Source organism: Armigeres subalbatus, chromosome 2 (genome assembly GCF_024139115.2).
Source record: "Armigeres subalbatus isolate Guangzhou_Male chromosome 2, GZ_Asu_2, whole genome shotgun sequence".
In the NCBI taxonomy this organism is placed as follows: Eukaryota; Metazoa; Arthropoda; class Insecta; order Diptera; family Culicidae; genus Armigeres; species Armigeres subalbatus.
The window spans coordinates 395,876,513-395,943,508 of record NC_085140.1 but is presented as its reverse complement, the minus strand read 5'-3'; the positions used below and the strand labels follow the sequence as shown (position 1 = coordinate 395,943,508).

At 40.1% G+C, this 66,996-nt stretch overlaps 4 long non-coding RNA genes and 1 pseudogene across 4 annotated transcripts; 3 read left to right on the top strand and 2 right to left on the bottom strand.

The window, feature by feature from the left end:
• The first annotated feature begins 12,140 nt into the window (after window positions 1-12,140).
• LOC134210223 (RNA-binding protein spenito-like) lies at window positions 12,141-33,508 on the top strand (annotated as a pseudogene).
• A 49-nt stretch (window positions 33,509-33,557) lies between these two features.
• LOC134217476 (uncharacterized) lies at window positions 33,558-35,565 on the top strand. The gene is made up of 3 exons (XR_009981055.1): window positions 33,558-33,683; window positions 33,753-34,428; window positions 35,404-35,565. It is a non-coding gene; the product is annotated as an uncharacterized LOC134217476 (long non-coding RNA).
• Window positions 35,566-41,953: 6,388 nt separating this feature from the next.
• Window positions 41,954-42,966, bottom strand: LOC134217474 (uncharacterized). Its single transcript, XR_009981054.1, has 2 exons — window positions 42,335-42,966; window positions 41,954-42,270 (listed from the first exon to the last, which is right to left on the bottom strand). It is a non-coding gene; the product is annotated as an uncharacterized LOC134217474 (long non-coding RNA).
• Window positions 42,967-43,067: 101 nt separating this feature from the next.
• On the bottom strand, window positions 43,068-45,050 carry LOC134217473 (uncharacterized). Its single transcript, XR_009981053.1, has 3 exons — window positions 44,819-45,050; window positions 44,064-44,754; window positions 43,068-43,828 (listed from the first exon to the last, which is right to left on the bottom strand). It is a non-coding gene; the product is annotated as an uncharacterized LOC134217473 (long non-coding RNA).
• A 1,214-nt stretch (window positions 45,051-46,264) lies between these two features.
• On the top strand, window positions 46,265-47,859 carry LOC134217472 (uncharacterized). Its single transcript, XR_009981052.1, has 3 exons — window positions 46,265-47,037; window positions 47,109-47,396; window positions 47,548-47,859. It is a non-coding gene; the product is annotated as an uncharacterized LOC134217472 (long non-coding RNA).
• The last annotated feature ends 19,137 nt before the right edge of the window (window positions 47,860-66,996 follow it).

The following is a 66,996-nucleotide window of genomic DNA, read 5'->3' as shown; positions in this document are numbered from 1 at the left end:
CCAATTATTACTTCCGGTCTTTTATTATACTTAGTATAGTAATAGTCAAGCATTCGTTCTACATATTACTAATATGGGGTAGCGGGTGTGTGTTATAGAATTTAAAAAGAAAACGAATGCTAAGACCAAGTGCCACTGGATGACTCAAACGGCCAGTATAATGTGGGGTAGTCAGGGTTTAACTAAATTAGCTAATAGTATAACTTATTTTGCCACGCAATTTCAGTATAATTTGTTTCTACGAATCAAATTCCTAGAAGTGAGGTTTTCAGCATTACTTGAACAAGAGGGTTTAAACTCTGCGTTAAATTGAATTTTATTCGCCGATTCGTGCGTTATCATGAGTGATCAGCACTCATGAAACACATTGTTTACGAATGTCAGCCGGGTTCGATCAAAAGTGTAAAATTTAGTGTAATTAGTTTAATTATTTTTTTATTTTGGCATCAAACGTTAGGGCATGTTTTCACGTCGCACAGCCCAGGAGAGGTGTAAGCTCACAACGGTATAGTGTAGGCCGTCCTCGATTGGGGTCCTGTGGGTCGCATGTAGGCTGTGCTCAGGGCAGTTATGTGTTGAAAGCGGTTTCGGGGCAGTTCGATTGAGTTTTAATATAAACAGATGGTTTAGATGCTTTGGTTCATATTGTGAGACTATTGACAGCCAAAGCGTTGAGGATAAGCTTTTATTGAACTGAATTAATTTATCCGATTTATCCTGATTGAATAGTAGGTATATATGGACAATAATAGAAACTATACAGTTATCATTTTATTAAGGGTTGAGGATATGTTTTTGGTTAGTTGAGTATCAGATGGGCATGTGTGATATCCATTAATAAGACAGAATTATTAGAACTGTATTTTTGTCTTTGTAGTAAGATTAATTACTTACTAATGTTTTGCGGGCCGGCAGAGTAAGCGCCCAATTCTTTTATCTACCTCTTTCCAGACGACAGTGATGAAGAAAATCTTATTGTTCCGGTATCAGCAGTGGTATTCATATTCATAACAACCACCGTCAATACAGGAAGTCTGTGTTCACGTGATTACTTCAAGGACAATCCCAACATCTTCTGTGAATTGCAGATAAGTATTGCGTTTATATTTTAATTGCACTGAGCTCGTTCTAATCTGATCGATGAATGAAATTACTTGTCACTAATCAATATCATTAAAATTTAAATATTCCGTAGATTAGAAAAGCAAGTGCATATATTTCTATTTTATGGCAACATATCACACGAAACGGACCCTTGACCTTAGAGATCGGTCCGGTTGCATCTAAGGAGATCTTAGTGCAGTGCACACCGGACGTGTTAGATAGACGTATCGCTCAGTGGTATTTAAATACAACGCAGATAGGCTATGGTCAGAGGGTGCGTTGATATTACAAGATTACAAGAAATTGAATTCAGTGGCTGTATAAAACTTATTTAACAGATTCAAAAAATCTGAATAAGCGTCATTGAAGCGAATTATATTACTAAATGGTTTAGTAAAGATTGAGAAAAACTGTGTAACATGCTGTAAAGTAGTTGTGCAGACACGTCAAAACAGCTGAATAGATTCGCCAGATTTGCTGGTAAAAGCATTGAATAGAAGTTCTTGATCATATGTATAGCACACATATTCAGCTTGAAGCCGTATGTATGAGTTGAAATAACATTTACATTGACATTAAATGTTAGTTGGGATACTTATGAAGTGGGAACCTATAAGTGAAAGGATCCTCGTTGCCAAATTTAGAACACGGGTCCAAAACCTTACTATAATCCAATGTTATGCGCCAACCGATGCTGCCGATCTGCAAGACAAAGAGAACTTCTACAGTAAACTCAATGCCGTCGTAGATAGAATTCCGAAGGGTGATATCAAGATCTGTTTGGCGACTTCAATGCGAAGATCGGATCCGACAACTCAACCATGAGTGCATTATGGGACGACATGGTCTCGGAGAAATGAGAAAGGAAGCTGTTCGCAGAATGTTGTGGTAATAACGACATGGTGATCGGGGGATCGCTCTTCCCTCATCGACCGATTCACAATGTCCCGTGGGTCTCCCGAGACGGGTTTACAGAAATTCGAATCGACCACATCAGCATTAGCCGAAAATGGAAACGGAGTCTTCTTGATGTACGGAATAAACGTAGGGTCGATATCGCGTTTGATCATCACCTCCTCATCGGCGAAATACGCCTGCGCATTGCGCGGATTCGCCTGCAGGAGGAGAGAGTTGGACGACGGTTCAACACACGCCGACTCACAGAGGGACGAATCCTTAGAAAGAGGGTCAAAAGGTCATTTTTCAAAATGATGTATTCTATTTTTTAAATATTTTTCTCGCATTATACAGGTTATAAAACATTGTAATTACTTTGGTTGAGTCAATTTGACGATATTGCCCATTAGGTACCTTTGAAGTTGCATGAAAACTGTTTTTAACACCATTGATAATATATAATAATGAAGTATAATATCTATGCAATATTTTTCAAATTTGTTATTCAATCATTTCAAACTCAATACATCTTCAAAGATATCATAATCAACTATCAATTGCATGCATTGTATCACAAATATGTATATTACCCTTGCTTATGGAGTTGAATTTGGGCATTTCGAAATTTACTCATTTCGTGGTGTTTTCATGTGGTCAGAAAACAATTTACCCATCATTACCCAGCGCTGAAAATCGCATGCTCTACTTTACATTATATATTTTCAAACTAAACAAATTTAGGGCCCGCTAGGTTGCGGTTTTCCGAGGCATTTGAAAATGACGTAAAATACATGAAAATGTATGTATATGTATTGAATGCCACAATCACAACAATCGTTAAGAATGTAGTTGAAAATGATAAAATTTCATCACAGTAAGTATAATAAACCCATTTGTTCTCATTCTAAGCCATATTTGTACTTTTGACCGTCTTTTTTCCAATCCGTCCCACTGTGCGACTGGAAGATGGTACGGTGAAACGGTCCTTCGTTGAAGAACTGGAGATGCGTGCTGCAGATAATCCGGAAGGTGGCAGCGTGGAAGAACAATGGACCGCCATCAAGAATGCCTTCATCGCCACCAGCGAGAACAATCTGGGCGAACTGCGCACCCAGAACAATGAATCATTTTTTTTGGAATGCGCATGCGAAACAAGCGACAAAAGAGAACCAACGACAAAGCTTTATTTAATTCCACTAGTTAATTTTCGTTATCTTTGCAGATACGTATTTCGACCACAACTGTGTGGTCGTCTTCAGTTCTTGTCGCTCGACTCGACAAAGATAACGAAAATTAACTAGTGGAATATCAGACTTAATTCGTCTTAGACGGTTTAATACATTCCACTAAAAGAGCTTAATATATTTTTCTGACAAAGCTTTGTTTTTGTCGTAGATAATAATGACAAAAGATTATTTGTCAGGAACAAAAAAGAAGACAATCTTGTTGCTAACTTTTCATCCCGTTGTTTTGCATTATTTCCAGACCAAATTTCGGTTTTATGCTATCATAGTTTCTGCTTTTATGGAAATATTCGAGAATCGAACAATGATAACCAAATTACCATCGTATTTTCGGAAATATCAGAGCATGCAAGGCAAATGATTCTTGTAATATTGTGTTCGGTTTCTGATGAAGGTTTGTCGCTAGGTGCATTTATCAGCAACAAACTCTGTTGATGACAAAGAGTATATTGTTAGGCGTTGCTCGAATATTGATTCCCTGCCGATGAGACCGGGATAGAGAAGATAGAGGAGCGAAGAGAAGCCAAAGCCGCAATAGAGCGATCAAAAACCAGAGGAGCCAAAGTCTTAGCCCGTCAACGATACTCGGCTCTTGAGGAGGAAGTAAAACGCTCATGTCGACGGGACGAGCGAGCGTGGGCAGACTCTCTGGCCGACGAAGGAGAGAGAGCCACAGCAACCGGGGACATTCGCCTTTACGATATCTTACGACGCTTCAGCGCACAGAGGGACGAATCCTTGAAAGAGGGTCAAAAGGTCATTTTCAAAATGATGTATTCTATTTTTAAATATTTTCTCGCATTATACAGGTTATAAAACATTGTAAATTACTTTGGTTGAGTCAATTTGACGATATTGTGCCCATTGGGGTACCTTTGAAGTTGGTATGAAAACTGTTTTTAACACCATTGATAATATATAATAATGAAGTATAATATCTATGCAATATTTTTCAAATTTGTTATTCAATCATTTCAAACTCAATACATCTTCAAAGATATCATAATCAACTATCAATTGCATACATTGTATCACAAATTCATGTAATATTCACCCTTGGCTTATGGAGTTGAATTTGGGCATTTCGAAATTTACTCATTTCGTGGTGTTTTCATGTGGTCAGAAAACAATTTACCCATCATTACCCAGCGCTGAAAATCGCATGGCTACTACTTTTTATATATTTTCAAACTAAACAAATTTAGGGCCCGCTAGGATCTGGTTTCCGAGGCATTTGAAAATGACGTAAAATACATGAAAATGTATGTATATGTATTGAATGCCACAATCACAACAATCGTTAAGAATGTAGTTGAAAATGATAAAATTTCATCACAGTAAGTATAATAAACCCATTTGTTCTCATTCTAAGCCATATTTGTACTTTTGACCGTCTTTTTTCCAATCCGTCCCACTGTGCAGCGGGGCGAAGATAAATGCAACGATGCCTGTGAAAGACGCGAATGATCAGTTATTGACTGACCCAACTGACAACTGACCAGCTGAAACGCTGGTTCGAGCACTTCGAACAACTTTTTCAGTGCCAGCCAGGCCACCACCACCTCGGCATGATCTGCCTAGTATCCGACGTATAACACGCGTCAATACCGAAGCCCCATCACTGCTAGAAATTTAAACAGCCATTCAAAGCATGAAATCGAATAAAGCCCCAGGGGTCGATCACATATCAGCCGAGATGCTCAAAGCTGATCCCATGACATCCGCTCAACTACTGCATCGTTTATTTCGTAATATCTTGGACACCACAACTTTCCCGGTCGACTGGATGCAAGGTAACTTAGTGAAGGTACCCAAAAAGGGCGAGACACTATGTTGCTGTGTACCGTTCTCAAAGTTCTATGCAAAGTCATCCTAACCTGGATTCAGGAGAAGGTCGATGCGACTCTCCGGCGGCAGCAGGCCGGATTACGTGCCGGAAGATCCTGTGTGGACCATATTGTCACGCTCCGCATAATTCTGGTGCGGTCAACGAATTCCAAGAGTCCTTTACTTGGTATTCTGACTACGAAAAGTTTTCGACCGTCTCAATCACGAGAATATGTGACGCACCCTGTGACGCAAGGGGTTCCTGAGAAAATCATCGCCTCATCGAAGCAAAGTACGAGGCCTTTTCGTGTAGAGTGCTGCACAATTGGGTCTTGTCCGACCCTATCAGGATCGTAGCTGATGTGAGGCAAGGATGTATACTATCACCGTTACTGTTCCTCATCGTAATCGACGACATTCTGATAGGTGCGATTGACCGTGAACCAAACCGCGAGCTGTTATGGCAGCCTATAACCGTGAAGCACCTAAACGACTTCGAATTGGCTGATGACGTAGCACTCCTCGCTAAACGGCGCTCTGATATGCAGAGTAAGCTCAACGACCTTGTCGAGCGCTCCTCCTCCTCTTATCAATGTCAACAAAACCAATTCGTTGGATGTAAACACGGTGACCCCTTCCAGTTTCACAGTAGCCGGGCAACCAGTGGAGAATGTTGAAAGCTTCCAATATCTTGGTAGCCAAATGGCGTCAGACGGCGGTATCAAGATCGACATAGGCGCACGGATGAAGAAAGCAAGGGCTGCCTTTGCAAGTTTAAGAAATGTCTGGAAAACCAGGCAGAAAAGTTAACGCACCAAAATACGAATTTTCAACTCTAACGTGAAATCTGTCACCTGTCATAAGACGAGTTTAAGCAATCCCATTGAATTCCACCACTTAATTGTATCTGCAGATACGTATTTCGACCTCAACAGTAAGGCCGTCTTCAGTGTCTTGTACTTGACTCGACAAGACACTGAGGGCAGCTTACTGAATAAGTGGAAACTCAATAGGATATAACTATTCCACTAAAAAGCTCAAAATAATTTTCTTATCAAAGTGAAATCTGTGCTGTTATACGCTAGCGAAACATGGTGTGTATCAGTGGAGAACACTCAACGGCTGCAGGTGTTCATTAATGATGCCTGCGGTATATAATTCGGGCCTGGTGGCCTCACAACTGGATCTCAAACAACGAGCTCCATCGTCGTTGTCACCAGAGGCGATAGCAACAGAAATTCGGATCAGGTAGAAGCTGGGTCAGCACACTCTACGTAGGAGCGGAAACAAAATCTGTAAACAAGCATTAGATTGGAACCGGATTGGAGGCAGACCCAGAGACTCGTGGCGGCGAATCCTCAATAAAGAAATAAAAGAAGTTGACCGAAATCTAGCCTAAAAAGCAACAGGCTATAGCTGGACAACGCTCAGGATGGAGATCTTTCAAGTCGACCCTTTGCACCACCACCAGATGTACATGATCCATAAGTAAGTAAGTAAGACCTACCCTTGGCTATCATTTTCAGACGCTAGTTACCTTTGTCAAGATGGTGTGAGTGTGCTGTCTCTTGCCTAATATATGGAGATTTACGAAGTGGACGATATTGTTAATTTACTATATTTGGTTGTTGGCAATTGACTCAAATTCGAAATAAAAATCGGTCTACATTATTATACCCATTATTTTTTTCCGAAGTGTTGCTATTTTTATTTCGCATCTTTTTTCATCAATTTTTCAGCTCAAATGTAAATGGTCCACATTAATACCAATGTAATGAACTGGAATATTGTGAAACAGAATTTCCTAACATTCTGAACTGAAATTCCCATCATCTGTTCATTATGTCAAGAAATTTTATATATAAAATGAAATGGTCTGTGTTCGTATCCGCATAACTCGAAAACAGCTGGTTGGATTTTTTTCATTTCTTCAGCAGAAACATTCGTTATAGTTTCCGACGGGTTTATATGATATTTCCTAATGCGAAAATTGCGAGTAAAGTTGAGCAATATACTGAATAACTAAAATTGTGATTCCTATGCGAACTTTGCATGGGCAGTTCGGAACGCACATTCTCGCCTACTGTGCAGGACAACGTCTGCCGGGTCAACTAGTATTATTTAAAAAATATGGTGATGCTATTTTTATTTCGCTCAGTGTATGAATATTTTATCGTGATCCATTCACGAGCAAAGCATCATATATGGCAGTGTTCCCCAGCAAGCTTACTATCAAGGGCCGTACGGAATCCATTGTTGATGGTGAACGTATTTTCTGGAGGTAGCAGCAACATTTCAGTTCAATTCCGCCAAAACCTAACTCAATTTGAAGAAATGAAAGCATTCTTTTTACGGAGGAGGGTATGACTAACACTATTTATACCAGTAAATCAACCTTTAGTTTTTTTTTGCTGTACATAACATCTATATATGAAGTAATAAATTTCATGAATCATAATATTTAAACTATTCATGATGTATAGTTATGTACATCCTAACAGCCTCTATCGCGTATGCACAGACGTCAGCAAAGTACGCGCTAGCAGAAAGTCACCGTTGATCGCGTGAGAGATCAGCTTTGGTTACCAACCAAAGGTTAGCCACAGGTACGCTGACGTTGCAGTAAACATCCGGCCATCGAGGTTGCATCAGCCGGGACCCAATTGACGAACCGGAATTCCGCTGAAGCAGCAGTTTCCAGTTAGGCGGCCATAGCCAGGTAACTAGGTAGCTTCAGTCAGGGCGATCAGTTTAGTGCGGCATTCGATAGGGACAACACGTCCAAGTGTGAACAATTAAAATTTGTAAAACATCAAGTGTATAACGAACTCGAATAAATAGTGAATGTGAATCGAACTTAGAATTATTTTAAAAACTTTATCACGTTCATGACAACGTAACTGGCGCAGTCGTACGGCTCGTCCTCGGTTTAGTGAAGAAACCCTAACTAGTGAAGTTAAAGTGTGCTGAAAACAGAAAAACCCAACACGTGGAACTTTTTGGAAAAACAGTGACTTACAACCAACTAGAGTTCAACACGTAACGGCGGCTGACCGGCTAGGAAGATTCATCGAGAATCAACACGCCATCCCTCGACACGTAGGCGATTCGAGTCAACCGTTTAGGAGCCTGCACTAAAGCGTGGATTTAAATCCTTCAAGGACGAAGAACCGTGAGTAAATCCTCCTTTCTATATATTTTTTGGTGTAATTCTATCCCAAATTTAATCCTTTTCGAAAGTAAGAGCTTTGAAATTCTCTGAAAATATGGAAAACATTAACTTTCAACCCTCTTTGATCAAATTCAAAGTTTAGACAAAATTGGTGCTCTCAATCGGAGATCAACCTTCAACAACACAACAACAATTGCAACAACAACAAAGGCAAGCCCCGCTGTGGAGCAATACGTAATACAACTTGATATTATGCTTCTCGAGACTTTATAGCATTTTGCTATTTCATCTCTGTCTCTCTCGATTGTGCGCCGCTAAGGTATTTGCCATTATAGATAGTGGAATCTATAGATGAGCGAAAGCATGGCTGAGTCGATTTTTTTGCACGTGCACACGCGTATATGACGTCACAGCTATAGATAGTGGAATATATAGATGAGCGAAGATAAATCCATTGTCTCCAAACGAACTGTCAAACGTGTCTCCAAACGAGCATGACGTCACGATTTCAATGGAAACGTTAAGGGCTGTGACGTCATATACGCGTGTGCACGTGCAAAAAAATCGACTCAGCCATGCTTTCGCTCATCTATAGATTCCACTATCTATAGTCACAGCCCTTAACGTTTCCATTGAAATCGTGACGTCATGCTCGTTTGGAGACACGTTTGACAGTTCGTTTGGAGACAATGGATTTATCTTCGCTCATCTATATATTCCACTATCTATATTTGCCATATTATGGTACCTTGATTACGGAAATGCAAAATATTTCATCACATATTACACACGATTACCTAATGAGAATTATTACTACAGTATACTGATCCAAATGCAGTATAGCAGCAAATGTGAAAAAATAAAAAGATCCCGTTTATTCTACCAAAGCCTAACTATCCATCGAGGGACAATAATATGTTGCATACCTTAAAAGCGAATGTGAAAAACCGCGCCAAAAGATCACATCTGTTTGACATTGCTTTATTTACTTTTCGCATGGCGCACAACTCGGCGCACGGGAGCCGGCGCGTAACTGGCGCGCCAGGTTGCGGATTTAAGAAAAGAATCGCAATATTTGAGTTGTTTTACACGCTCATTGTGATTTTACTCAGCGCACAGTTCACGCTCATTTTTTTCTACTCAATAGTGAGTAGTTTTGTATCGCCGTCTCTTTTTATACAGAAATTTTACTCACTTTTTATTAAAAGTGGAACCACTCAAAATTTGAGTCGCTCAACTTTTTTTCAAAAAGTGAGTAAAATTTCTGTGGGAAAAAAAGAGACAGCAATAAAAAACTACTCACCGGTGAGTAAAATCAAAATGAGCGTGTTGGAACGAAGTATCTAATTTTAGGTTTTTTTTCTCTTGTATCTCACTCCCTCTTCTCTTTGTTGTAATAAAATGGCAAGCAAAACTACACACGCTCATTTTTTTCTACTTAATAGTTAGTAGTTTTGTATTGCCGTCTCTTTTTTTCTCACAGAAATTTTACTCACTTTTTAATAAAAGTGGAACCACTCAAAATTTCTGTGTGATAAAAAGAGACAGCAATAAAAAACTACTCACTGGTGAGTATAGAATCAAAATGAGCGTGCACAACACGGAGAAACACGTTTAGTCCTTAATGCACTGAGAGCAGCCTTACAGTTAAAATTACTATATTGTACACGGGTAGATCAAACAACCCAAATTTTGAGTTGTTCTCGATCTGGCATCTCTTTCGTTCCATCCTTTGATGTCAAAAACAGAGAAAGAAAACCACCCAACGATAGCAGTTCGATGGGAAGCCAACGCTAGGTTGAAGGGTTGAACTCAAATTTAGGTTGTTTAAACCTATTTGAACTTAACTTTAGGTGGAAACAACTTAATATTTAGGTACTTTTTCACACGGGATCAAACGGAAACTCAGTTGGGCCATACAACTCAAAATTGGCTTCCCCCACCAACGGTCCAAATTAAGTGAAATGAACTTAATTTTGAGTTGTTTGAACTTCATTTTGGGTTGTCTGATCTAACCGTGTAGGCACAGACAAACAGACGTAACACTGAGGAAATTCCCATCGACCATGAGCTCAACGGTCGTTTCATATTCAACTGCTTGCGAGTTTCACATCCAGGGGCGCGCGCATCGTATTCCTTTATATTTGACATCTCACACTAGCGCCTTCTGTTGACATTGTTGTACTAAACTTTGTTTTGTACAACATGCACGTTAGGTGGTGGTAAAATAACTGGGCTATGGATTTTGAAACAAATTGTTCTAGCTGTTACGTCTGTTTGTCTGTGGTGTAGGGTTAAATTAAAAACACAACGCCACTAAATTTGTGCAGACTACGAACCGTATTTATGCCGAACACAAAATGCTTTAATTTTTACTATGGCTTCAAAGACAAAATTGCCAGTAAAAATTACTATGCTTTCTATCTAGTTATCTTAACAACAATTCAGTATTTAGTTGTACCAATCGACGCATTTAAAATAAAAATGGGGTTTTTGCTTGGGTTTTTGTTAATTTAATTAATTTGGAATAATATTGAAGTCAAGTGAAAAATTACTTCAACATGCAATTTAATTATGTTCATATATGTTTAATAACATTACATTCATATTAAATATGTAAATTACTGTGGCGAATGTCTGCCCTCTAAAAACGAAACAAATTTCATTTCGTCTTAGGATTCTTCCGGTTCTTCTTTGGCATCGGTAAGGTTGTTGGTGGAAACCTGACAGGTCTAGCGACAGCAGCTGTTGTGGTACCGCCCCCGGAATCAACAACGATACCTTGACGAATAGAGCAGTTCAGGTTTATAAACTTTTAGGACGGCCCAAATACGCTCCATTGTAGACGAACTGAAGACATCTGCTAACCTGCACGATAAAATAGGATGGGAATTTATTTCTCTAATCATCACGTAAAACATCAAATTGTTTTTAATACTTACCAGCTGTTATCAGTATTGGAGATATTATTCTCAAATTATATGGATAGCAAATTCTGTCCCTCCGATTGCCTCGCAGTATGGTGACTGAACTGAGAATCACAGAGAAACAGACGTCTCACTCAACACATGTTCCATCGTTCACCTTTTTAACGGTGGATTCAACTTTTTGTAGGTGGTCAATCGGCCACCGATGGCGCTTTCGTCGTTTTTGCTCGTGTTTGACATTTGCGCACTACCGCCATCTGGTTGCCGCTTGGCCACACACAGTGAATTTAGCATTGGGCGATAATGTTATCGTGACGATGATTTTGATTGCATTTTATTCTAAGTGAGACGTCTGTTTCTCTGTGTGAGAATGTTTTGTTTTGAAGATTTTCATCACCATGGTTTGTTGTTTATTTTAACTATGCTCATGGTAAAAATTAAAACAGTGTTGTTAATTCAAGTATGTATTTGTTCATATCAAAAACATACTGAAATAGTAATTTCAAGAGCAAATACATATTTACCGTTACTTCAACATTATTTTCAGTGTGGGCACTTTTTCTTTGCTATCTCTTTCTATCTGCTTAGAAAATTACCCATTTTGGGAGAATAAGTGGATTTACTCATTTAAATGAGTAAATCCACTCATTCTTCCAAAATGGTTAAATTTTTCTGCAGAGAGAAAAAGATAGCAGAGAAAAAGTACCCATTATTGAGTAAACGATTTTTACCGGGAAGGGCATTCAAGTGTAAAAAGCCAACGTTAGGTAATCTCATGTTTACTATATCCGGTAAAATTTGTTTACTCCTTAATGGGTACTTTTTCTCTGCTATCTCTTTCTCTCTGCTGAAAATTTTACCCATTTTGGGAGAATAAGTGATTTTTTTCATGTAAATGAGTAGATCCACAAAGTAAACTCAAATTACTGGGGGTTTTACCGGGTTTTCAAACAGTTGAGCTTTCGGTAAATGAGCCCGGTAAACTGTCAAAACGCACGCAAACGTATCTATATTGTGTTTGGCCCATCAGTAAAACAAAAATGAATATGAACTGTCAAAAATTACAATAAATTAACACAAAATAGGCCTTTCCATGTGACACTATGCCGAGAGTGCACTTGTTTTCAACCGCTGAACAGGCCTGCAAGTCCGAAGCTGTCAATTGATGATGAAATCAGCTGTTTTTAAACGTCTCGTGAAAAGGCCCATACCGGGAAGCATTATTCTATTAGGGTAACCAACTTGATTTGGACCCCTATACACATTTTGGACCCTCCGCGACATTTTTCTGATTTCTGAACTAAAAACAATGCCGCTGCTACTTACCCCATTGGCTTCAGGAAATTAATATTGTTCAGCATCTGTTTCACTGGTTTCCCGTGCGCAAAATACGATATTTAGATGAAATTTCGAGGAAATTAGTTTGTTCAAGAAGGGGAGCGTTACAATGCGTTACGCTTAAAAGTATACATCACTGAAAATCTGAGAACGTACACATTAAGTTTTTGTCGAAATTGTGAATTTAAAAAGGGAGGAATCTTCTCATTGATGCATACCAATTGAAAGATAAGATTTGGCTTCGGCTCAATTGACCAGGGTAAATTAGAAATTCGACTTCGAAGAGACTAAATTGGGGGTGACCAAAATGTGTACATTTGGGGGTCCAAAATTGGGGGGTTGCACCATTGACGAATACATAGACCTAAATGTCCGGTACAAAGCCATCAGAAAATCGGGCACCATGTCTTCTTCTTCATTTTGAAGAAAATACCCCTCGTGGGTGACGAATTACATAAATATTTTACGAGCGCTGACTTACCCCTCTTGACGTTTTGACAGTTTGTTTGTTTTTCTCCCTCACCTTGTGACGTCGTTTCGGTTCGTTTGTTGTTTGTTCGTTTCGTTACTCAGTTGGAGCGTGAGTTCGACCGTTTTGGTGCCATCAAAAAGATCGAATATAACAAAGGGGACACCCAGGCCTACATTCTGTACGATTCTATTGATGCTGCTACGGCTGCTGTGAAGGAAATGCGTGGATTCCCGTTAGGGCACCGGATCGTCGTATTCGTATCGATTTTGCTGATAACGGAACAACACCATCGTTCTCAAAGCGCAGTGGAGGTTTTGAGGAAGGCGGTGAGTATCGTCGCGCCCCCGACTACGAAAATCCGGAAGGTGGTGCATCATACGAGGAAAATTCATTGTACGGCTATGGTGGAAGACCGTTCCGCGGCAGAGGAGGATTCCGCGGGCGTGGTGGTTTCCGTGGCAGTTTTCATAGTGATGGCCCACCGCACCACGGGGGCAATGATGAATGGCGTCGATCAGGAGCCGATGGTGAATCCTAACGGACGGAAACAACGAAATAGTGGACAGCCTGATGAAGGACGAGGAAGGTAAACACCACCTTCGTATTACTCTGCTACTACGCCTCGATCAACCCAAGTTGGAAGATGTGCAGTAGCGCATATCGACGTCATCGTCGCACGCAATCTTCCTCGGCATGCCGGGATCGACGTCATCGGTAGCATCGTCGGATGATGTCAGCGTTCAGACGCGTCCACTGCGTAATCTCGTGTCCTACCTGAAGCAGAAAGAAGCGGCCGGCGTTATATCCTTACTCAATAAGGAAACGGAAGCAACCGGTGTGCTCTACTCATTCCCGCCATGCGATTTTTCGACAGAATTGTTGAAACGAACATGTCACAACCTCAACCTCAGGAGGGACTGAAGGAAGACCATCTGGTAATCGTAGTGGTCCGAGGAGGAATCGCCTGAGTTGCGGATGAGGGCGCAGATAACACATAAGGTAAGATGATGAATAACGAACTGTAGAATAATTAGAAAAAAGGTTTAATTTTAATTTTTGTTATCAAAGACTTTTTCGTTGCTGCAGCGTATATACGGTAGTTTATTGTTTTTGCCATTTGATATAGGAGTGATCGGGGCAATATGGGCCACCTAAGGAAATCGTTCCGAAAAGCGCTGAAAAGCTCAACAAATCATCATTCAAATGTAGTTGACTTATACTAGGGAGTGTTACCTTTCATATTACGTCAATGAATGGTGAAAAATGCGTTTGGAAATTGTTGGAATGCATTTTTGAAAATGTATTGATTTTAATGTGTGTTCCCGACTATACGGGGCAATATGAGCCACCATTTGGGGCAGTATAGGCCGCCCATCCAAAACGTGTTTTTAGGAGAGAAAAGTGTGGTAACATGGAAGGATATGATATTCGTACGCTGTTGTACGTATATTCCATAGAGTATATTCCATACCAAATAAAAATAATAAACCACACAACAGCGGATCGAACCGATTTGCCACTCTTCACCGTTTGAATAGCCATATTTCAATTGATCAATAGTCATTTTTTTCTGTTTCAATCGCAGTAATGCGGTGTTGTAATTTTTTCGTAATGAATCTTACATAGATGATAATATTCTTGTATTTGGCAACTGAAATTTGAACTTGTTCGCATATTCAGGTCTGATATCTTGCTCTGTGCAGGTATGCCCATGTTGCCCCATAGAGACTGGTTTTGTAAAAAAATATTTGTTTGTTAAATTCAGATTTGTATCAGTACAAACATGTGTGCACAATATTCAATTAAAATATGTAGATCTTTTGATTTTGATGTATTTTAAACCTGTATTTTAATTATTTTTGTGTCAAAACCTTATTTATAAACTTCAAATCTTATAATAATTTTGCACATGCTGCAAAAATTTACATTTTCAAGTGTATTCTTAGGGACTCTAACAAAAGGCGGAAACACGAAAGGCGGAATCACAAAAGCCAGAATCTCGAAAGGCAGACGTTCTTATACGTGTAACAAAAGGCGGAATATATCATAAGGCGTAATTACAAAAGGCGGAAATACGAAAGGCGGAATTTCAAAAGGCAGAATTCAGTCATTTCTTAGTTTTACACAGGCACCTGCTTGAGGTAAAGGAGGACATGTTTTATTCTTTGAAGGCTCGCATCTGCCCGGTCTAAGTTGAAGGAGGATATGATTCCTTCTTTAAAAGCACGCCCCTCCGTATTTTTTTTCTATTTTATCAGGGTAGGGGACCAGGGTGCATTATGAACACCCGGGGCAGATTAGACGGTTGTCCGACATTTCGCGGTAAAACATTCCGCGGTAAACCATTTCGCGGTGTACCATTTCGCGGTCTGTATCATTTGGCGGTAATCTGTTTCGCGGTTTATACAATTTGGCGGTATTCCGTTTCGCGGTATATACTATTTCGCGGTTTACAATTTCGCGGTGATCCGTTTTGCGGTATTCAAACTTACCTTATCTTATTAACTTTTTTTTTTGTATTTTTAAGAGTTTGCCATTCTTTTCTACCAACTCTTAATTTTCTCTTCTTTATATGGCCGTTTCTTTCATTGCGTTTCCCTTTCAATTATTTTTCTCTTTTCTTTTACGCATTATTTTATGTTATTTCCAAAAGACATATACATTATTGTCAATATGATAATTAGATGTGTGAGCTTTGTCACCAAGATACACTATATCATATGATAAAGGTCGCTGTCTTAATACCTTAAAAGGCTATGGTATTCTGGTAGAACTTAGAAGATGAAAAAAACTGAAAATTATTCATAAGGCAAAATGTATCTTCCTTAAATGTTAGCCGGCATTAGGCGAAATATCATGTGCTGTCTTCTTCAAATGTTCGCATTTGCCCGGTATAAGACAAAATGTGTTGTTTCGTCTTCTTTAAATGTTCGCATTTGCCCGGTATAAGGCAAATTATGATGTTATGCCTTCTTTAAATATTTGCATTTGCCCGGTATAAGGCAAACTGTGTTGTTTTGTTTCTTCAAATGTTTGCATTTGCCCGGTATAACGCAAAATGTTAGGTTTTGCTTTCTTTAAATGTTTTCATTTGCCCGGTATAAGGCGAAGTGTGTTGTTTCGCATTCTTTACATACCATCGTAGGGGGTGACAATGGGTCAAATGGGGTTGAGAATGGGTCACTATTTTAACCACTTAGAATGCTTTTAGATTGGATTGAGGGCAAGAAGACTAAAATATAAGAGACCTTTTTGGACGATTTTGCTCTTCGACCTCCAGACTGCCGGTGAAAGTGATGACCCATTCTCACCCCCAGACCCATTGTCATCCCCGTTGCGGTGCCGGTAGTCGTATTTGCAAATATGTTTTGCTTCAAAACATTGTTTTTGTTGAGATTTGAATTTATATAAGTCTAATGTAAACTGGCTGGGTTCGATTCCCGGTGCCGGTCAAGGCAATTTTCGGATTGGATTCGTGTCAGCCTCATGATATACACTAATAAAAATCCACACATTTTTATTGGCAAAAATCTAAAGAAATTTACAAATAAATTTAATGTGTGCATTAATAACCACCCGCTATGGGAAAATCCACATAAAAGTTATTAGTTAATAAGAGTTATGTGTGTTTCCACATTTACGCTATGCGAATTCACATAGCCGTTATGTGGGAAATGCTATAGTCAAAATTTATGTGTGCCACACATAATGGATATGATTTGATTTTTGTCAGTGTACGAATGCAAAAATGGTAACTTGGCTTAGAAACTTCGCAGATAATAACTATGGAAGTGCTGAATGAACACCAAGCTGCGAGGCGGCTCTGTCCCAGTGTGGGGATATAAAACCAATAAGAAGAAGAAGAATGTAAACTCAATGATTATTCGCTTTACATAATAATTAGGTGAATTTTGAGGCTTTACAAAGCTAAAGAACACATTATTGAACTGCTTGTAACATTAGTAAAATTAAACCTGCAAATTGGTATTGACCGCGAAAAGTTTCACCGCGGAATAGTACTAACCGCGGAATGGTAAACCGACAAATGATATAAACCGCGAAATGTTATACCGCGAAATGATACTGAACGCGAAGTGGTAGACCGCGAACTGGTACACCGCGAAAAGGTTAACCGCGGAATGTTTTACCGCGAAATGTCGTACAATCAGATTAGACACCCCCAATATTCTTGTTAATTCAATCAATTTTCTACTTTCAATGCAGCGAACTCTATAATCCTTTCATAAACAACTAATTTATAGCGTAGAAGCCATTGTTTTATTTTCATAGCGCATAAATTTGACAAAAAAGTTAGAATGTCTTCCAAATGATTAAAAAGTTTCACTTTCCATAAAATAAGCTTTACTTTACCATAGAAGATGATTTCTCAATAATTGGTCATCCCATAGCAACATTCTGTTATTTACAGTGCTCTGGCATGCATTTGTGACAAGTTTCCTTGATTTTTACAATATTTCCAACAGTTTTTAAATATGTTCACCTGTTGGGGCAAACTGAACACTCTATATGGGGGTAGAACTGACACCTTAAAAATTAAAAACATACCTCAAACTCATCGAAATAGGCTTTCATATCGTGTTATTTTTGTGTTATCATGGTGCGGAATTATAAATGGCTATAAAAGTTCCAGTACATGAAATATATATACCATAGATGCATATATATACCATAGAAGTCGCTGAAAGTGCAACAAAAAAAGGAAGTGTTTTGTATAGATTTGGCAATCTCGTTGGGAAGTTGATCGGTACAACCCATTGGAAGGATTGGCGATGCCCATGGGCGTAGCTTGTGGATTTCGAGCAGGGGGGCGGGGGGCAACTTTTTGGGTCTTCTAATTCGTAGTTTTATAGTGGTTTTATGAAAACACATGAATATTAGTGCTTGGTACTATTTCCTTCTAAGTTCCAAAAACTTTGAAACGAAATCCACAACCAACAGGATCACAACAGCACGTTGCGCTGGGCGTTGAAGTCAGCGTTTTGTACTAGAACGCAACGCTAATAAACGTGACGCATTCATGCCCACAATGCAACGTTCGCGATGTGCGTTTATTAAACAGTAAATTAAACAAAAATATTGTGGATCCAGTTAAAAACCGAACTGAGCTCTCGCGACAATCGCATTTTCTCCCATTTCTGGATGTCGCAACTGCATCGCGAGTAATGCGCATCTATGCTATAGCCGTGCGCTATCCTGCGCACCACCCGCGATGCAGTTGCGACACTTGGAAATGGGAGAAAATGCGATTGTCGCGAGAGCTCAGTTCGGTTTTCAACTGGATCTACAATAATGATATTTGAATTTCTAAACAAATCCCCTCTGAAATAATATTTATTATCAAATAGGCAGAAAAAAAAAACAATATGCAAGCTTCCTCCAGGAATTCCTTCGACAATTGCTCCAGTCATTCTATCCGAAGTTCTATCAGGAATTCTTTAAGAATGCCTCCAGCAACTTCTTCGGCAATGTCTTCAGGAATTTCACCATTAATTTCGCCGGGAAATAATCCAAAAATTTCACCATTATTTACTCCAAGAAGTTCCTAAGACTATTCCTTGGAAATTCCGTACAACTGCCAGTAAACATTCCTGAGAATTTCGAAAAAATCTTCGAATTTCTGGTGTAAATTCCATAAAATTTTCCCTGAAAGTTTCAAATAATTTCTTGTGAAAATTTCAAAGAATTTTTCCTGGAATTTCACCGAACATTTATACAGAAATTATACCGAAAATGAAATTTTCGGAAGAGTTCCTAGATTAATTCCCAAAGTAATCCTGACAGAATTCCGGTGAAAACATCAAGATTTCCACTGGGAGATCCTCCAGAGTTTCTCCAAAAACTCCTCCGGGAATTCTTCCAGGAGTTCCACCGGCAGTTCCTCCAGGATTTCCTCCGAGAATTATTCCAGTAGTTCTATCGGCAGTTCCTACGGGGGTTCCTCTGAAAATTCTTCCGGGAAATTCTCCAGAATTTCCTCTGGGAATTCATTCAGGCTTTCTTTCTGGAATTCATTTAGTTTTCTTCAGGAATTTATATAGAAATTCACCCAGAAGCTCCTCCGAGAATTTCTCTGGGAGCTCCTCAGGGAATTCTCCGGGATGTCCTCTGACGATGACGATGGTCCAGCTATATACCCCTACAAAGGTTTCAGCTAGACGAGATTTGTCTATAAGATGAATTTTCCACGATTTTTTCCGAGGATTCTTCTGATAGTTTCCTTCTGATAGTAAATTATCCCGGGAGTTTCTTCTGAACTTGCTCCGGAAGTTCCTACGAGAATTTCTCCGAGAGCTCCTTCGGGAATTCCACCAGTAGCTCTGCCAGGAACTCATTCAGGCTTTTTTTAGAAAATCATTTAGGCTTTCTTCAGAAATTTAAATGGAAATTCTTCCAGAAGTTCTTCCGAAGTTTCTGTGGGAGTTCCTCCGGGAGGTCCTCTAGGAATTCTTCTAGGAGTTCCTCCTGAAATTCTTTCGAGAGTTCTTACGGGAGCTCCTCCGGCAGTTCCTTCTGGGAACTCCTCCGAGATACACCTCAGAAGAGAAATTCCAGAGTAATTTCCGGAGGAATTCCTGTAGAAATTATCAGAGGAATTCTAAGTCGCTAAGTTAACTAAGTTATTAGGAAATGCTAAGACAATGTAACAATAAAACCGGACTTAGTTAACTCCTTGATAGAGGTACAATATATGTAACCGAAAAGTCGGATAAAAACCCAGATTAAACCACCTAGCGGTGATGATGCCTTTCTCGTGCAGTAAAAAATAGTATTTTGGCCATAACTTCTGAGCCCATAGTCCGATCCGGCCAATTTTCAATAGGAAACAATGGGACAGCACTATGCGTCGAATGCATGCGAGCAAATCGGTAAAGGATAAGTGCCTGAAAAATGAGTGACATTTTTGCATAGTTTTGCACACACACACACACATACATACATACACACATACACACACACACACACACATACATACATACACACATACACACACACATACATACATACACACATACACACACACACACACACACATTAGGGAGCGTCAAGGTGGGATGGTCGGTATGCCCTGTGCGCATATACGAGCAACCCGAAGTTTGCTTCAAGTGCCTGGAACCGGGGCACAAGCAATGGGACTGCAAAGGCCCTGACAGAAGCAATCTCTGCCGACGCTGCGGATTGGAGGGACATAAGGCACAATGCTGCACGAACCCTCCCAATTGTTTGATTTGTTCCAGCAAAGCTGTGAACAGCAAGCACCCCATGGGGGGTTCGATGTGCTCGGCGTTTAAGCGTGCTGCAAAATCAAAGTGCAGGTAACGCAGCTGGCTTGCTCGGCATCGCCCGAGTGTTTGGTGTGCGCAGGTTTAGAGGAAACGGCGGAACACGTGTTGTTCGTGTGCTCACGTTTTCGCGCAATGCGTGACCACATGCTTGCCACATGTGGTCTGGACACTACCCCGGACAACCTAGTTCAGAGGATGTGTAAAGATGAAGTTGGCTGGAACGCCGTTTTATCGACTATCGCCCAAATCGTCTCGGAGCTACACAGAAGGTGGCGCGTGGACTCAAGGATGGCTAGTTCAGGCGCATATAAGAGGTGGTCCAAGGGATCGGAGTCGGCTTCATGGGTCATACTGTGGTCGGTGGTCATGCTCTGTGGTCGAACTCGATCCTTTTATCGAACAAGTGGCCGCGCGAAGAACAACATGGTATCGTCGCTTTCGCGGCGTCGGTCAACCGGGCGGGTTCCGAGCCTGAGGACGGAAAGGGGTCCTCGTCAAGGCTGGGGCAGGCGTAGGCCTCGCGTCGGCAAGTCCCTCTGTGTGCTGGCGAATAGGCCCTATCGCAGAAAGGTCAATTTGGGGTGCACGCGGCATCATCATTCTTGATACCAGTCGTGCAGAGGGAAGCAGGCGCGAAGTCGACCCTTCCCACCTTCCGAGGACATAGGGCGTGGTAAGGCCACCTGGAAAGCCGGCAACGCGCTGGCACGATACCATGGTGTTCTTCTAGAAAAGCGAGTTACGATGTTCGGTGCTGCAAGGATACGCAGCTAACCTCGAGGGTGCGTTGTGCACTGGCCCCCCTTTGAAGCATTACTTTCTGGTTGTACCGAAGGGACTATGGACTTGGCGGCAATGGAAACGGTTTAGCGGGTCGAGAATGTAGTCCTGCCTCCCTCGGTGATCCCTAACCCCGCACTTCCTGGTCAACCCAGGATGTCTGTTGAGCAGATTCCCCCTCCATTGTTTAGGAAGAAAAAAAAACACACACACACACACACACACACACACACACACACACACACACATATACACAGACATCACCTCAATTCGTCGAGCTGAGTCGATCAGTATATAACACTATGGGTCTCCGGGCCTCCTATAAAAAGTTCACTTTCGGAGCGAACATATAGCCTTTACGTATACTTTAAATACGAGAAAGGCAAAACGTAAAACCCGTTTTTGAGCATAGAGGACATAACAGCCATAAGAGTCATAACCTCAAATATTATTATTATCTTTATTTGGGAAGTTTTCAGTCCAAGGCTGGCTCACCTCGAATCCAGGAATTTCCTGTGAAGTTCCTGGAGGGATTCCCAGAGGAACTCTTGGTAAAACTCCTGGAGGAGCTCCCGGAGGTACTCCCACAAGCACTTCCAGAGGAACTCCCACAAGGAATTCCTGAAATAATTCTTGTTCCTGAAGGAATTTCCGGAGAAATATCAGAAGTAATTCCCGGATAAAATACCGAAAATTAATACCGGAGATGCCGAAATTCCCAGATGAAATCCTGAAATTATTCCCAGATGAATTGCTGATGGAATTACTGGATGCATTCCCGGGCGTTTGTTCTTAATAAATTCCTGGAAGAACTCAATGGAAGATGTCCTGGAGGAACTCTCAAATTAATTTCCGAATGAAATTCTGGAGTATATTCCGAGTGAAGTCCGGAAAGAATTCTAGGACAATTCTGTGAAAAATTCCCGTAGTAATTCCTGAGCAAATTCCAGGAGAAGTACCTGAAGGAATTCCCGGAAAAATACCTGGGAGAATTTCCGGGGAAATACTTGGACGAACTCCTGGAGAAATTCTCAGAGAAATTTGTAAAAAAAAATCTTGAAGGATATTCTCCTGGATATTCTGAAGTAATTGCGAAAAGAATTCTAGAATTAAATCCTAGAGGATTTCGCTATTAAGTTTATGGCGGTTTTATCCCGGAGGAATTAAAGGAAGAGCTCCTGGAGAAATGCCTGCAGAAGTTCCTTGAAGAATTTCCGAAGGAATTTCTTATAGATTTACAAGTGAAATTATGGAGCGAAATCGGAGAATTTCTGTCATAAATTTTTGAAGAAACTTCTGGTGGAATTTCGGGAGGAAATTCCGTATGTATTCTTGAAGGAACTCTCGAATACATTCCAGAAAAAAATGCCGAAGAAATGTCTAGAAGTAAAACTTAGAAAGAAGTAAAAAATCTTCAAGGAATTTCCTTCTGAATTCCCTAAAAAAATAGTGAGGGGTTTCTAGATAAAAAGGAATTACAATTACATGAGAAGGATTTTCGAACGATTTTCAAAAGGAATTTGTGGATAACTTCCCGGAGGAATTAAGAAGTTTCCAGGGGAGCTTCTAGAAGGATTTTAAGGAGAATTTATGAACCCGAAATGTTTCGAGTTGTTTTGAACTTTCATATTCTTTCATATTCTATTCATTCCTATTATGGATCCTGGATACCCTAATAAGTTTTTGGGAATCTTTTGAATTTCAACCACCTATTTCTGAATATGATTGGATTGTAAAGTGCACATGTTAAGGGAATTCATTCCAGTCCCCGTTCAATCTTACCACCATTTAGGGGGGGCGACGGCCCCCCCTGCTCCCCTCTGGCTACGCCCTTGGCGATGCCAGTAGGGTGGACAAGAGCATGCATAGATTATACAATAGTTAGGGAAGAGACGATTGAGAAGGGGTCTTGCAATAAGTGTGAGGATCCATATAAAAAAAATCATATGCTTCATACAAAAAGTTCGACATACATGTATGATGCCGGCTGAAAGTGGCGCATATTTTTGCGTTACGTAATCAATTTTCTTCTATTCATCATAGAATTAATATAGAAAACGACCATATATGACCTTGCTTAAAAAGAGGGAAATAGATTTTCGGATGTTAATGATCCACAATTTTAGGTGTCTCATACAAAATCATGACAGGAAGATGAATAATTGGGTAATATTTCTGTTGGATGATCCATAAAATAGGTTACGATGGCATATAATCACGAGTAAGATAATTTTCTTCATATTTTATAAGGGTGTTCATAATGCCCCATGGGGGTGTCCAATCTACCCCGCTACCTTCCCGAGAGCAGTGAAAAATTACCTATTACAAAATCGTCCTATTTGATTGAAATTGCCTTATTTTCAATACGATTTAAAACAGAACTGGTAGTTAACGAGTAATAGTATCTTGTAATTGCTAGAAATCTGAATTATATTTTATTTTTTATTTAAAATTATTATATTAAAAACGGTTCCAACCACGATGCCGAAACCAATCAATCAAGCAATAATCAACCGACCAATAAACCAATCAGTCGATCGACCTACCAATCAACTAATCGGCCTATCAAGCAACCAACTAATCAAACAACCTACCAATCAAGCAACTAACCATTCAACAGACCAAGAATGCTACAACCAATCAAGCAGCAAACAATACAATTAATCAAGAAAGGGGGGTCCCGTAGCGTAGTTGGCTACACGTTCGCCTTTTAAGCGAATGGTCATGGGTTCGATTCCCAGCCCCCCCATCCACCAACTCTCGTCAGTCGCATGATCCGCAGCCCATACGGTGGCGTTTTTGGGGTACGCGCCTTACCGTCACGGCTGCCTGATGATGACTGACAACTTGTTCTTCTCGGAGGCATTCCTCCAACGTTACCCGGATTTAAATGGCAACCGAACAAGCAACGATCATTGGATACTCGACATGGACAAACGGACACAATGGACTCACGACAAGACGAACTGGCAACGACAAAAAAAAACAAATTATGGAAATCTAAACATAGATTCTGTGTGGATTCTGTACAGCAGAATACCATAGTAGATCACGGCACAGTAGCGGTTAAGAACACAGAGTGCCTACCAAATAAATATATGAATAAAAAAATACAATCAATCAAGCAATCAACCATTCAAGAATGCTACCAATGAATTAAAAAACCAATTAATCAATCGAGCAACTAACCAATCAACCAACCCACCAATCAACCAACCCACCAATCAAGCAACCAACCATTCAACCAACTAACAAATCAATCAAGCAACCAAATAACCACTCCAGCAACCATTCAAGCAAGCTATTAAACAACCAATCAAGCAATCAACAAAAAAAACTAATTCAACTAACCAGCCGACCAACCAATCAAGCAACCAAATAATCAACCATTCCAGCAAGCTACCAACTAACCAAGCAATCAATCAACCAACAAAACAACATATCAACTAACCAATCAACCAAATAACCAATCAATTAAGCAACCAACTAACAATCAGCCAATCAATCAACAATGAAGCAACCATCAACCAACTAACCCAGCAACCATTCAAGCAAACTACCAATCAACCAACCAACTAATCAACCAAATACCCAACCAATTAAGCAACCAACCATTCTACAAACTAACAAATCAAGCAGCAACCTATCAACCAAATAACTAATCAATTAAACGACCATACATTCAAGCATGCTATCAATCAACCAACCAATCAAGCATTCAACCAATAATCAAGCAACCAACCAACTAATCAATCAATCAAGCAACCAACCAATTAGCCATCCAAGCAACCAACAAAACAACTACAGTAAAACCTCCATGAGTCGATGTTCTATGACTCGATATCGACTCATGGAAGCAAATTATCCCATATTAAAAAATATTTTCTGGGTTACTGTGATGGTCCATTCAAACAGATTTCCAAAGATTTCCTATTCCACATGTCGATATTTCCATGAGTCGATGGTCCCTTCAATATCGACTCATGGAGGTTTGACTGTAATCAACTAATCAGCCGACCAACGAATCAAGTTACCAATCAACCAACCAGTCAAGCAACCTATAAATCAAATAACAAACCATTCAAGCAAGCTACCAATCAACCAAGCAATCAAGCAACGAACCAACTAATCAACTCATCAAGCAACCAACCAACAATCAACCAACCAGTCAACTAAATAACCAACTAATCGACCATTCCAGCAACCAACCAATCAATCAAGCTACCAATCAACCAATCAAGCAACCAGCCAATAAACAAGCAACTAACCAAACAATCAAGCTACCAACCAATCAGCCTTTCAAGCAACCAACAAAACAACTAATCAACTAACCAGCCGACCAACAATCAATCAACCAGTCAAGCAACCAACCAACCAACTATCAACCATTCAATAGTTCTACCAACCAGCAAATCAAGCAGCAACCAACCAATCAATCAATCATTCTACCAACTAACAAATCAAGCAACCAACCAATAATCAAGCAACCAACCAACTAATCTACCAATCAAGCAATCAACAAAACAACCAATCAGCCATTCAAGAAACCAACAAAACAACTAATCAACTAACCAGTCGACCAACCAATCAATCAACCAGTCAAGCAACCAATCAACCAAATAACCAACCAATCAAGCAACCAACCATTCAACAGTTCTACCAACTAACAAATCAAGCACCAACCAACCAATTAATCATTCTATCAACCAACCAACCAATCAAGCAACAAACAATGAAGCAACCAACCAACCAATTTAGCAACCAACCAACTATCAAGGAACCAACTAATCAACAGTTCTACCAACTAACAAATCAAGCAACAATCAACCGATCAACCAATCAAGAAACCAACCAACAAAACAACTAATCAACCAACCAGCCGACCAACCATTCAATCAAACGGTAAAGCAACCCATCAACCAAATAACCAACCAATTAAGCTACCAATCAATGAATCCAGCAATCAGCCATTCAAGCAAGCTACCAATCAATCAAGCAATGAATCAAGCAATATAATCAACTCAAATTCTTAGATCTCATCCAAAGTTCAAATCAAGTGCGAGTCAAACACCACCCGACTCATGGCAGAGAGAATCGTTCATGATTCGACTTGTGGTTTGAATCATTGCTTGATTTCTACGTATCATTCTCCGTTGAATTAATCGAATTTACTTTCTTTGCTTAAAACATTGGAAAATAAATCCATAAGTAACATAAAATACGCTTCTATTGGGTTTTGGTTCTTTTTGAAGCGAAATCCTTTTTGGCGATTAAGCGGAACGATGCGATTCTGCATGCAAAACTCAAGCACGATGCTCCCTCTGAGCAGATATCTATTCAGTCTCACCCGTCTCACCTGTTTGGAATTAAATTGGAACAATAACCGTGGACCTGATTCCTGAAGGCAAAAGCTTCAACCAGAATAGACTTTTAGGAAAATATGATCTAATTAATTAATAATCACAGTATCTACTTTTTGTGGTAACCCTATGCGAACGCTTGAGAACTCGCTCAGAGAAGCGAGAAAGCAGGAAGAGAGAAAAGGGAATTAAGTAGTTTTAGACATGTATCGAATAGGAGAAATATACTACGATCAGAAGTTAACTAACTACCCACTGAACAAGACGTGTTTACGCTTACTATATCTAGAAGACAAAGTCTACTCCCCTTTTTACTAGATACTTCAGTGGCGTACGAGGATAGATTTTTATAAGTAAAGTTTTTACAGTTGGTTTTAATTTTTGCGAGTGACTGCGTGCATTTTGTGAAAGTTTTATAGTGTTTTGGTAGGATTACCAAATATACCATTTGTTTCAAGAACACTCGGCGTAAGTATTCCTTTGTGAAGTGACAAAGAATTTTGCTTTCCACCCATTTTTCACGTTTGGACGGCCATTGTTCTGAGTTTTTCCTTTATGTGAAACTATTTGCGCCAGAACAATCGCTTCATTTTCTTTTGTGGTGATGAGAAGTTTTTCAAACGCCATTTTTACGGTTTGTGTAAAACATATAGAGAAAACCTTTTATAAACCATTGTGTTAAATAGAAGCCATTTTGTAAAAAAAAAAATTAAAACGTGGTTGGAATTTTGTCGACGATCATTTTCTTTTACACACACATTTTTGGTTTTCCACATTTTACAGCATTTATGCGAATTCCACGAATACTAAAAACACTTTTTCTCGGTGTGAACCGTTCGCCGAAGGAGGATCAGTGACCAAGAACGCGGATACAAAAAAAGGGAAAATCTGACGGAGGTGACAGTTGCGCTAACAGTAGTGTGAGTGTGGCATCAGAACCTAACATCGTTTTCACCACTACCGACAACCCGAGCATTGGAGCCAAACAGTCGGTGATTGTTTTGTGTCGGCGTCGAAATCAGCAAATTTTGGAAAGTGCATCGAAAAGTGCATCTGCGGAGGTCAACGAACTACCGAGTGTGAAGCCGTCGGTCAGCTGGTTTTATTGTGTGCCGGTGGTGAACAATATTGATTGGGTGCTGTTGGGTCGCAGAGCTGCTGCTGTTACGTGGATATTTTTTGATCGAGTGCAACGAAGGAAAGCTTTTGTTTATGGTGGATGCTGCAGTGAAGATTTTTTTTAGAAGTGCTTCGAGGAAGAAACTTTCGTGCGGATTTTGTTGCTGTGTGCTGTTTTGGTGACGATTTGGATCTGGTGGAGTGCATCTTATTTTGGATCGACGAGTGCATTGTTTAAACAGGTACGTTGTTTTGGTTTTGTTTTTTATTTGTCAGCGAGATTTATTTTATTGATTTTGTGTTTTGGTTGGGTCCAATTTTAATTTTGATTTTTTGTTGACATTTTGTGCGTTTCTTTGGGAAGGATGACCTTGACATCGATTGCTGATCCTGTCGTCCATTCAGTGCCATTCAGCCAATACCAAGAACAGCTGGAATGGATCTTTAAACTTAATGAATTTCCGGAAGAACGTTATAAAACGACATTCCTTGCAGTCTGTGGAAAAGAGATTTTCACAGAACTTAAAAGGCTATTCCCAGGAAAGAATTTCAATGATTTAACGTATAAACAAATGACTGATGAACTAAAAAAACGTTATGACAAGAACGATTCAGCTGTTGTGCATAGTTACAAATTTTGGACAAAAAGGCAAGGTAGAAACGAGTCACTAGAGGATTTTGTAATTACAGTCAAGAATTTGGCTGAAAGATGCGATTTTGGAGAATTCAAAGAAAGGGCGATTCGTGATATGCTTGTAATTGGAGTGAACGATGTTCAGTTACAGAAACGGTTATGTGATGAAGAGGATTTGTCTGCTGCTAAAGCAGAACGGTTGATTCTCAATTCGGAGATATCGGCTTGTAGGACGAAGCAATTGAAACACGACGATGACAGACGCGTTAGTTTAGTGGCCAGATTGGGTAACTGATCTGATGCTTCGCGGTCTAGGAGTAGATTCCGGAAGCCGGAGCCGTAGTTTTGATAGAAATCGATCGTTTTTGTCCAGGAGTAGAAGCAATGGTAGATACCAAGGCAAAAGAGGCGCAAGCTCAGGTAAACCAGTTTACCTTTGTTCCTTTTGCAAGCGAACTGGACATACAAGGAAATTTTGCTACCGTTTGCATGGAAAAAGCCCGCGTAAGAACCAAGCCAGTGTTAAATTTCTTGATTCTCCAAAACCATCTTCCAGTACAAAAGATTCAGGACTGTTTAAGCGTTTAAAGAAAGATTTAGACTCAGATTCAGATTATTCTGATGGCATGCCTTGTCTCATGATCTCGTCAGTCAACAAGATCAGTGATCCCTGCTATGTGGAGGTTTTAATCAATCGAAAGCGTCTAACCATGGAGATTGATTGTGGATCAACGGAGAGCGTTATTCCAGAAGAGCTGTATTTGAGAAATTTCAAAGCTGTGAGCTGCAGCGATGCAACAAAAACTTGTTGTTATTGACGGAAACAAATTGAATGTAGTTGGAAGAATTTGTGTTGATGTACAGCTCGCTGGGAACCGGAAACAGCTAACCATGGTTGTTTTACGGTGCAAGAACAATTTCATCCCTCTGGTTGGCCGTGTTACATGGTTGGACGAATTTTATTTAGGATGGCGAAACACATTTAACAATCCTCCGTTGATGGTTGGGAACATTGACGTGACTGACGAGCAAACAGTTGTCGATGAAGTAATGAGTAAGTTTCCGACGATTTTCACCAAAGATTTTCTAGTCCGATAGTTGGTTATAAGGGAGAGTTAATCTTGAAGGAAGATACACCAATTTTTAAGAAGCCTATGAGGTGCCGTTGCGTTTGAGACCGCAAGTTGTTGATTATTTGGAAGATTTGGAAAAGCAAAAAGTTATCACACCAGTTGAAGCCAGCGAATGGGCTTCGCCGGTTATTGCCATTGTCAAAAGGATAAACATATTCGTTTGGTGATAGACTGCAAAGTATCTATCAATAAAGTTTTGCTTCCAAATACGTACCCTTTGCCTGTTGCTCAGGATCTTTTTGCTACACTTTCGGGTTCAAAAATTTTCTGCTCTTTGGACTTGGAGGGTGCTTATACTCAGCTACTTTTGACCGATCGTTCGAAGAGGTTCATGGTAATAAATACCATCAAGGGCCTCTATACATACAACAGACTCCCACAGGGAGCTTCGTCTAGCGCTGCAATTTTTCTAAAGGGCATGGACCGAGTACTTTGTGGTTTGGAGAACGTTACAGTTTATTTGGACGACGTGCTGATAGCGGGAGAAAACTTCAACGAGTGCAAGAAGAAACTTTTTTTGGTTTTAGAAAGGCTAACTAAAGCCAACATAAAGGTAAATCTAAAGAAATGCAAATTTTTTGTAACGCGTTTGCCTTATTTGGGGCATGTTTTAACGGACGAGGGATTGCTTCCCTGCCCTGATAAAGTTAAAACTATTCGTGAAGCGAAAGCTCCACGGAATGTTTCAGAACTAAAGGCGTTTTTGGGACTTGTAACTTTTTATTCGAAGTTCATTCCAAATTTATCTTCTCGCATCAGCTGCCTTTACAACCTTTTGAAGAAAAACGTGACGTATTGTTGGACTGACAACTGTGAAAAAGCATTCAATGATTGTAAAGGATTTCTTTTAAACCCAAACCTTTTGGAATATTTTGACCCGTATAAGCCAGTTGTAGTAGTAACAGATGCCTGTAGCTATGGATTAGGAGGTGTAATTGCACATTTGGTTGAGGACGAGGAGAAACCTATATGCTTTACCTCTTTTTCTTTAAACAGTGCCCAGAAAAATTACCCTATATTGCATCTCGAGGCGTTAGCAGTTGTGAGCACCGTAAAGAAATTTCATAAATTCCTTTACGGTATGCATTTTACTATCTACACCGATCACAAGCCTCTAATCGGAATTTTTGGAAAGGAGGGTAAGAATTCCATTTCGGTGACACGTTTGCAGAGGTACGTTATGGAGCTTTCCATTTATGACTACGATATTGTGTATCGGCCTTCATCCCGAATGGGTAATGCCGATTTTTGCAGTCGTTTTCCTTTATCAGAGGTGATTCCCAAAGATTGGGCACGGGAATATGTCAAAAATTTAAATTTTTCCAACGAATTTCCAATTGATTACAAAGAGGTGGCATTAAAGACTCTAAGCGATGAGTTCCTACAGACAATTTTGAAATATTTGAAGCAGGGTTGGCCTCAGAGATTGGAACGGCGTTTTGTTGACGTGTACTCACATTACCAGGAGCTTGAAGAGGTCGATGGATGCGTTTTGTTCCAGGATCGCGTGGTTATTCCTGAAAGTATGAAGCGAAAGGTACTCAAAATGCTTCCATATGAACCACTCAGGAATCAGCAAAATCAAACAGCTAGCTCGGAGGACAGTTTATTGGTTCGGGTTGAACAAGGATGTTGAAGACTACGTAAAGACTCTGTGCGATATGCCATCAAATGACAGCGATCAACCAAAAGGCTCCCTATTCCAAGTGGATTCCGACGACTAAACCCTTCAGCAGAATTCATGCTGATTTTTTCATTTTGATAGAAAGGTTTTTTTGTTGTGGTTGACAGCTTTACCAAATGGATCGAGTTAGAGTACATGCGACATGGAACAGACTGCAAAAGGTTTTGAAGATACTTTTAGGGATTTTTGCTCGATACGGATTGCCGGATGTTGTAGTTACGGATGGAGGACCACCATTCAACTCAGACAGTTTTGTAACCTTTTGAAAAATCAAGGATTTTGGTCATGAAAAGTCCACCATACCATCCGGAGAGCAATGGACAAGCAGAGCGAACAGTTCGATTGGTAAAAGACGTTTTGAAAAAGTTTATGCTGGATTCGGAGATCAGAAGTTTAGATGTTGAAGAACAAATTGCTTATTTTTTATCAAACTATCGCAACATTTGCTTAGACAACAAAGGCCAATTTCCTTCAGAAAGATTACTCTCCTATAAGCCAAAAACCTTGATGGACCTAATTAATCCTAAGAATAATTTTAAAACCACTTGACTAACTCGCATGATGATTCTTATTTGGCTAATGCGCAACTTAATAAAAAGCCAGACGCATTCAATAAGATCAAGAATGGAGATTAGATTTTTTACAAAAACATTAACCCAACCGACATCAGAAGATGGTTGCCAGCCACATTTTTAAAACAGGTTTCTGATGCTACTTTCCAGATTTCTCTTGGGGGAAGGATAGTGTTGGCGCATAAGCGTCAGCTTAAGCTATCTTCTAACTCTCGCCGTAAAGGAACTTTAATGTTCCCACATGAGAGTTCAGCGACCCCAATGCATGATCCAGCACTCATTTTGTCGCCAGTAAGAAATCCAGAAGCAGCACCAGTTTCGTCATCTGTAGAAGCACCACTTTTGTCGTCGTCATCGAATGTTTTATCACCGATTTCGGTGAGACGTAGTAACGAATCAGGAACAAGAAGTAAAGAAGACGGAATGAAGAAGAATCCGAATCCGACGACCAATCTACTCAAGATTTCGAATTTTATGGCTACCCAGCCGATTCTTTTATTTTCTCTAGTGTAGAACCACAGGAAGATTTACAGCATGAAGAAGAATCAGATCCACTCCGGTGGTTCCGATAAGACGTTCTAAAAGAAGAAATAAGAAAAGAAGGAAAAGTGAATTTGTCTACTATTAGTAGAATCGAAAGAATAGTGAATTTTAAATTGTACAAATGTAAATTTAGTTTTTATAGTAGTTAAGCATGAATATAGTGCATTCGAGTAGTGAAATTATTACTAAATGGATTTAGTGTTGTAAATACTTTGAATTTTATTTGAACTATAGTCTTTAACTTAAGGATGGAGGAGTTGTGGTAACCCTATGCGAACGCTTGAGAACTCGCTCAGAGAAGCGAGAAAGCAGGAAGAGAGAAAAGGGAATTAAGTAGTTTTAGACATGTATCGAATAGGAGAAATATACTACGATCAGAAGTTAACTAACTACCCACTGAACAAGACGTGTTTACGCTTACTATATCTAGAAGACAAAGTCTACTCCCCTTTTTACTAGATACTTCACTTTTGTTAGGTATTTTAGAAATAGTTATTAAGGTTATTCAGGAAAAAATTTTCGAGATTCGATATCATTGCTTCTATCGCTCCAAAAAATTCTAACAAAATTCTGTACACTAGACGATCAACAGCTGAAATTCATTTAATTGCAACGCTTTTTAACTGTAATTCGATAGCTGCAACAGTTTTATAGTTATCGGATAGGTAACCGCTAAACTTTAAAATTATACGAAATTCCATGGCAGCTACATTGAGCTACAAAATCAACGTTTGAAGAAAGCTTTGACTTCTAAAATTAGTAGCCGTTTATCAAACAGTTAGCAAACTAAGCCTTGTCTTGTCTTGGCTTAGCACATGAACACTGCACAGCCAGTATAAAACAGTTAGCAAACTAAGCATTGCTAACAAACAAAAATTGAAAGATTTGACTGAAGCGTATTACTAAAACGTATTAAACTATGAACTTTTTTTTGTCCCGCGTTCACACAAAATTTATCTGGTCACATTATTCTATAATTAAGTCGAGAATTCAGTAAATCCACAAATAATTAATACGAGATTAGCAGTACCGCGATTTAAGATAATCTTTGGGAAACGCATACAAGTGAGAAGCTGCAGAAAATACTGTAAACATCTCATGAATATAATTCTGAATGAATCCGCTGGTTGTTTCCTCTCATGATTCAATTCTTTCACAATTTTTCCACGGTTGTGTTTCAAAAACAGTAAACTTTTCAATAAGATTTTCGATCCTTTCAGATCAAACGAGTGCGACAACGGGCCGTGGTTGGAGGCAACAAATAAGAAGCTGCTGACCTTTTCCTTCCAGTCCAATCCTTTCATTTGATGGCTATGCATAGTGGTGCGAAACGTCAGCTTTCCTGGATTGTTCAACACTAGAGTACATCTGTGTCCTGTTAATACTACACCACAGAGATTATTCAACACGAAAAGTGTATCTCCTGATGTACGAATCCGAGATAGTAAAGTGTGAGAAATAAAACCGTATCGGTGAAAGTAGCCTTGGACCACTTGTTTGGGATTTGGAGTATGATAAAAAAAATTAAGCCTGACGACGGATGACAAAAGCTATATTTTTCCCACGGGTCAAGGTAAGTTCGATTTAAAATATTCTATTGCTTTACATGATTATATATATTTGCTTCTATTCTAATCTTCAGAAAACGATTCAGAAATGGAAAAGCTCGTGCTCCTTGCTGACAAGGAATGGAAAAAAAACTCAACATTCTAATACATTTTACTCCGAACGAGTCGATTCTGTATTGGCTACAATAATAGTCCGGCTGATGGGAACAGCTGATAGGGAACAGGCAGTAAGCATGATGGCGTTATGGTTACGAAGTTTAGTCAATGTAACTGCTGCTCAATCAAAGCGATCGAGAAATTATCAAGCAGAATGTGATCCAGAAAGAGAGCGACTCAGAGTCACATAAATATCCTGGAGATTCCAGTACTTTGAGCAGTAGGATAAAGGATTATCTTTGATAACTCTTCTGCTTCTACTGCAATCCATACGTGAGGAACAAAGCAAGCGGACCAGTAACGAAATTTAGAAACTCCTAATAGCTGCCAACGAAGCCAATGGTGATGAAACGGGGGCCGGCGGAGGAGATCAAATCCCAAGTTGGGGCTCAGCGCTCTTGTGATCGAATTTGGCCCTCTATCGAAATCGAGTACTTTTGTTCCTTTGAAGTGGTGTATGACATATGCTGATGCCAGTAGTCGTGAGTATGTGCACGATAGAGGAAGGCCTGTCCTGGCGCTGCTACTAAACTGCTTATCAAACTTGTTCTATGCACAAAATTGAAAGCCAACTTTATCCGGAAGAATAATGGAGTAAGTTTGTGCTCTTTGTTCATATTCAAAATATTCTAGCATTCAATATAAGTTACTAAATTAGCACTTTAACAACAGCGGACTAAAATAAAGTTGAACGATAAATGGCTCATTCACAAATTACATAACGCAAAAAAAACACAGATTTGAACCCCCACCCACCCCTCCGTGACTTGTTTGTAACATTTCCTCTATACCCACCCACCCCCATCTGTGACGCATAAAGTCTTACTAAGATTTCACATAAATGATAAATTGGTTTTTTCAGTGAACTTCCTTAACTTCATTCATAGTACATAATAATACTATCAAATTTGAATTTAATTAGAAAATTAGTTTTTTATATTATTTTATTATCTTAAATGTTTACCCGTAACAAAACTAAACAAACCCACCCACGCCCTAGACAAACCGTATCATTTTGTAACGCAATATTGTGTACCCACCCACTCCTTGATGGGTTAGGTATTTTGTGAATGAGCCCAAATAGAGTGCAATATATTTTGATACCAACTTTGAAATATATTCCGCTTCTGTATAAGCAGTTGTCTGCCTGTAATCGCATAACTGTCCCATAAGAATAGGAATCCCAGCAAAGATGGGACAATTATGCGGTTAGTGTAGGCAAAAGCTGTTTCTTTCAATTTCTTCATTATTGTTAATGGCAAATGCGTTAAGCTATAACTAACTTCGGTAGTGGTGTGGTAATAATCTAATTATTAAGCAAAGGGCTTTATAGCGCACCACAAGCGAAGTTGAATTTACGTATTAAATACGAGAAAAACCTTACTTCGTTAGTCTTAGGCCGGTTTTCAACTTAACTGAGTATATAACTTAATTTGATACAATTCAATATGATTTAATTTGAATTATACAGAGCAGTTGAACTACAACTACACCTACGAGTCCTGGATGTCCCTCTAAACATTCTTCTTCTTCCTCTAACACTTATCATGATTTTTTTTTAAATTTTAGATTCTGGTGGTGAAATATGGACAATCTCAGGACAATCAATATTTAACTTTCTATATAAGTTATATGAACGCTGAGTTTGGCCTAAAATGCACCCCGTGAGGTACCGTGAGAGAAAAAGCAGAGCGACTTAATATCTAAAGGTTTAAACATCTGTATTTTTTTCAATCCTATGGCAATAAAATTAATTGTATATTTGAACCTGTGTTTACACTATGATTATGCATTGAAATAATTTTATTTCAATTTGATTGAGATATAATGGATGAATTGTTGAAACGAACATGTCACAACCTCACCGAGGAGGGACTGAAGGAAGACCATCTGGTAATCGTGGTGGTCCGAGGAGGAACAATCCTCTGAAATGCCTTTTTTCTGGTATTGCAGCAACTAGTACATATTGGCAGAGCATACAACATGGCTGGTCTAAAAATTTGTTTGTAAATCAAAAGTTTTTTCTTAAAACAAAGTTTTGATTTTCCGTTTATAAGTGGATATAGACACTTAATATATTTGGTACATTTGGCTTGAAGGCCTTCAATGTGATTTTTAAAAGTTAATTTTTGATCTAGCAGAAGTCCTAAATATTTAGAATTCTGATAGTTTACCTGCAGTGAGCGATCTGATAAATAATTTTGGATCAGTTTAATAGCTAGTTGGTTGTTTGCTCATTGTTTGTTGGTTGATTGATTGGTTATTTAGTTGATTGGTTGCTTGATTGGTTGGTTGGTTGATTGTTGGTTGGTAGAATGATTAATTGGTTGGTTGCTGCTTGATTTGTTAGTTGGTAGAACTGTTGAATGGTTGGTTACTTCACAGTTGGTTGGTTGCTTGATTGGTTGGTTATTTGGTTGATTGGTTGTTTGACTGGTTGATTGATTGGTTGGTCGGCTGGTTAGTTGATTAGTTGTTTTGTTGGTTGCTTGAATGGCTGATTGTTTGGTTGCTTGATTGGTTGATTGGTAGCTTGCTGGAATGGTTGATTAGTTAATTATTCAGTTGATTGATTGCTTGATTGGTTGGTTGATTAGTTGATTGCTTGATTAGTTGGTTGGTTGATTGTTGGTCGGTTGCTTGATGGGTTGATTAGTTGTTTTGTTGATTGCTTGATTGGTAGATTAGTTGGTTGGTTGCTTGATTTGTTAGTTGGTAGAATGATTGATTGATTGGTTGGTTGCTGCTTGATTTGTTAGTTGGTAGAACTGTTGAATGGTTGATAGTTGGTTGGTTGATTGATTGTTGGTCGGCTGGTTAGTTGATTAGTTGTTTTGTTATTTGGTTGATTGGTTGGTTATTTGATTGATAGGTTGGTTGATTGGTTACTTGATTAGTTGGTCGGCTGGTTAGTTGATTAGTTGTTTTATTGGTTGCTTGGATGGATAATTGGTTGGTTGCTTGATTGATTGATTAGTTGGTTGGTTGCTTGATTATTGGTTGGTTGGTTGATTGGTAGCATGCTTGAATGGATGGTCGTTTGATTGATTAGTAATTTGGTTTATGGGTTGCTGCTTGATTTGTTAGTTTGTAGAATGATTGGTTGCTTAATTGGTTGATTCGCTGGTTGGTTGGTTGCTTGATTGCTTGGTTGATTGGTAGCTTGCATTAATTGTTGGTTGGTTGCTTAACTGGTTGATTGGTTGGTTGCTTGATTGATTAGTCGGCTGGTTAGTTGATTAATTGTTTTGTTGGTTGCTTGGTTGATTGGTTAATAAGTTGATTGGTAGCTTGCTTGAATGGTTGGTTGTTTGATTGGTTAGTTGATTGATTCATTGGTTATTTGGTTAGTTGGTGTGTGGTGCATATTTTGCTGTTTGATTTGTTAGTTGGAAGAATGGTTGATTGGTTCGCTTCTTTTTTGTTTATTGATTACTTGATTGGTTGGTAATTTGGTTGATTGATTGCTTGACTGATTGATTGACTGGTTGGTCGTTTTGGTTGTTTTGTTGGTTGCTTGAATGGTTGATTAGTTAGTTGGTTGAATGATTGCTTGGTTGATTGGTAGTTTGCTTGAATGGTTGGTTATTTGATTGATTGCTATTTGATTTGTTAGATGGTAGAATAATTGATTGGTTTGTTGATTGCTTGCTTGATTGTTTGGTCGGCTGGTTAGTTGACATGTTCTTTTGTTGGTTGATTAGTTGATTCGTTGCTTGATTGATTGGTAGCTTACTTGAATGGCTGATTGCTGGATTAGTTGGTTGGTTATTTGGTTGATGGGTTGCTTTACGTTTGATTGAATGGTTGATCGGCTGGTTGGTTGATTAGTTGTTTTGTTGGTTTCTTGATTGGTTGATTAGTTGATTGATTGATTGATTAGTTGATTGGTTGGTTGTTGCTTGATTTGGTAGTAGGTAGAATTGTTGATTAGTTAGTTCCTTGATAGTTGGTTGTTTGGTTGATTCATTGTTTGTTGGTTGATTGATTGGTTTTTTAGTTGATTGGTTGCTTGATTGGTTGGTTGGTTGATTGTTGGTTGGTAGAATGATTAATTGTTTGGTTGCTGCTTGATTTGTTAGTTGGTAGAACTGTTGAATGGTTGGTTGCTTCATAGTTGGTTGGTTGCTTGATTGGTTGGTTATTTGGTTGATTGGTTGTTTGACTGGTTGATTGATTGGTTGGTCGGCTGGTTAGTTGATTAGTTGTTTTGTTGGTTGCTTAAATGGCTAATTAGTTGGTTGCTTGATTGGTTGATTGGTTGGTTGCTGGAATCGTTGACTAGTTAATTATTCAGTTGATTGGTTGCTTGATTGGTTGATTGATTAGTTGATTAGTTGGTTGATTGATTGTTGGTCGGTTGCTTGTTGGGTTGATTAGTTGTTTTGTTGATTGCTTGATTGGTAATATAATTGGTCGGTTGGTTGCCTGATTATTGGTTGGTTGCTTGATTTGCTAGTTGGTAGAAGGATTGTTTGATTGTTTGGTTGCTGCTTGATTTGTTAGTTGGTAGAACTATTGAATGGTTTATAGTTGGTTGGTTGCTTAATTGGTTGCTTCATTGTTGGTTGGTTGCTTGACTGGTTGGTTGATTGTTGGTCGGCTGGTTAGTTGATTAGTTGATTAGTTACTTGATTGATTGGTAGCTTGCTTGAATGGCTGATTGCTGGATTAGCCAATCAAGCAACCAATCAACTAAATAACCAACCAAGCAACCAACCAACCAATTAAGCAACCAGCCAACTATCAAGGAATTGGTTGGTTATTTGGTTGATCGGTTGCTGCTTGATTTGTTAGTTGGTAGAATGGTTGATTGGTTGGTTGGTTTCTTGATTGTTGATTGGTTCTCAATCTTACCAACTAATCAGGTTATTTGGTTGATTGGTTGCTTGACTGGTTGATTGATTAGTTGCTTGATTGGTTGGTCGGCTGGTTAGTTCATATGTTGTTTTGTTGGTTGCTTCAATGGTTGCTTGGTTGATGATTAGTTGGCTGGTTGCTTGATTGCTTGGTTGATTGGTAGCTTGCCTGAATGGCTGATTGCTGGATTAGTTGGTTGGTTGCTTAATTGGTTGGTTATTTGGTTGATTGTTTGCTTTACTGGTTGATTGAATGGTTGGTCGGCTGGTTAGTTGATTAGTTGTTTTGTTGGTTGCTTGAATGGTTGATTGGTTGATTGCTTATTTGGTTGATTAGCTTGTTGGTTGATTGGTTGATTAGTTAGTTCGTTGATTGGTAGCTTGCTTAATTGGTTGGTTGCTGGATTAGTTGATTGATTGGTAGCTGGTTACTTATTTGGTTGATTGGTTGCTTTACTTGATTGATTGGTTGTGGTTATTTAGTTGATTGGTTGCTTGATTGGTTGGTCGTTTCGTTAATTGGAAAGTTGTTTAGTTGATTGGTTGCTTGATTGCTTGGTTGATTATTTGGTTGATTGCTGCTTGATTTGTTAGTTGGTAGTATGGTTGATAGGTTGGTTGCTTAACAGGTTGATTGATTGGTTAGTAAGCTGGTTAGTTGATTAGTTGTTTTGTTGGCTGCTTGGTTGATTGATTAATAAGTTGATTGCTAGATTGGTTGGTTATTTGGTTGATTGGTCGTTTGATTGGTTATTGGTTGGTTGCTTGATTGGCTGTTTAGCGTCCCACCTAACACCAGGACTTGGGCTTGTGCGCTTTGAGCGGCACACGGTCGCTTTGGAGCCTACATGCGGATACATGCAGCTTTTTATAGAGGTTAAACAGGGCCTACTGTCAAACCCCACCACATACTAGTCAGGCGCCATAACTCGCAGATGGCCTGGGGAGGGATCGTCAAGCCCTTGGACATAGTCCCTGCTGCCCCCGACCAACCAACCCATCAACCAAATAACTAACCAATCAATCAACTAACCAATCAAGCAATCTAGCAATCAACTTATTAACCAATCAACCAAGCAACCAACAAAACAACTAATCAACTAGCCAACAAGCAACAAACCAATCAACCAGTCAACCAACCAACCAATAATGAAGTAACCAACCAACAATCAAGCAACCAACCAATCAACCATACTACCAACTAACAAATCAAGCAGCAACCAACCAATCAAGTAAGCTACCAATCAACCAAGCAATCAAGCAACCAACCAACCAACCAACTAATCAACCACCAAGCAACCAACAAAACAACATGTCAACTATCCAGCCGACCAACCAATCAATCAACTAGTCAAGCAACCAATCAACCAAATTACCAACCAATCAACCATTCTAACAATTATCAAATCAAGCATCAATCAATCAAATAACCAACCTTTAAAGCAAACTACCAATCAACCAAGCAATCATTCAACCAACCAACTAATCAACCAATCAAGCAACCAACAAAACAACATATGAACTAACTAGCCGACCAACCAATCAATCAACCAGTCAAGCAACCAATCTACCAAATTACCAACCAATCAAGGAATCAATAAAAAAGCAACCAACCAATCAACCATTCTTCCAACCAAGGATGTTATCGATCATTTAGTAATTTGCGTTCGATCATTTAGTAGTTTGTCAATAGCTCATTCCAAAAGCTGAATTTCAAAATGTATTATATGGTGGACTTCTAGTGCGGAGGTTTTTCAACAACTCATCCTAATGGTTCATTGTTTGAATTTCACTAGTAACGAAGATATAGCTATAGTTTCAGTAACTTAGACTAAATGATAACAAAATTCCGATCACTTAGTTTAAGAGACTGCAACTAGCGCTATAACTCCGTCACTAGTGAAATTCCAACAATAAACCATTACGCAGAAGTACAACATGTGATAGATTTAGTTCGGAAAAGGTATTGGAGGGTAACCGCCCCTTCGGTGGGGTTTGATCCCACGACCCCAGTTCGCATGACAGGTGCTTTCCCTACTAAGCTACGAAGGACCTCCGTCGTCCACCGCAGCTTAGCGGGTACTGATGAAACCAAATTCCCAGCACCAGGTACCAGCCGATCTCTCGCAATACATTTTCAGAACTAACTCTCTCACAAAAGCTTAGTAGGGAAAGCACCTGTCATGCGAACTGGGGTCGTGGGATCAAACCCCACCGAAGGGGCGGTTACCCTCCAATACCTTTTCCGAACTAAATCTATCACATGTTGTACATATGCATAATCAAGTTTCAGACATAGTAATTAATTTCCACTCCGGGTGGCTTAATACCCGGCATATAGGCAATTAACTTTGAATGTACATTACGCAGAGTTGTAGAAAAACCTTCGCACTAGAAGTCCACCATACAACACATTTTGAAATTCAGCTCTTGGAATGAGCTATTGACAAACTACTAAATGATCTAACGCAAATTACTAAATGATCGATAACATCCTTGCTTCCAACTAACAAATCAAGCAGCAACCAACTAACCAAATAACCAACGAATCAATCAACTAACTAATCATACAACCAACCATTCAAGCAAGCTACCAATCTACTTATTAACCAATCAACCAAGCAACCAACAAAACAACTAATCAACTAACCAGCCGACTAACCAATCAACCAGTCAAGCAACCAACCAACAATCAAGCAACCAACAATTCAAGCAAGCTACCAATCAACCAAGCAATCAAAGAACCAACCAGCTAATCAACCAATCAAGCAACCAACCAATCACCAATCAAACAACCAATCAACTAAATAACCAACCAATCCAGCAATCAACTTATTAACTAATCAACCAAGCAGCCAACAAAACAACTAATCAACTAACCAGCCTACTAACCAATCAATCAACTTGTCAAGCAACCAACCAATCAACCATACTACCAACTAACAAATCAAGCAGCAATCAAATAATCAACCAAGCAATCAAGCAACCAACCAATCAAGCAACCAACAACTAATAAACCAAGCAATCAACAAAACTTATCAACTAACCAGCCGACCAACTAATCAACCAATCAACTAAATAACCACAACCAATCAATCAACCAGTAAACCAACCAGTCAACCACTCAAGCAACCAACCATTCAAGCAAGCTACCATACCAATCAATCAATCAAACAAGCAATCAACCAATCAAGCAACTTAGCCACTTAGTCGATTGATGTGTAACAATATGGATCTTCGGGCCTCTCAACAAAAGTTCGTTTTGAAGTGATCTTAAAATAGGTATGTATTCGTAATCATTACGGTAATTTATTACACATTACGGTAGTGTGGGCAGCAATGCGATTCACCAAGTTATGCAAATGTATCTCCGTAAATATAATCAATGATTCATATTGAATAAATGTCATCGTGTATTTCCGTCGTGCGTCCACAATGTGGTCCTTGAGGTCCGACAACTCAAGCAGATTAAAAATCTCGGCATGACGGCATGCCATACCGGAACCTCGACCGGAACTGCAATAGGGTTTCTGACGGTATGGCCGTTTGAAGAAAAACTCTCGGCTGGTACAATGATCTGAAAAAAAAATAAAGCCTAAAATTACACTATTCCGTTATAATTTTTTTACTAAATAACCTACCTTTCAAATAAAAATCTGCGATCCGATCGTTATTTCAGCAGCATATCAAAATAGCTCTTAGAACGAAAAATAATAACAGGATCCCATTTGTGCCCATGCCTTCTCTATGCTGAACGACTCCCGGACTTTTCCCGGCCTCCTTCATGGCCATTTCCTATAGATGACAGTTCCGGATCGGCAAGACCAGGAAACATACAAATTGAAATGAACGTAGGAAAGTTGTTTTTTCTGTAGTTGTCCGGATGTTGTCGATGTGTGTTCGGTTGAAGCTTTTTTTAACACACGGTATACCGCACTACTTTGTCACTCGGCCATGGGAATTTCGGGAATTTCGCAAGTTCCATTGATATGTTGCATGCCGTCCGAAGTGCCGTCATTGTATGCACCATTGCAAGTGGTTGTAGGATGATGAACGGTTTTGTTATTTTGCTTTTTATCGGATGAAGCACCAATGTTTGCCTATTCTTGAGGAGTGCTAGAAGCTGCCAAATGGGAATTGATCGGCCATGCGCGGTCTCATGGGCGAAACTATGTCGATTCCGCTGCACTAGTATAGCTTCATAATATTCTCAATCCAGTTGGAAACCGGAATTGGGGGATAGCGAAGTTGGATTTTTCTCACAATCCGTACGTTAAACATAACTTCGGAAGTGGTGCGCTGTTTTTATATCGCGAAGCGCTATTCAGCGCACCACTTCCGAAGTTCGGTTTAACGTACGGGTTGTGAGAAAAATCCAACTTCGCTAGCACCCAATTTTGGGTTTCAACTGGATTGAGTATATGTATGTTTGGAATCAGACGTCACAATTTTTTGGTTATTTAATTCACAGAAATAAATATTTGTACCTTTCGTACGAATGGTCATCGTCACATTCCAATGATATGGTTGAATCCCTTCTTATTAAAAGAGACCGAAGCCCCCGACGACCGAAAGTCGTCCTCCGATTCCGACTCTTCCTTCTAATCTTCAGCAGGAGCGGCAGCAGCACCAACGGCAGGAGCACAAGCATCGTCAGCTGGAGCGGCTCTACCAGCTGGTATCGACAAGAGCTTCTCGCGACCGGAGGCCATCAGTTCCTCCACCGACTTGCCCTTCAGCTCGTTGACCACCTTGGTGACGTGAGTTGAATCGGCCTCGATACCAACCGAGCTCGGGATCTTCTCGATGTCGGCACTCGATGGGCTGGCGTTGCCGCAGAGGACAGCCAGGAGGTATGCAGCCTTTATATTGTCGGATGCCTGATTATTGCTGCATTACTAGCAGCGAGGGAACATCATTCATGGCACCCAATGTCAGAACTGATAGAAGCAATTTCATTCCTATCAGCTTCTAATCTGTGAGGTGGATGAAACATCATTTGTAGCAAGCCCAGGATCACAACTGGGTGAACTTTTGATGGCAGGCAATTCCGGAACTGGTGACTTGGCTGAGGGTACTGTAGATGGTGGAAAGATTGATGGAAATGGAACAGTTGCGACTGACCGCACCGAGACCTGAAAAATATCAAAATAAATTCCTTATTAGGTATTTCATTAAATTGTAAAATTTCAACTAGGGTAAGACTGTAAGTTCAAATATTTTCACAATATTTGTTTAAAAATAATTGTTTAATAACTTTATAAAAATACGGGAACTTAAACTGTTTTTAAGAAATGATTTTAAAGGAGGTGGGCCAAAAATTGGGATCAGGGTGATTGTTGGGTGTTATACCCTGCCTATACAACTTACCAATCCGTTGACAAATCTGTGATCCGGATGTTATTGAAACAGCAGCATTGAATAGCAGCTTTTGGTTCAAAAAGCAATAACAGCCTACCTGGCTCACGTTTCATTTCTCCTCTGTCTTGAGCTGTGCGCCGTCTGTTCTTCTTGTCGGCCACTTCCGGGAACAACAAGACTAGGCCGCAATCAAATTGTATCCAACATCGAAAAGATCTTCACGTTATCCGGGAATGATTTTTTACGTCCGGTTGGACCTTCCAGACCGGACCGCGCGATTTCATCGGTCTTGGTTCCATTCGTCTTAGGTGCCGTAAATGTTTGCACCCGCACACCCTGTTTTTCTTATTCGTTAAAAGACCACTGGTTTACTGTTGGGCAATTGGGCCTGTCGTGTGGGAATCTGTAATATTCTTGGGACATCCGTGGAGCTCGGAATTGTAGAACTGCGACGGTTGCTGGCGGATTAATTGATTCCGTAGCTGGTAAAACTGCGACAGTTTCTGGTGGATTAATCGATTCCGTAGCTGGTAACTTTCGATAATGCCTAGGATCAGCGATTCGCAGAGCTGGGACAATACCCCACCGATGGTTCGGGAGCTAGTTTACCTTTTAGCCATCCGTCAATCGTCGCCTACAAGGTTGATGTCCGACAGCTGCTGATGCTGGTTTTGATTTTTCAGAAGTTCCAAACGAAAAGCTGTATATACAAAATCAATGGCATTAAAATATTGCAATTCTACTGAAATACAACAAATAATTACCTCATATCAAGAACTTCACTGGGAACTATTTATATATATTAATATTTGTCGACCGCACCTGCTTACACTGTATGGAGGATAAAAACATTAAACAAACTCGCCTCGATTCATTGATTTTTGAATCAGAAACAGGAGGTAAACAAAAATGGAAATGACAACTGTTGTCAAACTGACGGGATTTGAATTGAGGGGCTTCTCAATGGTCGAGTGATTGTAATAATTGTAATCCGTCACTCCCCAGGGGTATATAGTGGTGCCCGAAAAAATGGCCACCACTCCGTCTATGTATTCGTCAATGGTTGCACTATTTATATTTTTTCTTATTTTTTTAAAATAAAGGCGAACATTTATTAATTACCCTTTTTGAATCAATTTCAACTCAACAAAAATATATTTAAAAAAAAAGTTTTGATAAATTTTGCTTTGTCGTTAAAATTAGTATTATTATTATTATTATTATTATTATTATTATTATTATTATTTATTTATTACATCAACAGACTTGATATAGCCCCAATGATGGTTAAAAAAGTATATAAATATATTTCAATATCACATCACTATAGTTTTCACTTAAGTTTTCGCCAGGAGAAGTTAATTGCCAATAATTAGCACTAACTGCGTACGAACCAATCACCCAAAATGAGCGCTAAATTAGGGTATACTACCCAGAAACTAAGTACCAAAAACAGAAGTACCAAAAAAGATGTTGGGTAGAGTGCCATTGTACCGCGGATGAGAGGCGTTTCACCCTCCTGATTTTGATGCATACTTTAAGAAAACTTTGTTCAGAAAATCATTGAAAACAACATCAAGTCTATTTGTCTCATTGCTTAATTTCTACGCATAATTGTCTCGAGGTGATTAAATTCATCATTATGGCGGATTCTGTTATTTTATGTAGCAACACACATTGAAATTTCATCTTCCAATCTTAGCCTGTCCCACTGATTAAATGGGGGCAATTTGTACAATTCTTTTTCTAAGTGACATACACCCAGGTTTTTTTTTGCACTGTTTGGTTTTCGTCGTCTTAGACCTTCAGCGTCAATAAAACAATGATTGCACCCCACGAAAAAAAATCACAAAAAATCAAAGAAAATTCATGGGGTATTTTAAAAGCTGCAAAAGTTTAGGTTAACCGAGAAATTAACGAATTTCAACCGCGTAAAAAAAAACCTGGGTGTAATCATTTCAACCACGTGAATGGTTCACTTCCATAGATAAAGCATGTGGAGACACATATCAATCGCAGTAGTCATTCACGAAATCATGCACTGAACGGGGCTGATATGCGTAGAAACCACAAAACAAGTGCTCTATTTCACGGCATAACTGTCCCACCAAACTATTTTAACGATCATTGTCGCAAATTACATTTGTGGTTGAAAAATAAGAATGATTTCAATGAAATTGATTCTTCTGAATGGTTCTGTGATGTACACTGCAAATAATCCAATAATTTTTAATATGTGCGGCTACTTATAAAATAGTTAGAAAACGTGACTATTATTTTCCATGTGTATGTTATACATTTCAAAATCATGCATATACGTCTAATCAGTATGTTCAATTACTTTTATAAGCATAACAAACCAAAATTATGTGTGAGGTCTAATGGTTAAAAGCCATAACATCTCACACATATCGACACTGTTGTTTCATAAGGGCCAATGTCGCAAACGTAAACAATGCCTTTTCCTGCAAATTCCTCAACACCTAGGATCGCTCCCAGCTAACAACCACTTGGAACTGGTGGCGCTCCGCGCCTTCTATCGAATGGAAGTGGAAAATACCGCCAGAAGTCTCTAATCCTCCTGAAATCAGCAAAAGAAGTCAATGTTTACGTTTGCGACTTTCGCCCTTTTGAAACAACAATGTCGATATAATGGATTGTTTTTCGATAATGACATTGATAACGAAATTCAAGAAGCAAAGCGAAGAAAAAATAAAATGGCGCCGGAAAAAAGTTCGGTTTTGTGCTCCTAGCTAAATAAAGCGCTTTCATTTCTAAATTTCATCATACGTTAAACGTATAAAAATAAATATATTTAATATCTCATTCAATTAAATTCCAACATGTTTTTAGTTTAGTGTACTGCATTTTCGCCATAAAATAAACAATATTCATCCCAGGTAACCATAAGCATTAAAATAAGCCATAGCGATAAAAATCTGTTCCCCGATGGAGAATCTATAATAAATATTTGCCGGCGCAGGTACAATACCATTTTTTTCCATCGTCCGATTTCACATAATTATTGTTTATTTTATGTTATGGTTCCCATAGGTGCGGGAGTAGCTTGTTGCTGTATCCGAGGACAAACCAATCGGTTCCCACCAGCCGCTCTGAACTTCCCAAATGGAACTGCTGGAAGCATTCGGTCATCTTTGTTCCGGTGATTCCCCGTTCAAATCGTCCCGCCAATGAACAACCTACTGATTTTGATACAATCAATGAAAAGGACTCTGCAGTATTATGTGATATTTTGTAGCTGATGATTGGTTGATTGGCGAGCTTTGGGAGCAACACCGGGTTTGATTTCCGCCGCCTTCCATTAGAAGCATGAAACACAAGGTAAGTGTTACAAATGATTTTTAATCCAGATAAACATTTGACTCAAACACACCATAGATCAAAAGAAAAATAAAGGCACCGCTATGCCACACAGTAACAGTGTCCATCATGGAACACAAAATCACTAATTGTCGTATGTTTTCTTTTGCAGCTATTCACCGGTCAACAAATTATGTAAAGGTCGTGTAACGTAAAAGCTTGTCAAAACCGAGTCAATATTCTTATTGGTTGTTCGGCTACGGCACCGAAATCACCGGAGTTCTTTTCCATTTTTGAAAAGTACGATGTTGTTCATCAAAGATCAGAGATTTAGCGTAACGGAAACAGGTCACAGTTTATACAAATCGTAATGAGGGCTGCTGCTAAAAGCTGTGCGACTTTTGAGATTACTGTATAATAATTCATTATGTATTGAAAATATAAGTTGATTATAAATAAATAAAATTTATTTTTTGAATTACTGAATTCAAGAGATAATTCTTTATACCATTATACCATATTGATGAAAATAAATGAATTTTATGAATGAATACCATTCAAAAGTATTAACAGATTATATAGAATGCATGGCTTAACAATAATCGAATATATGTGTACCGCTAATACATTTGTTATATGGTATACACATAAACTTCATTATTATGAAGCAATTGCAAATATCTATATAGCCCACACATAAATCTGATATGAATTTTTTCGACAGTGTAATAATCTTATATTTCATTCAGGTTATACGTCAGCAATGAAAATTAGAGTTCAATTTCAAATGCCGTTTTCTCAATTGTCGTATTTTGAATTTGGTACAAGTAGAACGTAGAACGGCGGTGCAGGAGTGGATGGAAGGTAGGTAGTAGCAACTACCGCACAATCACATTGCTGAACACCGCCTGCAAGGTACACTCCCAATTTTTATGCCGCCGACTAACACCAATTACAAGAGAGTTCGTGGGGCAGTACCAGGCGGAACCGGTGTTGAACTCAATCTAGAATTAAAAAAGCACCTTAATAAAGAATAAAAAAAACAGAATTTATGGGTGAATTTATGGGTGCTCTACCACAGACCGTTCCGTTCCAGACCAAAAGTTCGTTTAAGAGTACGTTTTTCGCTTAAGCAACTCAGTGAAGCTGATTAAGCGAAAAACGTACTCTTAAAGGAACTTTTGGTTACTTGATACAATCGATCGGGACCAGCTATGGCAACTAATGCACGAAAACGGATTGACAGTGGTCTCTGTTACACTCATATAAAAAGCTGCATGTATCCGCAAGTAGGCTCCGCCAAAGCGACCGTGTGCCGCTAAAAGCGCACAAGCCCTAGTCCTGGTGTTAGGTGGGACGCTAAACAGACCTGCAGGTCATGACACGACGGCGCACGGACGAGACAGGAGGTTTGCGCAGGCCCAATAAGCCGCCTTTAAAAACAATCATAACGAACGACATAGAAGATAATACGACTCGATGTAATCGGCAACGACCTAGGCGACGAATAAAGGATCACGATTGGAAGCTTGGAACATGGAACTGCAAGTCGCTAGGCTTCGCAGGTTGCGACTAGGGATCCTATATTAAGAGATGTGCGAATACTTTTCCAGACGATTTAGCAACGCTGTTACTTTCGTAAACAAATGCTGCCAGCACTTGCCGCGGCGCAAAATGTTGGAGCTTGAACATGACTTTGCGTATGATGGCACCTTTCGATTTTGTTATCTAACGTCCAACAATGCATTATCACTAAAATAAAAGTGCAATACAAATGAACATAATACCATTCATTAACTTGACTACTTCTACTTGCCATTGTAAAACAAATTGTTTATTCGACAAAACTATTCGTCTTTTACATTGTAATCGCAATACCTCTCAATCCGCAACGATAACAATGTTCATTTGGCTCAGATTCTGACATCTCTCAATGCTCGATTGGCTCAAGATGGCCACTTTCGCATATCTCTAAATGTAGGACCCCTAGTTGCGACAGGATAATCTACACTCACAAAAAACTCCGCATTATATTCATGAGCTCACACATGGATTTTTACAATGGGGGTAGCGAAATGGTTTCCATATTTTCGACACATATATTACATGCGCCCGCATGAATTGCATAAGTGTTCACACAAAAGATATTTTAGTTAAAAGATAAAGATTGTCGCTTCGGTTCCCGTTTGTTCTGCTGTCCGAAACATGTTGGGTACCGAACTGTCAAATCGTATGTATTTTTTCTTAATTGACATTTAGCACCCTATATCCTCGGTAGCAAAAGATGTTCCGGACAGCGACAATCTTTATCTTGTGACTGAAATATCTTTGTTCACACATATTATCCATGTGGGTCATAGTATCCATGTTTGGATTTGTATGCAATTAAGTATGTGCGGACGCATGATATGCATATTTCAAAATACATGGATTTTTACCATAAAGTATGTGCCGATTTTCCTGAGCGTACGATGAATTACATCCCCGCAAATTCGACGTCGTAGCGCTGCAGGAAATCTGCTGGACAAGACGGAAAGTGTGGAAAAGCGGGCATCGAGCGGCCACCTTCTGCCAAAGCTGTGGCACCACCAGTGAGCTGAGAACCGTGCTGGGCAGGATGCACCAACGCGTAATTGGCAGCCAATCAACGCAAAGATGTGCAGGCTGAGGATAAAAGGCCGTTTCTTCAACTATAGCATTATCAACGTGCACTGCCCACACGAAGGGAGACTCGACGACGATAATGAAGTGTTCTATGCACAGCTGGAGCAGTTCGCCGTACGTTAGGTGTTGCAGAAATGCCGTGAATACAATGTGCCCACACATCATCTATTCATTAACTTCAACACCGCATATGATCCAAGTAACCGAAAGTACCTTTAAGAGTACGTTTTTCGCTTAAGCAGCTCAAAGAAGCTGATTAAGCGAAAAACGTACTCTTAAAGGAACTTTTGGTTACTTGATACAATCGATCGGGATTAGTTATGACAGCTAATGCACGAAAACGAATTTCCGGATAAACTGATATGGTTGACGATGGATCGGGTGATGTGCGTATTTAGAGTTTCGGGGGCATTCTCGAGTCCCTCCGAAACGCGCAGAGGGTTACGGCAAGGTGATGGTCTTTCATGTCTACTATCCAATATCGCTTTGGAGGGAGTAATACGAAGGGCAGGGATTGACACGAGTGGTACGATTTCCACGAAGTCCGTCCAGTTATTTGATTTCGCCGACGACATTGATATTATGGCACGTAACTTTGAGAGGATGGAGGAAGCCTGTCTATAACTTGTTTCATTCCCGTGCAATAGTTTTTTGTATCACCTAGACAATCGAAGGAATTATTATTATTCAAGTCTCCACTGACAACATTCATGTAGCCTCCGGGTTCATTGAGAAGTACTGTCAGATCATTAAAAAATAAGTTAGGTATCTCATTTGTTTTTACAGTTCGTGCCCAAGTAATTCACTACTATTCTATTACTTGCATCAAGCAAAGGCTGAGCAATGCTGAATGAATTTCGTGCCAAAATAGTAGTCCCAGGGCCATTTTCTCCAACGTTAACAATCGCACGATGGGTGGGAAAAAATGAAAAATTCGTGTAAGTTACTTCTTGCAAAAATAGTATGTCAATATCATGAACATTTATAAAATTTCTAAGCAAAATATTAGTGACAGTTGACATTGGGGATAACTCATAGTTTTATTAACGCTGAAGGTCTTAATCGACTAAAACCCATTCGTGTAAAAAAAAAGAACTGGGTGTAGTCTGTTGATACATAACTGTATTAGAATTCTCCGTTGTTCTGCCTCTTGTTCCGCGATTTGTGATCTCTCTTCGACGAGTTTTTACCATTAACTTTTATTGGCTCTTTCACCACCGACCATGCGTCTCCATCTCCCTCGACGATATTTGATTTCGCTCCGTCGCATCTCTGCACTACTTTTTGACCTTGAGTGTGCTCGAGAATAATTTCACTTGTGCTATCAAATAACGTCTGTTAAGAAAATTATTTTGAGCTTTTTAGTGGAATGTCTTCACTTGTCATAAGACGAGTTTGTACAATCCCATTTAATTCCACCACTTAATTGTACCACAGAGAACAGACGTTGAAGCTGCACTCGCTATGTTGTGATAATTTTTTACTGTTCATTTTGAAATAATTTTGGAATGTCGCCGTTATCCCGTGCAAAATCAGCGCTAGCATCAGCAAAAAATGCCGCTGTGCGCTAGTGTCGTTTTGCATACAAGAGTACACAAGCGCCATCGTGATGTGAAACAGAGTTTGTGAGTTGCTATGTCGACGTCGATGGCGTTGAGGTTCGGTTTGATTTTTTACACATGTTTTGCTCAAAATTTTGTTCGAGCCTCAATGTCTGTTCTGTTCTGTGATTGTACCTTGACAGATACGTATTTCGACCTTACTGTTGAGGTCGAAATACGTATCTGTCAAGGTACAATTAAGTGGTGGAATTAAATGGGATTGTACAAACTCGTCTTATGACAAGTGAAATAACGTCTGTTCAGTACCGAGTCTAACCACAAACTGGACAACTTATTATAATATAGCTCTCAAATGAAAATAACTCAGACAAATATTGTAAGTTATTTTTAGTGGAATGTATTCAACCGTGTTTAGTTATTTTTTTTATTATTTTAGACTAAGGCCGAAGTGGCCTGCGCGGTAGAGTCTTCTCCATTCGACTCGGTCCATGGCTACACGACGCCAACCACGCGGTCTACGGAGGGTTCGCAAGTCATCTTCCACCTGATCGATCCACCTTGCCCGCTACGCACCTCACCTTCTTGTGCCCGTCGTATCGTTGTCGAGAACCATTTTCACCGGGTTACTGTCCGACATTCTGGCTACGTGCACCGCAGTCGTCCGATTTTCGCGGTGTGAACGATGGATGGTTCTCCCAGCAGCTCATACAACTCGTGGTTCGTTCGCCTCCTTCACGTACCGTCCGCCATCTGCACCCGCAGATGGTACGCAGCACTTTCCTTTCGAAAACTCCAAGTGCGCGTTGGTCCTCCACGAGCATCGTCCAGGTCTCGTGTCCATAGAGGACTACCGGGACTCAGTCTGGATATTGCTTGAAAATTTCACGAATCGATAACACTCTACCGACGCTATGAAATTTATTACTTTCGGTAAATGTACACACACCTGCGGCAGTGGCCGATTTCATGCATTGCACCATTACGAACTTCGTGAAGAAGTCAGTAACTACCAGTAACCATACGTTTCCGTGTTTTGACCTTGGGTAAGGTCCCAGCAAATCCATAGATATAAGTTCCCAGGGACGGGAACAAACCTTCGGTTTACCGCAAATAGGAGTGACATCCTGTTGGGAATTTTAGATTCTTTACATACGTCACAAGCGTAGCAGAATCTTTTCACGTCCGTAGACATTCTCGGCCAATAAAATTTTTCTTTTGATTTTGATCTTGATGAATTGACCTAATCACCTCTTTTCTTTCAGCGGTTGGCACGACGTACTTCCAGCGAAAACTTACATCATCAAAAGGAGTGCTATTAGTCATGTTTTTGAAAATCTTCCCATCCCAAATACGAAAGTCCTTGTAAGCATCGGGATTACTTTCGATTTGGCGTTTTTACTGGGTAATATATGGATCAGGAAATTCACAGCCAATCGTGTTCAGGCTCCGCGAAAGTGCGTCAGCGGATACATTTTCTGAGCCCTTTTTATACTGGAGGACTACATCGTAGTTGGAGAGCTTCAGTGCCCACCGAGCTATCCTAGGGGACTTGGACTCGATTGACATCGTCCTCAGAAAGGTGAGGCTCATTGCGTCTGTCTGGACAATAAACTGGCTCACTTGTCATAAGACGAGTTTATACCATCCCATTGAATTCCACCACTTAATTGTATCTTGACAGATACGTATTTCGACCTCAACAGTAAGGCCGTCTTCAGTGTCTCGTACTTGACTCGACTTGAAGAAAATGATCGCAACTTACACTATTTATACTATGCGTAGGTATAATAATTTATCTAGGTACTTATCTAGTTACATTTCGTACGGTGCTTACTTCTACTCGCTTGTTGCGCTTAATGCTTAGGTATAAACTTGAAGAGCCAGGAGCTACCATTTCCTTGATCTTTATTCAACAACCGCGTTTGTACCTGTCGGTAGATTTCCAAGCTCTCAGCAACATCAAGTTTCCACGGAGAAGAGACATTTCTTAAAATTTTAATGTTTGATGTCGTAATTGAATGATTTTCCTGATATACATGTTCAGCTACCTTAGACCTAAACTCATAATTTAATCCCTTATCAGTTTCCCTCTTAGCCTTACTTACTTCTGCAATATGTTCTTTGAACCTTACATCTAACGATCTTTTTGTTTGACCTACATATACTTTATCACACTGTGAACAATTAATTTGATAAACCCCGGCCTTATTTAACATTTCTACTCTATCCTTTGTAGAGCCCAAAAGTGTCTTCAGTTGATTGCTTCTGCTGGAGAATACTAAATCGATGCCGAATTTCCTCACTCTGCACCTGTACCAGGACAGCTCCAATGGCCATATTGGAACTGTCCGTCTCAATAATGAAAGGCAGACCGAAGTCTGGATTGCCTAACACGGGACTCACGGGAGCTGTCACCAAAGCCGTTTTGAGTTTGTTCAACGCTTCATCGGCTTCTTGAGTCCAGGTAATTTTTTTTTCTATTCTTCTTTAATAAGTTTGTGATAGGTGTTGTTATTTCCGAATATTTCATAAAACCCGGCCAGTCCCAATAACCTCCGTATATCTTTTATGGTTTTGGGTACTGGATAATCTAAAACCGGTTGTATTTTACTGGCGTCGACCGAAAGCCCTTCCTCTGAAAGAACATAGCCCAAGTATCTTTTTTTTTCTGGCAGAATTTCGACTTCAGAAGATTAATCGTCAACCCGGCTTCTTGGAGTCTTTTTGCGACTTCTTCAATAAGACGCAAATGCTGTTCGAACGACACCGAGGTTATAATTATATCGTCGAGATAAACATAGACCCAAGGCTCAAGATCATGGCCTATAACTTTGGCCATCAAGCGAGCCATGGTGGCTGGCGCATTGGTGAGCCCAAACGGCATCACGGTAAATCTAAAGAGACCCTTATTCGTGCGAAACGCAGTTTTGTCTTTTGAGGCAGTTTCCAGTCCCACTTGGTAATAAGACTCCGATAAGTCTATTACCGAAAAGTACCGTGATTGCTGAATACGCTTCAAAATTCCGACCATGTTTGGGAAAGGGAACTCGTCTCGTTTTGTACATTGATTCAGCCTCCGGGAATCTAGACATATACGCCACTTTCCATTTGACTTTTTAATCGGTAGAAGTGGATTTAAAAAATCCACAGGCCCTAAACATTCTTCTACAACGCCCAGTTTCATCATCCTTTCCACTTCTTCATCGATGACCTTTTCCACAATCGGGGACCACCGATAGGATGGAAACTCTTGAGGTCTTGAGCCCGACAGTAGTTCAATCGAATGGGAGATCAAGTTTGTTCGACCAAGCGAACGTTGTAGGCAGTTGCTACCACCAAAAGCTCAACCCGTTGGTGGTCAGATAAATCATGTTCAGTATGAATGTCATTTGGTTGTTCAATTATGTAATCTGGTACCTCAATGGTTGGCATTTCGAGGCTGTCATCCGTTGTGGGTTGAACCGATGGGGCATTGTGACTCACAGGTTCTAGTGCAATTTCGTAGCTGACCTTTTCGTTAACCAAATCAAAATATCCTTTAATCATGTTCAAGCTTACATAGTTGTCATTAAGCTCTGGCTTATTAACAAGGAGAGAGACAGCGTGTAGAGTATTTTCATGCGGGATGAGTAACTTGAATCCAAATTTTTCTAAGAAATTTATCTTTCGAAAGCTCTGGTACGACTACAGTGGGAATAACATACGTAGTGGACGTACCCTAAGCATTTATACGCAGTGCCATCTGCGGTTGAAATTTTAAAATTAACTGGGTTGATTTTCAGACCTCATCAATCTATCAATGCTACTGAGCTTATCACGGAAACACTAGCTCCTGTATCAGCTAAGCCTTCTACTTCCTCGCTCATAATTTTTACTTTCAAGTGAGGGCATCGATTGAATGTAGTATTTATATGAAATGTTCGATTGAAGTAATTAAAGATGGGATTCGGATTCGGAGTTAGAAGTTTCGTTCCCAGAACCTCTATCCATTACTCGTTTTTTGATTCAGTCTCTTCTTTGATCTGTGGGTTTTGATGGTTAGGAGAACGGAACGCCGTGGTATCGACTTGCCCACACATATGACAAAAAATGGTCTTACGTTTGTCACACTCCCGCCACATATGCCCAGTGCGTCTGCAATTCCAACATACTATAGCGGCAGTGGACTTGATCTTTTGTGCTTCCTGTTTTTTTTTCGTTATTAGGCGTGTTGAACTGGTCTTTTGTCCCGCCAGTGCCCGCCCCCTGCTTTAGAATTTATTACGTTTTCTTCGATTTCCAGATGATTCAAGGGTCCGGATTTTACCGAAGATTTGGGGTGATACAAGCTCGATTCGAGCGCATCGAATTTAAAGCAAAGCTGTGCTGAATGCTCCAGAGAGTAAATAGGCTCGAGGGCTAGCCTACGTTTGTAAGACACTTTCATATTCTCGGTTATAATGTCATATTTCTCTGACTCAGGCATAGACTTAGTCATTCTCTTAGCCAAAGTTTCCATTTCTGTCAAGAATGCACTGAATTTCTCATTTGGCCTTTGCTTGCGATTTCGCATTTCCTCACGAAGCATTCGATCCCTATTAGGATTGTCGTAACGCATTTTCAAGTAGGACACTAATGTTTCCCACGTATCGAAGCGATCTTCATATGTGGTATACCACAAATATGCGCCTTCACGAAACAGCAAATGTGCATGCATGCGCAAGTCTTCCTTATCAATACCATAGGATCGACTCAACATTCCCACCTATCTCAAAAAATCTATTACAGGTACAGCATCTGATTCTCCCATAAACTTGGGCCATTTTTCAATTATATTACATTGTTGATGGGGCATTCGCCTTGCCATCATGGGGTATCCATTTGCATTCCCGGTATGGTAGGGTGCTCTAACATTCACCTCATTTCTAGGGATTGGATTAGGCATTACTACAGGGCTAAAATGCGAATTTAATGGAACTGATGGTTGAACTGGTCTTGGGGTAGAATTCCGGATGTCTGGGTCGACCAATCGTTGGTGGACTGATTTATTTGCAAAATGACTCCCTGATAGGTGAGATCTATCACGGGATTTCAACTGTAGAGGAGGTGTAAGTTGATTCACCCTTGGAGTGACTACTTCTGGGGAAAGGCAGTTTTGAATACGAACAGTGGACAGCTGTTTGCCTAAGTTAGCCATTTTTTCCTCATGATGATCAGCGCTAATACTATACGAATGTGGAAGCTGACTGATCGCTCGACTGACGCATGATTTAACTTCTTCTTCTTATTGGCATTACATCCCTAAACTGGGACAGAGCCGCCTCGCAGCTTAGTGTTCATTGAGCACTTCCACAGTTATTAACTGCGAGGTTTCTTAGCCAAGTTACCATTTTGCATTCGTATATCATGAGGCTAACACGATGATACCTAATGCCCATGGAAGTCGAGGCAATTTCCAATCCGAAAATTGCCTAGACCGGCACCGTGAATCGAACCCAGCCACCCTCAGCATGGTCTTGCTTTGTAGCCGCGCGTCTTTCCGCACGGCTAAGGAGGGTCCCGCATGATTTAACATAGTTCTCAGTTTGGGTGATATGTATGTAATTATTCAAATCTACCGATTGCAACTGTTCTGGGATATCGGTAAACTTTGGATGTCCGGTTTATTGGACGTCATCGGTCACAGTGTGATTCAAACGACGATTGTTCGTACCGGAAGATCGGTTAGAGAACATAGCGCTTCCTAAACCCAATTGGGTATAATTTTGTGCCAAATGTGTCCTGTGCCCTTCAGCTGTCACTGAAAAAGCACTAACCCTTGGTTGATCAAATATTTCTGGGGATCGATCGATAGGACCAGACGCGACAACGTTCAGATCCCTTGGATTAAAATCGATCAAATCAGAGCTTCCTTTAGATATGACCGGAGGAGCCAGTTCCTGTATATAGTCAGAATTTTGAACAATATTAGGAGCTGCCACTTGGGAAATTTGTTGAGACGCATTTTCTGGAGTCCTAGACGCGTGGACGGTTTCGTCAATTCTAGTTTCAAAGTTTACTTGTGTACGCGTTGATTGATTCCTTATTGCAGCATCAGTCAGGGAATGATATGTACTGGTGGTTGTCCCGGTTAGGCGATTAACGGGTACATAACCGGCCAAAAAGTTCAAATCTTCTTGGAAATATCGATTTGCCAAATTACTAATTAACTCCAATAATTCCAACTTGTTTTCGTGTTCCATTAAAGAAACAGAGACATATCGCCGAACTCGCTTATGGTAATGTACCAATCGCGATAAACATTCCGGAGCGGGTCCATCACGGAGCCTTTGTTCGATTTCCCGAAGACGATGAGGAATCAAATAAAAATCATTGCTAATCGTTTGAGAGCACACTTGCATCACATTGGCATAATATTCTTCATTTTCTCGCAACAGGTTACGTAAAGTCCTTTGACGAGTGTGGAGTTGTCCATCTGTCGGGTGACCCCTGAGTGACAACTCGTAATTTAACTCCTCTTCTTCCAACTCGTTAGCATTTATTCTATAGTATTTTAATTTTAGAATTGTTAATTGTGAAGTGTTAATTGAAACGACCTAACTTAAACTATTCAACAAAAAAAAAAACAAATGAAACTAAACCTACTACTAACTTTAGGAACCAAAAAAAATGCTGAAAACCTTTCTTGCTGGATGTGTATGAATGTAACTTTGTACGTTAATAATAAATGAATTAACCTTTAACGTATAAAAAAAAATAACCCAAAATCGAACTAATTATTTTTTTTCAACACAAAAGAAATCTATTTTTCGTGCCCCACATTGGGCGCCAAATGAAACGAAAGCTTTATGCTTTTAACAGCAGTAGTTTAAGCGCCACCATTTTTTAGGAGAGACTGCTGTTGCTTTTGCCTGCGCTCAAAACTCTCGACGGTGTACAACACGCGTCGAAGTCGGACGCCGCGGCTTAACATTGGGCGGCTACAAGACGGTAGACTAGCCCAAGAATACGCGCAGCAGCTGGAAGTGGCACTTCCAACGGAAGAGCAGCTAGGCGCAGCGTCTCTTGAAGATGGCTGGAGAGATATTCGATCCGCCATTGCACAGTGGGCCACGTCGTGAAATTAGGAGGAAAAAATTATTTTCACCATAATGATAATTTTTTAGGATCAAAGTGTCTTCAGCAAAGTCAAAGCTTATTATTTGAGCTTTATTTTAAAGTTTGTGGCAATAGGGTATGATAGGGGGGTCTCACTACATTTTGAAATAAAATTTTCAACATCTATATTTCTAATTTTGTACGAGGTTTTATAAAGTTCTCCTTATTTAATTTTGAGACACTTTGTTGAAGAAACCATTGTTGTGCGTCCTTTGTATCATTTGTTATGATAATTTTAAATAATAATGTTAGGGTGACCCCCAAAAATCAATATTTTGATTGTAACTTTTTAGTTTTAATTTTCATCGAAGTGACGTCTTCTACAAAGTTTTAGAGCATAAAAAAATGCATGCTTTGGTAACATAACCAAGTAAATTCATTGGTGGATTGCAGAGATATAAGGGTCTGTTCACAAATTACGTAACGCTTCTGGGGGGAGGGGGGAGGTCCAACTTGCGTTATACTTTGTTACACTAAAAGGTGGGGGAGGGGGTGGGTACTACCAAATGTTACGCATAACACGAATAAAAGTTTATTTGAATGTATTTTTTTAATCGCTGATTGAAGTAATTGCTATTTATCGTTTTGGTATATTAGTCATTATCAAAATCAAGCATGCTGACATAGTGATATGCGTAAAAATACCAAACGAATATTGTATTTCTCGACACCACAGTTCCGCAAAACTATGTAAATGATTATGATCGCAAATTCCATTTCCGTTTCTACTAGCTGCATTCTTGATAATCCTTGATTTTTGATCATGTGCCGTCCCTATTCTAACAGTGTTAAAAAGTACCAAAACCCAAATGCTTCAGAGAAGGAAAAAAATCTGCCTTCAAAATTTTCACAGTTATGCGTTATATGGGGGAGGGAGGGGTACCAAAATGTTACGTTTTGTTACGAGGGGAGGGAGGGGTCAAAAGTTGGATTTTTGCGTTACGTAATTTGTGAACAGACCCTAACTGTTTTTCTTGAAAAAAATCCGTTGTTTTCAAATGCCTGTATTTTGAATGGGGAAAAAGGATCCATTTTTCCTGGGTTAGAACAGAGGAAGGGCTAAGGATTGCTCTGCATATTTTGGTATTGGGGAATTTGAGGTTTTTTTCATCATTTAAAAAAAATGACTTTATGTACAAGGAAATCAAAATTCTAGAAGTTCTAGAAGTGTTATAAAACCGAAAATTCCGCCCAATTCGTCAAAAACAAAATGTTAGTAAGTAGTAATCGTAACTTCCTTATATATTTCCAGCGCATCTTCACTCAATATACCGATTGGTAGGATTCAATAATATCAACGCTTATCAACGTGACAACTTCACTGAACAGACCGTAATCGTAGGTTGTTTACATCACTCGTTCAATCGATTTTACTTTTAAATCGCTAGGGTGGTACGAAAATTAGGTTTTTCGAGCGTATTTTTTTATTTAATTTTTATCTAGATATATATTAGGGTGGTTCAAAAATTCGATTTTTCTCCACACCGATCACTCAATTCTGTCCCATGTTCTGAGTGTCCTCCGCAAATTGATTTAGCACGAGCCGTTTCAAATTTGCATGGAAATTAGTATGGGCATTGATTATGGCGCTTCCCAATTAAGCGCTGGCGAAAACAGAACCTACATAGTCAAAAGGAGTCCTAAAGAATTATCACTTGGATAATTGTTCGAATATTTAGTAATCGATTTTAATTTATCTGTTAGTTCTTTGGAGCTTACCGCCAAACAACATTGACAAAATCAGGATTCTATGTTGCACTGCACGTATCAATGATGCGCTTCGAGAAGTTCAATAATCATAACAAAAGATTTGCAAGCTGGATTAAAACCGATTACTAATTATTGGAACGATTAATCAACATGTGGGTTCGTTTTTCGCCAGCGCTGTATGGAAGCGCCATAATCAGTAGGATGAAAAATCCACTTCCCCATACTTATTCCCATGCAAACTTGAAACGGCTCGTGCTAAATCAGTTGTTATCCAATTTCGCTCAAATTCGCGGAGGACACTCAGAACATGGGACAGAATAGAGTGATCGGTGTGGAGAAAAATCGAATTTTTGAACCACCCTAATATATATCTAGATAAAAGTTAAAAAAATAAATTACGTTCGAAAAACCTAATTTTCCATACCACCCTAACGATTTTAAAGTAAAATCGATTGAACGAGTGATGTAAACAACTCACGATTACGGTCTGTTCAGTAAAGTTGTCACGTTGATAAGCGTTGATATTATTAAACATGTTATTCAACCAATCGGTATATTGAGTGAAGATGCGCTAGAAATATATAAGGAAGTTATGATTACTATAAACATTTTGTTTTTGACGAATTGGGCGGAATTTTCGGTTTTATAACACTTCTAGAACTGATGATTTTGATTTCCTCGTACAAAAAGCCATTTTTTTAAATGATGGAAAAACCTCAAATTCCCCAATACCAAAATATGCAGAGTAATCCTTAGCCCTTCCTCTGTCTAACCCAGGGAAAAATGGATCCCCCTTTTTCCCCCATTCAAAAATACAGGCATTTGAAAACAAAGGATTTTTTCAAGAAAAACAGTTATATCTCTGCAATCCACCAATGAATTTACTTGGTTATGTAACCAAAACATGCATTTTTTATGCTCTAAAACTTTGTAGAAGACGTCACTTCGATGAAAATTAAAACTAAAAAGTTACAATCAAAATATTGATTTTTTAGGGTCACCCTAACATAATTATTTAAAATTATCATAACAAATGATACAAACGACGTACAACAATGGTTTCTTCAGCAAAGTGCCTCAAAATTAATAAGGAACAACTTTCTAGAACATCGTACGATGCTTAAATTAGAAATATAGAACTTAAAAATTTTATCTCAAAATGTAGTGGAGCCACCCTATTGCAACAAACTTCAAAATAAAGCTTAAATAATAAGCTTTGACTTTGCTGAAGACACTTTGATCCTAAAATATTATCATCATGCTGAAAATAATTTTTTCCTCCTAATTTTACGACGTGGCCCAATGTGCATTGGTAGCACCGCAACCGCTGCACTAGGCACGGTGCCCCCGGATCAGAGAAACGACTGGTATGACGGCGAATGTGAGCAGTTAGTGGAAGAGAAGAATGCAGCATGGGCGAGATTGCTGCAACACCGCACGAGGGCGAACGAGGCACGATATAAACAGGCGCGGAACAGACAAAACTCGATTTTCCGGAGGAAAAAGCGCCAGCAGGAAGATCGAGACCGTGAAGAAACGGAGCAACTGTACCGCGCTAATAACACACGAAAGTTCTATGAGAAGTTAAACCTTTCACGTAAGGGCCACGTGCCACAGCCTGATATGTGTAAGGACATAAACGGGAACCTTCTTACGAACGAGCGTGAGGTGATCCAAAGGTGGCGGCAGCACTACGAAGAGCACCTGAATGGCGATGTGGCAGACGAAGATGGCGGTATGGTGATGGACCTGGGAGAACGCGCGCAGGACATAATTCTACCGGCTCCGGATCTCCAGGAAATCCAGGAGGAGATTGGCCGGCTGAAGAACAACAAAGCCCCTGGGGTTGACCAACTACCAGGAGAGCTATTTAAACACGGTGGTGAGGCACTGGCTAGAGCGCTGCACTGGGTCATTACCAAGATTTGGGAGGAGGAAGTTTTGCCGCAGGAGTGGATGGAAGGTGTCGTGTCCCATCTACAAAAGGGCGATAAGCTGGATTGTAGCAACTACCGCGCAATCACATTGCTGAACGCCGCCTACAAGGTACTCTCCCAAATTTTATGCCGTCGACTAGCACCAACTGCAAGGGAGTTCGTGGGGCAGTACCAGGCGGGTTTTATGGGCGAACGCTCCACCACGGACCAGGTGTTCGCCATTCGCCAAGTACTGCAGAAATGCCGCGAATACAACGTGCCCACACATCATCTATTCATCGACTTCAAAGCCGCATATGATACAATCGATCGGGACCAGCAATGGCAGCTAATGCACGAACACGGTTTTCCGGATAAACTGACACGATTGATCAAAGCGACGATGGATCGGGTGATGTGCGTAGTTCGAGTTTCAGGGGCATTCTCGAGTCCCTTCGAAACCCGCAGAGGGTTACGGCAAGGTGATGGTCTTTCGTGTTTGCTATTCAACATCGCTTTGGAAGGGTAATACGAAGAGCAGGGATTAACACGAGTGGTACAATTTTCAATAAGTCCGTCCAGCTATTTGGTTTCGCCGACGACATAGATATTATGGCACGTAACTTTGAGAAGATGGAGGAAGCCTACATCAGACTGAAGAGGGAAGCTAAGCGGATCGGACTAGTCATCAACACGTCGAAGACGAAGTACATGATAGGCAGAGGTTCAAGAGAAGACAATGTGAGCCACCCACCGCGAGTTTGCATCGGTGGTGACGAAATCGAGGTGGTAGAAGAATTTGTGTACTTGGGCTCACTGGTGACTGCCGAAAATGACACCAGCAGAGAAATTCGGAGACGCATAGTGGCTGGAAATCGTACGTACTTTGGACTCCGCAAGACGCTCCGATCGAATAGAGTTCGCCGCCGTACCAAACTGACAATCTACAAAACGCTAATTAGACCGGTAGTCCTCTACGGACACGAGACCTGGACGATGCTCGTGGAGGACCAACGCGCACTTGAGTTTTCGAAAGGAAAGTGCTGCGTACCATCTATGGTGGGGTGCAGATGGCGGACGGTACGTGGAGGAGGCGAATGAACCACGAATTGCATCAGCTGTTGGGAGAACCATCCATCGTTCACACCGCGAAAATCGGACGACTGCGATGGGCCGGGCACGTACCCAGAATGTCGGACAGTAACCCGGTGAAAATGGTTCTCGACAACGATCCGACGGGCACAAGAAGGCGAGGTGCGCAGCGGGCAAGGTGGATCGATCAGGTGGAAGATAACTTGCGGACCCTCCGTAGACTGCGTGGTTGGCGACGTGTAGCCATGGACCGAGCCGAATGGAGAAGACTCTTATATACCGCACAGGCCACTTCGGCCTTAGTCTGAATAAATAATAATAATGCTGTTGCTTTTCAATAGAGGCCCGGCTTGAGACACTCGTTTGGGCGGGTCAATAGGGCTCAAACAGTCGTCGAATTCAGCGTTACCAACAGACCAACAGAATTTCCGTAAATCTACAGAAGCCTAATAATTCAGGATGAAATAAATTGGATTCTTAATAACGGTGCAAGAATTTTCAGCATCACAATTCCCAACCACCCTGAGTGACGGAGAAAACCAATTAATTTAAACAATTCGGTACTAGGGACATATTTACATCTTTGTGTATTCTAATTTATTCTAGGGCCCTAAGTGACGTCACTGGTTTTATATCGAGTTCTTCGAGCTCATTGATTAAAAATAATGTTCAGATCTGATCTGGTGTGCTGTTGATAGGTTCAGCGACGGCCGCTGTGATGATAGGCAGCGAAGGTTCCGTTTACCAATGGTGGTGGCAATTCGGTAGATGGCGTTGTAGACTTGGGGTAGCAGCCTATCGCTGGGGAATGGACTTCGACCAGCGGGCACCATATATCCAACCGATCGAGTGTCGCAGAGGTCCTTGGTGCTCTCACCTAATCCGCGAGTGGGTTGAGATCATGCACAAGGTGTAGGCACCGTTTTCCAAAGGAGACGCCTGGTTGGTGGTTCGTGGTATTTGCTTGGTGTGGCGTGGTGAGCACGTGGCACTGGCAAGTAGGCAACCGGTGAAGCGAGTACAGCTGCCAGTAGCTTGGGATAGATTGTACTTTCTATTCTCGCCACTAGAGGCGCGGTCGTCACATGCGGTGTCCGTACGATGCTCGATGATTTTTTTCACCTCCGTCGAGGGGTGAAAGGGGTGACTTTTCCCGAGGAAAAACGTTACAGGACTATCCCAGCCACGCGTTGTAGGAGTGGTTTGACGCACCGGAATTCGGACGCCTCCAGAATGGCACCCACGTTGAACTGTGGGTCTTTTCACCTGTTCAACTGACTAATGAAGTTTTAGATCACATAATCAGAAAAATCTTACCAGGATTTGGGCTTTTAACAAACGCGTTACCCTCAGGAATCTAGAAGTCCGTTTTCGATGTAGGCCTATATTCATTACACAAACCATGAATTATCATTGCAAAACCACACACTCTTTAATCCTTACCGGATAATTAGATTTAACCGCGCACACTAACTATCCACGGCACCAACAATTAGTCCAAATTCCTGACCTTTGGCCAATGGCCTCACTTTTATTCTACTTGAATCTTCTAGGGAGCTTATTCTGTGCGAATTTGTTCGACTTAACTGGTCAACGTTCACCACTCGAATAAAATTATAAAAAACCTTGCTGAATAAATTCGGCATTCAAACAGTGGCCTTGACCACTGGATGCTATTAAAATTCCATGCATTTCACCCAGGCCCTACCTACAAATTGAGGCTGTCTCATTCTGTCTACTATCAATTATGGACATGATCTCTTTTTTTGTCCGTTTTGTACCAAGTTGTTTTTGAGATACCAGCCCATCCTTTTTTAGAAATTTAGGCAGCCTGTTGCGAACGTAATGAGATCGCAACTGTGCTCTCACCGAACCCTGCATATCAAGCTTTCAACAGTTCTCTTTTTCAAAGCTAGGTGGCGCAGCGCAATTTTAAAAGAGCAAGGCGCTTTCGTGTCAAATGCTTTTTTTTAACAGAAGTGTTTCGATTTTGTTACATATTGTTCGTAATTATTGGTTTTCCAGGCGGCTTATTGGGTCTGCGCAAACCTACTGTCTCGTCGGAGGGCCGTCGTGTCAGGTCTGTTTTGTGTCCCACCTGACACCAGGACTTGGGCTTGAGTGGCACACGGTCGCTTTGGCGGGGCATACTTGCGGATACATGCAGCTTTTTATAGGAATTTAACAGGCCCCACTGTCAAACCCCACCACATCCTAGGCAAGCCCCACAACTCGCAGATGGCCTGGAGAGGGATCGTCAAGCCCTTGGACATAGTCCCTGCTGCCCCCATGAGACGAGTTTAGTACTCTCCATTTAATTCCACTACGTTTTGTTATCTTTGGAGATACGTATTTCGACCGAAACTATGTGGTCAAAATACGTATCTGCAAAGATAACAAAACGTAGTGGAATTAAAAGGAGAGTACTAAACTCGTCTTAGACGGTTGAATACATTCCACTAAAAAGAACTTAAAATATTTTGCTGAGCTGTTTTCATTTGAGAGCTATTTACAAAAGTTAATCGAAGTATAGAAAATTTCATAGCGTCGCGTCGGTAGAGTGTTATCGATTCGTGAAATTTTCACGCAATATCCAGACTGAAAAATGTTTGATTTGACCACTGCTCGGGATCTTCCGATACTACCGGAATACTACTGAACAACCCGGGGTCAATGAGTAGTCCTTACAATGCAATGATGTTGCTGTTGTTGTTGCAATGTATGACACAAAAAATGATGAATTTAAAGAATTGACCGCTTCTTATAAATTATCAAACATCTTATTATTTATAAATTGGCATAACAAACGTTTAATGAAAAAATGCAGCAAAATTTGAAAAATACGTCACTTCTCTTTAAGGTCACTCCTGACAGAATCCAAGTTTCAAAGTGCTCGCGTTTTCGGGGGCACACCACTCGATACGGAGGCGGCGGACAACTGTCATTTTTGTTGATTCAGCTTTGCTGCGTCGCAGCATGCGTGAAAAAAATAAAAATGACAGTTGTGCGTTGCTTCCGTATCGAGTTCCCGGAGGACCAGTACGTATTGTCACTAGGGATCAATCAAGCGTCACTTAGCTTTGATTTTTCATAGTATTACTTCGTTCGGTTACGTATTGCTACAGACTGCCTAAGACCGCATGTGGTCCCATATAAAATACTTTAAATGAAAATGGCTCTTATCAAGCTACTTGGCCCATCTTAAGAAAAGACCGCATGCGGTCATTTTTCATACGGACAAACACTATTTTTCGACTTTTCTGAACAAACATTACCTATTTTACAGTTGCATTCGATAATATTATGATGAATATTGACTTACAGATTCGACAAGCAGCTTAGGGGTTGAACTTAACTTAGACTGACTGTACATCATATAATAGTTTTGCTACTCACGTGATGATCAGAGCTGGTGAACGGTGCACTACGATCATTGAACAGAGTATATCATTGGGATTACCATCTATTCTCGAAGTGCTCGTTTAGTGACTCGCAAATGTTGATCAATACGCGGCGCCGGCAAGTCCTTACAGTCAGTGG